The 72,089-nt window shown below is 42.6% G+C and overlaps 1 protein-coding gene across 1 annotated transcript; it reads left to right on the top strand.

Moving 5' to 3' along the window:
• The first annotated feature begins 43,483 nt into the window (after positions 1–43,483).
• LOC141258065 (uncharacterized) lies at positions 43,484–68,958 on the top strand. Its single transcript, XM_073673071.1, has 3 exons — positions 43,484–43,797; positions 58,511–59,060; positions 68,216–68,958. The coding sequence occupies exons 1-3, from the start codon at positions 43,547–43,549 to the stop codon at positions 68,651–68,653; spliced, it is 1,239 nt and encodes a 412-aa protein (XP_073529172.1). The 5' UTR covers positions 43,484–43,546; the 3' UTR covers positions 68,654–68,958.
• The last annotated feature ends 3,131 nt before the right edge of the window (positions 68,959–72,089 follow it).

Genomic DNA, 72,089 nt, shown 5'->3' with positions numbered 1-72,089 from the left:
CCAATGTGTACTGCAATCCCTCCTTTAAATTTTTGCTAGGCCTTGCACTAAGTGCATAGGCTTTAGCAGTGTAGGAGTCCTACTGGTTTTAAAATTCTCTCTCTGGACATGAGTCTCTGAGAAAATAGCCACAGTGACTCACCACGCACTTCCTGTGGGCATAGGTCCACCTCTTCAGGTGCCTGTCCGCTGATGCGCTGCCAGTCACTCTCTTTAACTGAACTGCTTTGATCCTCTTCTCTTCACAAGTTACAGTGAATGCAGCCTTTTCCATCACATCGTTGTTTTGTGTTGTTTCTTAAAATTTTAATACAGCAATGGCGGTAAGATCTTTACTATCCACATAGTCTTCATTAGCCACGTCAACAGCTTTCGTTTCATTCAAGTCAAGTTCTTGCTTTTTGCCATCTTGTTATGTTTCTCATTGTCTCATATGAGTATCATTTGATGAAAATGAGTGCTCCTTCTGGTCACATACAGTACAAACCAAAAGTTTGGACACACCTTCTCATTTAAAGATTTTTCTGTATTTTCATGACTTTGAAAATTGTACATTCACACTGAAGGCATCAAAACTATGAATTAACACATGTGGAATTATATACTTAACAAAAAAGTGTGAAACAACTGAAAATACGTCTTATATTCTAGGTTCTTCAAAGTAGCCACCTTTTGCTTTGATGACTGCTTTGCACACTCTTGGCATTCTCTTGATGAGCTTCAAGAGGTAGTCACCGGAAATGGTTTTCACTTCACATGTGTGCCCTGTCAGGTTTAATAAGTGGGATTTCTTGCCTTACAAATGGGGTTGGGACCATCAGTTGTGTTGTGCAGAAGTCAGGTGGATACACAGCTGATAGTCCTACTGAATAGGCTGTTAGAATTTGTATTATGGCAAGAAAAAAGCAGCTAAGTAAAGAAAAACGAGTGGCCATCATTACTTTAAGAAATGAAGGTCAGTCAGTCCGAAAAATTGGGCAAACTTTGAAAGTGTCCCCAAGTGCAGTTGCAAAAACCATCAAGCGCTACAAAGAAACTGGTTCACATGAGGACCGCCTCAGGAAAGGAAGACGAAGAGTCACCTCTGCTTCTGAGGATAAGTTTATCCGAGTCACCTCAGAAATCGCAGGTTAACAGCAGCTCAGATTAGAGACCAGGTCAATGCCACACAGAGTTCTAGCAGCAGACACATCTCTACAACAACTGTTCAGAGGAGACTTTGTGCAGCAGGCCTTCATGGTAAAATAGCTGCTAGGAAACCACTGCTAAGGACAGGCAAAAAGCAGAAGAGACTTGTTTGGGCTAAAGAACACAAGGAATGGACATTACACCAGTGGAAATCTGTGCTTTGGTCTGATGAGTCCAAATTTTAGATCTTTGGTTCCAACCACCGTGTCTTTGTGCGACGCAGAAAAGGTGAACGGATGGACTCTACAAGCCTGGTTCCCACCGTGAAGCATGGAGGAGGAAGTGTGATGGTGTGGGGGTGATTTGCTGGTGACACTGTTGGGGATTTATTCAAAATTGAAGGCATACTGAACCAGTATGGCTACCACAGCATCTTGCAGCGGCATGCTATTCCATCCGGTTTGCATTTAGTTGGACCATCATTTATTTTTCAACAGGACAATGACCCCAAACACACCTCCAGGCTGTGTAAGGGCTATTTGACCAAGAAGGAGAGTGATGGGGTGCTACGCCAGATGACCTGACCTCCACAGTCACCAGACCTGAACCTAATCGAGATGGTTTGGGGTGAGCTGGACCGCAGAGTGAAGGCAAAAGGGCCAACAAGTGCTAAGCATCTCTGGGAACTCCTTCAAGATTGTTGGAAGACCATTTCTGGTGACTACCTCTTGAAGCTCATCAAGAGAATGCCAAGAGTGTGCAAAGCAGTCATCAAAGCAAAAGGTGGTTACTTTGAAGAACCTAGAATATAAGACATATTTTCAGTTGTTTCACACTTTTTTGTTAAGTATATAATTCCACATGTGTTAATTCATAGTTTTGATGCCTTCAGTGTGAATGTACAATTTTCATAGCCATGAAAATACAGAAAAATCTTTAAATGAGAAGGTGTGTCCAAACTTTTGGTCTGTACTGTAAATCTCTTCCACAGTCCACAACATGATAGCTTCTTTCCATGCATTCATTGACAGATTCAGGCTGCTTATGGTCATCTGTAGACAGAAAATCACAAAAGAAGGCAAAGTGTACAGAATTAATGAGCCGTTCGCAGTTTCACTGTACCATCCGTGTGTACACGGTAGTTGTGGGAGAGGGCCTTATCTTCCAATAATTTTCCAATCCAATTCACAAACCTTTTAAAATTGTCCAAAAAGTATTCTGAAGCCAAGTCAAGTTCTTGCTTTGTCCCATATTGTTGTATTTCACGTTGTCAAATGTTATTATCATCTTATGAAAATGAGTGTTCCTTCTTTTCACATAAATCATTTTCACAGTCCACCTTCTTTCCATGCATTCGTTGACAGATTCTGTCTCTTTGTACAATCTTTTTAAAATGTAAAAGTCCCAATCTTTTTACAATTTAAAACTCACAATCTTTTAACAATTGTCAAATAATTTATTCTCAGACCCTCCTCTACGTATTTTTCAGGGTGTATTGCAGTCCCTCCTAATTTTTTGCAGCCCATGCACTTAGTGCATAGGCTTCATGACTCTATAAGTCTCACTACCTAACAATTTTAACAGAATGCATATGGAGCCCTCCTTTTATGTCTAATACAGGGTGTATCGGAGTCCCTCTTCCATCTCATTTTTGGCAGTTCTTGCATTGTCCGCATATGCTTTGTGAGTTCAGAGTCCCTTCTTCATAAATTAAACAAGATGTGTCTCATCATGTCACACACTACATGCCCAGATAAGTTAGCAAAATGTTAAAGCAGAGAAAAAAAACTCAAGACTCCTCCACCCCTTAGGCTATGTTCACACATTTACTGCATTTTTTACTGCGTTTTTACTGCATTTTTGCACATTCTCATTGCTTTTAATGGTGAAAAAACTATTCACTGGTAAATGTAATTTTAACATTTTGCTAACAGTGACCTGCGAGTCAGAGAAGAATCCAGCATGTTCCCCATGCTGTTCCCAGTCCATTTGAACAATTTTCCATTTATTTCAGCGATTTTACTGCCCCCCAGGGAGGGTCTGCAATTATACTCGTTGCTCAAGTCGGACACCCGAGCAGTCCAACGTGCTCTATTCAAGTAACGAACACCCAAGCATTTTAGTGCTCTTTCATCAATAATAATCAATTTAGTTATCTCCATGTTTAGTTTTAGAAAGAAGAAAGAGCAGAGAAATTACAACACATATCATCTAAGCAAGAGGAAGTTAAAGTGGTACTGAAAGCCACAAGATTATATTAGCTATTCAAGGCCAAGTGTATTGAATGGTATGGAGAAAAGAGGGGCCAATGACAAATCTACAGTAAGTATCTAAAGACAGTGATACAAAGAGAGTAAGACAAGGCGGTCGTGAGTAATTCTGAGACCCAAAATATTTGGTTGGTGAGCTATGAGGACATCCGGGAGATGTTCAAGTCAACTCTGGGAATGGTCAATTATGCCAGCAGACGACAGGTCTAGGGAGAAGCGCTTGAAGTAATACTGTAAGGATTTCCTTTCTGCCAAAATTTCAGTGACTTTGGTTAAGGCAATTTCAGTGGAGAGAATCAGAGAGTTTGTGAATGTCAAACATATAAGGATTTTATGAGGTTGCGCTGGTAAGTGAATTGGGGAAGCGCTGAAAACAAAAAGGAAGAGAATGTAGATTGGAGAAGTGAATCTGAGAGGTTATATAAGCTGTATGAAATAGGATTTAATGTGTGTCCTTCTGTGAGTGGCAGAGGGGGGCCACTGTGAGATTCCTACATTAGAGCTCCCCCAGTGCTGTCAGTCAATATAAACTGAATAGTTGTAGAGTTGTATGTGATGCATCAGTGTAAAACTTAACAAAATAGTCATTCAGGAGTCCAAGATTGCTGAGCGACAACAAGATGTCATGGGTTGGAGATGGATTTGTAACCTTGTGTCACGTTTAGTGTGGGAAAGACTAAGTGCAACACGAAGGGATGAGAGGAAGGAAGCCCAGACACTAGGGAAAGGGGGAGTGGAGACCCCTAGGCAGATCTAATAACACCCTGAATACCCTACCGTCCCTAGGGGTAAGTCTCCAAATTCTGATTAACGCGCTCGGTTCTGTCCATTCGACTGAGGATGGAAAGCAGAGGAAAAGGACAGCTGCACCCCCAGTCGAGAACAGAACGTTTTCCAGAACTTGGAAACAAACCGGGTCCCCCAATCTGACACCACAACGGAGGGAACCAAGTGAAGCTTCAAGCTCTCATTTATAAACACCTGAGCAAGAGTCTTGGCATTCGGAAGTGCCGGTAATGCGACGAAGTGAACCATTTTTCTGAACCTATCTACAATCACCAAAACCACAGTTTTGCCTGCTGATACCGGTAGGTTAGTAATAAAATCCATGGACAAGTGAGTCCATGGCCTGCAAATACTACAAGCAGATATGTGTTCAACCACATCCCGATGCAACCGCGGCCACCAAAAACGACGAGAAAGGAGGTTCGCGGTTACCTTACCATCTGCATGACCAGCAAGCACAGAGTTGTGATGCTCCTTAATTACTTTGCGGTGCAGATTAGATGGTACAAAAAACCTTCCTGAAAGACAGGAGGCAGGGGCGTCCCCCTGGGCCTTCAACACCTCACCCTCCAGTTCAGGGTACAATGTCAAAATGACTACCCCCTTCCATAAAATCGGGGCAGGGTTCTCATGGTCACCACCACCAGGGAAGCTCCGGGACAAAGTATCAACCTTGACATTTTTGACCCCTGGAAGGAAAGAACCTAGTAAAAAACAGGGACCATCTAGCTTGCCTAGGCTTGAGACGTTTAGCCGATTGAAGATATGACATGGTCAGTGATAACAGTAATAGGATGGACAGCCCCCTCCAACCAATGTCGCCATTCTTCAAACGCCAATTTAATCACAAAAAGCTCCCTATTACTCACGTCATAATTTCTCTCTGCCAAAGATAATTTCTTAGAAAATAAAGCGCATTGGCGCCATATACCAGGGGACGGACCCTGAGACAACACAGCCCCAACCCCCACCTCCGACACATCAACTTCCACAATAAAGGATTAGGAAACATCGGGTTGACTGAGTATAGGTGCCATGGCAAAATAGCTCTTAAGGGAGGAAAAAGCATGCAGGGCGGCATCCGACCGTTTGGAAAAATCAGACCCCTTCCTTCTCATATCAGAGAGGTGTTTCACAATTACTGAATAATTATGGATGAATTTCTGGTAAAAATTAGTAAAGCCCAGAAAACGTTGTAGAGCCTTCAGGTTCTCGGGACGGTCCCAACAAGGACAGCACAGATCTTCTCCGGATCCATCTGAAAACCTGAAGATGACAACAGTTACCCCAAAAACTGCACTTCTTGGACGGCGTAAACACACTTTTCTAGTTTGACATATAGTATGTTATCCCTTAATATTTGAGGCACCTGTCTAATATGCCCCCAATGTGTCTCAAAATCAGGTGAGTAAACCAAAATATCATCCAGATAGACCACCACAAACCTGCCCACCAAATGATGGTAAATATCATTAATGAAATGCTGGAACACCGCAGGTGCATTGGTCAGACCGAAAGGCATAACCAGACTCTCAAAATGCCCTTCAGGGGTATTGAACACTGTTTTCCATTCATCCCCCTCTCTGATTCTAAGCTCCCCTTAAATCCAACTTGGAGAACACCTTAGCTCCCACAACCTGGCTGAACAAATCTGGAATCAGAAGAAGAGGGTATGGATCCTGGATACTAATTTGATTTAATTCCCAAAAATCTAAACAGGGACGTAGACTGCCATCTTTTTTCTTCACGAAGAAGAACCCTGCCGCCATGGGCGAAGGTGAGGGTCTGATATGTCCCTTCTCCAGACTTTCCGCAATGAAATCCTTCATGGCTTGTCTCTCAGGGCCAGAAAGATTACACAGTCTGGACTTTAGTCGTTTAGCTCTGAGGTCAGGTTAATAGGACAATCATATGCACGATGAGGAGGCAAATCCTGACACCCCCTCTCAGAAAAAACGTCCTCAAAACCAGACAAAAATGCAGGTAAGGTCTCTGTAGAAACTGTAGAAGGGGAAATATTTAAACAGTTGTCAAGGCTGTAATCTCCCCACTCAATGATCTCCCTGGATCGCCAATCCAACAACGGATTATGTTTCACCAACCAGGCTAGACCCAAAACAATTGGGATGGGAAGACCGTCCAGGACATAGCAAGGAATTATCTCACAATGGAACGACCCCACCCTCAGTTTTACACTATGTACAATCTGAGTCAGAGCTCTCTGTACAAGTGGTGCTGAGTTGATGGCGAAGATAGGAATGGGCTTAGCTAAAGTACAACAAGCAAGACCATGAGTTCTCACAAACTCAGCATCAACCAAGCTGACTCCAGCTCCACTGTCAACAAACACAGAAATTTTCTCAGTTTTGCACTTTAGCACTACCTCTGCTGTCAGGACTAACTGGAAACTGCAGGTTGACGATAAATGCACCCCTTGCTTATCCAACTCCAGACTCCCAAGGGTTAATCAAGTTTCCTTTTGCTTAGGAATCGAAGGACAGACCCCAATAAAATGTCCCTTTTTTCCACAAAAAAAACACGCACCCTTCTTTTTGCAGATCTCCGGGGAAATGTACGATGCAGAGGCACCCACTAACTGCATGAGTTCTTCCACCTCCCCCCATACCGGTTCACTGACAGACTGCCCCCCTCAGCAAAGGAGCATTACCCCAAGAAGAAGGCTCCGGAGAAGGTGGTCTCACCCATCTATCCCAAAGGCGTCTATCAACATGCCTTTGGGATATAGCCAACGACAAGGCAGCCTCCAAGGACTCTGAGGTTTCATACACTGCCAAAGCATCTTTCAACTTTTCAGAAAGGCCCTGACAAACTTGGCTTCTAAGAGCTTGGTCATTCCATTTTGTATCAGTTGGCCATCTGCGGAATTTGGAGCTGTACGTCTCCACTGACTGATTCCCCTGATGAAGACGACGCAACCTGGACTCAGACAAGGAGATTCGGTCAGGGTCATCATAAATGAGGGCTAGAGCCCCAAAAAACCCCTCCACAGACTGGAGACAAACCGAACCCTGTGGCAAAGAGAAAGCCCAGGATTGAGGATCTCCTTGCAGCAGAGAGATCACAATTCTCACTCGTTGCTCCTCATCTCCGAAGGAGTAAGGACGAAGTTTAAAATACAGTTTGCAAGCTTCCTTGAACACAAAAATCTTGTCCCTACCTCCTGAAAAAATGTCCGGGAGGGCAATATTGGGTTCAAGCTGGACCAGCCTACCTACAGAAACCCCAAAATTAGGGACCTGCAGCCGCTGTTGCTGAACCTTATAGCAAAGGTAAGTCACCTCCAGAGACAACCTGTGCAGCTGCTCTGACAGCTCAGCAATGGGATCAAAAAAAAAACAAAACCTTACACCCGAACAAAAAAACACACACAAAAAAAAACACGTGTCAGTTTTTTTTTTTCTATCTATGCACGACCGGTGATAAAGTCATGCACAGTGTGGGAAAGACTAAGTGCAACACGAAGGGATGAGGGGCAGGAAGCCCAGATATTAGGGAAAGGGGGAGTGGAGACCCCTAGGCAGATCTAATAACACCCTGACTACCCTACCGTCCCTATATTGGTCCCACACCAATCGCCGAGCAGGAAACCTAAGCCCTGTATGTCCCTAGTGCTAGGCCCTAAATAGGGAGGGGGGTGAGCACTGGTTAGTCCCCACTATAAACTAAAGACAAACAAAGAGGGGAAAACTTAGATTGAGCAGACACCAGGGGGATAACACCAAACATCCTCAGGCACCAGAGAGGAAGCCAGCCAACTGCTATAGCTCCAAGCCTTCACAAGGGAAAATGAGAATATCACCGATGACTCCCTGAAGCAGACTGCGAGTTTATAAACATCCAGACCAGGGTGTGTCAATCAGAGCAGGAGGGAGGTTGCCATTGGGTCGAAAAGTCAGAAGGATTAAGAAGGCGTCTGCAATGCCAAACACAGTGACCTTCTGCAGCCAGATGCAGAGCGACTGTCTGTTACATCTGGTACACCCGAGACACCTTGAGATTGTTGAAATTTTTAAATAATTTTGTTTCTCAAGTCCTCAGACAGTTCTCGTCTCGCATTTCTGTTCTCCATACTTAGTGTGGCACTCGCAGACACACAATGTAAAGATTAAGTCAACTTGTCCTCTATTTATCAGGTTTCATGTGTGATTTTCAAATTGCCCATACCTGTTACTTGCCATAAGTGAGTTTGAACGAGCATCACATGCTTGAAACAAAGTTGCCTATCCACATTTTTGGAAAGGTGCCAAAAATTTTGTTCAGTCCATTTTTGGGGTTGTGTGTCAATTATATCCAATTTGCCTTTTTTTCCTCTGTTTTTCTTTTGTGTTGTTCCAATACACATAAAAGAAATAAACATGTGTATAACAAAACAAATGTAATTGCAATAATTTTCTGGGAGAAATATTTCATTTTCAGGAACAATTTCAAGGGTACCAATACTTTCGGCCATGACTGTATGCCAAGTCAACATGCCCATTTCACATCCTGTGTAAGGGGCCGGACAATCCCGCACCAGGGGCCAGTCCATGACAGGCGTGTTTAACAATAATAAATGAGAGCCAATGGTTGTGATGGCATCATGCACCGAACCGATATGCCTCTCACATAACCAGCGATGTTCAGCATCATGCACTGAACCAACGCCAGCTCATCCAATTCATGACAATCAGAGACGTATGCCACTTTAAGGGCACATGCCTCTACCCCAGACGATCCGACTGAAACCTTGCCCCCACATGCTTTAAAAATACATCTCCTTAAACAAACCTATCACTTCAATTCAGTAACCTAACTTTCCCCTGTTCCCTCCTTCTAAATATTATTCAGAATCTGCTCCCTCCTATTCTTCTGTCTCCACACCCTCCATGTACACGATAACTGCACTTGGTAATTGTACTTAAACATACTGGCTGATGACCGGATCATGCAGCTTTATATGAAAATCCCTAATTATAATTGCTAGACCTGAAATAACAAGCACTTTTCCCCTATTGTGTCCCCCCTATTTCCTTGTAGATTGTAAGCTTGCGAGCAGGACCCTCACTCCTAATGTAACTGTTTAAATTGTTTTAGCCTGTATTACATTTATTGTCTGTATATGTACCCGCTTAATTGTAAAGTGCGGTGGAATATATTGGCGCTAGATAAATAAAATTATTATTATGTATTTATTATTAATGGAGCCTTTAACTGCACACTGCCCATTAAGACTGGTGTGAACAACGCCGCTTTTCATATATTGAGGCCAAAGTCTTATCTACTGATTTGGTAACATTTACAAAAAAAGGCATGCTACCAGTGTACCAGTTTATGTGGACAATAGCACAATACCTTCTAATAGTGAAAAATTAATAATCCCCCTTACAAATTTTAAATAGATGAGAAAAGCAATGACACATGTTAATTTATACTCCTGTGAAAATACAGATACATTTCCAGGTACGGTGACAATGCCATTCTCTTAACAGAATAGTACATCTAAATTATAGTGCATGCTTGCTCATTGACTGTCAAGCAGCCCATAATTATAGCAAACAGTTGTAAACAGTGTAAAAGTAACAGTATTCAATCTATGGGAATTCACCTACAGAAGCACTTGCTAGTATTTTCGACAACACTAAGAAAAGTAGTTTAAATTTGTACATAGTTACATTCGTTTAAGAAAGACATTGCTCCATCAAGTTTAGCATTTCTGGATCAATTATAAATCAACTATAGCTAGATTATTTAGAACCCGCAATGCCACTAGTTTTAAAAAAAATACATCTATCTTTTTTTAAAAGCTGTTATAGTGTCTGCCATTACTACGTCTTGTGGTAGAGAATTCCACAGTCTGACTGTTCTAACTGTAAAGAACCATTTAATGTTTAGATACCACAATTTCTTTTCATCCTCGTAGATGTACCCTGGTCGCTTGTAAGGTCCATGTAAGGAATAAGTCACGTGCCAGTCATTTGTATTGGCCAAAGATGTATTTATCCATATAATGTATATGAGATTGCCTATGAGGCTTTTTTTTCTAAGCTAAACAAGAACAACTTTTTAAACCCCGCATATGAGAAAACTTCCATCTGGTTTATTAATGTAGTGGTCCGCCACTGAACTTACTATAACTTACCAATAGCCTTTTTCTAAATTGAAGCCCAAAACTGCATCCTGTATTCAAGATGTGGCCTTACAAGGAATTTATAGAGGGGTAATAATACATTGGGATCACTGGATTTTATCTATTTACAAACCCTAATATTTTGTTTGCTTTTGCAGCTGCTGTTTGTCATCAAATACTACTGCTTAGCAAACTTGTAACCAGAATTCCCAAGTCTTCTCCTGTTGTGTAATCCCTAGCCTAGCCTAGCACCAAGCCTGTTTTCACCTTCCTGACCAGGCCAAATTTTACAATTTTGACCAGTTTCACTTTATGTGGTAATAACTCTGGAACACTTCAATATATCCCAGTGATTCTGAAATTATTTTTTTGTGACATATTGTATTTCATGTTAGCGGTAAATTTTGATTGCTATGATTTGCATTTATTTATGAAAATATCCAAAATTTAAGAAAAAATGTGAAAATTTTGCAATTTTGAAACTTTGAATTTTTATGCTCTTAAACCAAATAGTTATGCCACACAAAATAGGTAATAAATAACATCCCCCTACTTCCAGCATATACTAAAGATAGCAAACATGTCCTTAAAATGTTAAACAACATCACCTAGAAAGAGAACTATATCTTGGGTACTCTTGATATATCATCACTGTAAACCGTGATACAACATCAAAAAGGATCTGAGGCCTCTGCTTATTTTCTTAAAAAATTTAGTACAACTCCCACACAACAGATTTCATTCATCAAAGAATGCATGAAATTTATTTTATCTCATAACTACTTTCAATATGAGATGAACTACTACACCCAGGAGTGGGGCACAGCCATGTGGATTAGGTTCGCACCTAGCTATGCCAATTTATACGTGGGGAGATGGGAAGATTTTCACATCTACCCCGATGGCTCGCTGCGCGCGAACCTGGTTCTCTGGCAATGATTCATAGATGATATTATCTTTATCTGGTCTGGAGACCAGAAGTCATTGGATGATTTTTTACACGAAATTAATATCAATTAATTTTTTCTTGAATTTTCCTCTAATACTAGCCAACAGCAGGTTAATTTTCTAGATATTAATATCTATATTGAACAAGGCCAACTATACACACGTACTTACTCTAAACCAACTGATGTTAACGGCTATATCCCCTTGGATAGCTGTCATCTTCCAAATTGGCTACTTAATATCCCTAGGAGTCAATACATGAGAATACACAGGAATTGCTCCAAAATGGTGGACTTTGAAGAGGAAGCCAAAATTCTCACTAAAAAATTCATAGAAAAGGGCTACAAAAAGGAGTTCCTGGAAGTCACTCAAAAGGCTGTTTCAGAGATAATTTAAAAAAATGTCAACAGACACTGGAACATTCTGAAGGAAGACAAGATTATTGGTGATCTAATACCTCCACAGCCTATATTTATTTTTAAAAGACCTAATAATTTAAGAAATATCATTGCTCCATCAGTAAAAAATCCTTCAAAAGGTGACTCTCATAATACTGAGTGTTTCTGTCCAGATAATCTTACAGGTTTTTATCCGTGTAAAAAATGCTCAGTCTGTAAACGCTTACCTATGAAGAACCATAAAATTATTAAAAATCATAATATTGAGTTCCCTATCATTGATTTTATCACATGCTCTACAAATGGATTGATCTACGGTTTAAAATGTCCATGTGACAAATTATACATTGGACGTACTAAGCGGCCCTATGTATGTAAGGATTAATGAGCACCTTAGGAATATTAAGCATAAATTTATAGGCCATCCCCTATCTAGACATTACACCATGAAACACGGGGGAAAAATTTATGGCACTCAAGTGATCGGTATCCAAACTGTACCCAAGCACTGGCGACAAGGGGACTATATTAAACGTATGTCCAGGATTGAAAGCCAGTGAAGTTTTAACATGGACACATTAAATTGAACTGTTTGCTGTTAATGATTAAAGGACCTCCCACATTGCATATATAAGAAGCTGATACACCACCAAGGACCATCTCTGAGGAAGGAAACCATCTTTGTTTCCGAAACGCATCGCATTTGGTCCTCTCAGCTCTCCGTAGCCTGTTCTACCACAAGATCATCACGCGACTGTGATGTCACGTCAGGTCCTGCTCGTCCCGCCTGCCTCACCACAAGCTAGCGCACCAACGAGTACTGTACCGTCAGAAGCTAGAGTCACCGGCCGTGACTCTGCTTCACTCCAACTTCACCGCTTCAGAATCACTCAGCGATGAGGTAGCACCATTACTCTCATCGTGCACCTCCGGTATCCTTCCTGCTGTTTTTTGTCCACCGCATTACCATCGCCACATCTTGCCTGAGGTAAGACGACAAACAAAGGGACTGTCACAGCGGGGTACTTATGCTGTTGTTTTGGTGGCGATCATTGCAGTGGCTATCGGGAATTGCCTGATAAGTCCCTTCCTTTATCCAGCAGTAATGACATTGGTCACCTATTATTCCTGGCACCAGAAGGACCATGTTCTTTGCAACATCTGTCTGATAATTGGCAAACTAATTGGGTCCCTCCATCTATCTAGCCAATAGGAATTACCTCATAAACTAGGAAAGAAGAATAAACCGCCACCAAGTGAATACTCATCAGGCATTATAGGTATGATAAAGTGGAACTGGTCAGCATACATACACCTGCTCTAACTAATTATTATTCACCTTCTTTATCCCTCTAGGTGAATTATTTGTTCAATAAAAAAAGATCCCTATATAAAAAAGATCCCTTTATCCACTTAAAGGACTGATCTAGGATAAAAATATAGAACTCTTTTTATCAGGTAACTATTGTCCGATTTATTTCCTACGGTATAATCCCTTTCTTGTCTTGCATATATTTGAGTTTTTTTGTACACTAGGTGCCTGTGCATACCTAGTCACCGGCAAAACCGCATTAAGCACAAATTGTCAGGAAATTCAACTTCCAGCCAATAAGGTAATACATTGGTTTCCTCTTAATTAGTCCACCAATTGGAACATTGATCCACTTTAACCCACGCACCTTTTTCTCTGTCCAGGGTCGCTCCTTGTAACCCATTGACCACTCTGACAATCCTGGCTGTTTTTCTACTATCAAACGGACTTCATCATGTCTCTCATATCTAATTTACCCCTCTGAAATAGTTTCTAGAAATCACTATTTACACAAGTTATTGTTTACGCAATTTTAATCCTATTTAAATAAAATCTTTTATTGATTTTATCCTTACTCCATCTCCTTTTTCCTTCATCCAGCAGCTCAGCACAAATTGTTTCATTTAATATTTACCCCCTTGGACAATTATGGTTTTGTTTACAATTCGCTGCAGCCCTGCTGGTCACACGTTTGGAGCGCCACTTTATTAGCTTTCTTTGAGAATAAATAACACTTACCACATGTCTACTTTAGATCAGCATCATTTTTTAAACTATTTTTTGTTAGGAAGTTAGAAGGGTTAAAAGTTAATCAGCAATTTTTCATTTGTTCAACAAAATTTGCAAAATTATTTTTTTAGGGAAAATACCCAAAAGTGACACCATTTTAAAACCTGCACCTCTCAAATGTCTCAAAACTACACTCAAGAAGTTTATTAACCTTTTAGTTGCTTCACAAGCAATGTGGAAAGAAAAAATTAAAATTTTACTTTATCCTGCAAAAATGTTGTTTTTGCCCCAAAGCTTTCATTTTCATAAGGGTAAAAGGAGAAAATGGACCAAACAATTTGTTGTGCAATCTCTCCTGAGTACACCAACAACTCATATGTATGGGAAAACTACTCTTTGGGTTCACGGTAGGGCTCGAAAGGGAAGGAGTGCCATTTGACTTTTGGAGCACAAAATTTGCTGGAATAGATAGTGGATGCCATGTCGCGTTTGCAGAGCCCTTGATGTACCTAAACAGTGGAAAACCCTCACAAGAAACCCCATTTTGGAAACTACACCCCTCAAGGAATTTATCTAGAGTTATGGTGAGCACCTTGAATGCAAAGGTGTTTCACAGAATTTCATAACGTTGAACCGTGAAAATGAAAAAAAAAATTTTTTTTCCTCAGAAAGGTGGCTTTAGCACCAAATTTTTCATTTTCACAAGGGTAACAAGAGAAAACGGACCATACAATTTGTTATACAGTTTCTTCTGAGTACACTGATACCCCATATGTGGGGGAAAACGACTGGGTGCATGGCAGAGCTCGTAAGGGAAGAAGCGCCAATTGAATTCTGGAGCGCAATTTTGGCTGAAATAGATTGCGGATGCCATGTCACATTTTAAGAGCCCCTCACATGCCAAAAGGGCAGAAACCCCCACAAGTGACGCCATTTTGGAAACTACAACTCTCGAGGAATTCATCTAGCATTTTTAACCCTTAGGCGATTCATAAAATTGTATAACATTGGGCTGAGTAAATGGAAAATTACTATTTTTTCAAAAAAAATGTTGCCTTTGCCCCAAGTTTTTAATTTTCAAAAGGGATAACAGGAGAAAATGAACAGTACAATATGTTACTCAATTTCTCCAGAGTAAGCAAATATCCCATATGTGGTCGAAAACTACTTTTGAGGCACAATGCAAAGCTCTGAAAGGAAGAAGCGCCATATTGGAATTCAGGTTTTGCTGGAATGGCTTGAGGGTGCAATGTCACATTGGCAGAGCCCCTGAGATTCCAGAACAGTGGAACAGTGGGGTGACAAGAGTGACACCATTTTACAAACTATACCTCTCAATGAATTCATCTAAGGATGCAGTGATCATATTGACACCACAGGTGTGTCACAAAATGTTATGCCATTGGGCAATGAAGAAAAAGTAATTTCATTTTTACCACAAAAAAATTGTTTTAGCTCCAGATTTTACATTTTTACATGGGGAAATGTGTAAAAATGGCACCAAAATTTGTCACACAATTTCTGCTGAATGTGGCAATATCCCATATGTGGCTGTACAGTACTGCTTAGCCACACAGCGGGACTCAGAAAGGAAAGAGTGCTATTTGACTCTTGGAAAACAAAATAAAGTAGAATAGTTTGCTGACTCCATATACAGAGTCCCAAAGTGCCAGAAGAGCAGAATCCCACCTCAAGTGACCCGATTTTGGAAATTACATCCCTCTGGGAATTTATCTACAGGTGTAAGAATGTTTTTGCTCATACTTCTGGAGACAAGCACCTGTAAATTAGGAGGGCTCTCATCACTACAGAAATGCCAAACATGTGGACACTAAATGTGACTTAGGCACAACGAGGCTCGGGAGGGGGCATTTGGATTTGGGAGCTCAGAATTTGCTGCATTTCTTTTGGGGGGCAAGGAACCATAGCGCTTTTCCAGAGCCTTTGTGCTACCAGTAATGTGGAAGCCCCTTATATTTCCATTGACGGCTGACAGACCTGAGTGGGGAATTTCTTTTTTTGTGGATTTAGTTGAAGCTTTTACTGGGAACAATTTATATTTTGGATCACATTTATCCTGTGCTCTACGCTGAGAACTTACATCGTGGTTTCCATCTAAATCTCCAAATGACGTGATTCAGATGAAACCCCTGAGGCATCCATTCATTATAATGAGGCAGTAGTTACTCTGGACTCTGTCTGACCTCTGTTCAGTGGTGTGCTTTTCAGAGGTGCACAAAACTGTGGCCTGACTGCGCTTTTGTGCACGCTTAAAAAGACAGACACTGCCGGATCACAGGCCAGACAATGCCCACAGTGTTTCCAGCTGCCTTATTATAGGGAATTAAGTTGTGGGTTCTGTCTGAATCATGTATTTCAGAGATTCACCCAGAAACTCCTGTGTAAGCGCTCAGTGTAGAGCACAGGATAAATGTGCGCCAAACCTTACTGCGATCTTTGTGAGGCAGAATGAACAAAACAATAGCTGGTCAAGAATGCAGGAACAGGCCGGTTAGGCTGGCATACTGACAGTTGGGTACTGGCAGGCACGGCTGGTATGCAGACAGGTGGGTACTGGCAGGCACGGCTGGTATACAGACAAGTGGGTACTGGCAGGTAGGAACGCAGGCAGGATAGGGACCGGTATAGACTGGGATATAGGTACAGAGCCACAGGTGCGGCAGACAAGCAGAGCAGAGCAAAACCCGCAGGCGCGGTAGACGAGCAGAGCAGAGCAAAACCAGCAGGTGCGGTAGACAAGCAGAGCAGAGCAAAACCCACAGAAGCGGAAGACAAGCAAAGCAGAGCAAAACCCGCAGGTGCGATAGACAAGCAGAGCAAAACCCGCAGGTGCGGTAGACAAGCAGAGCAGAGCAAAACCCGCAGGTGCGGTAGACAAGCAGAGCAGAGCAAAACCCGCAAGTGCGGTAGAAGGCAGAGCAGAGCAAAATCTGCAAGTGCAGTACACGAGCAGAGCAGAGCAAAACCCGCAGGTGTGGTAGACAAGTAGAGCAGACCAAAACCCGCAGGTGTGGTAGACAAGCAGGGCAGAGCAAAACCGCAGGTGCGGTAGACAAGCAGAGCAGATACACACAAGGTACTTACAATGAAGTAGCGAGTGGACACTAAACTCACAAACAGAAGTACAGAAACAACGAATTGGAGTTAGGTGCAGGTTCAGACACTGCAGGAAAAGGGAAGATACGAACATAGAGACAAACAAGTAACGGGCTAGAACACTGTTCAGACAGAAACTGAACCAGGAACAAGATACAGGAACAAGCCTGGGAACTCAGCCCCCAGGGTGGCGGAAACAGACTAGAAGTCACAGATACAGGTAACGGGCCTGGGTACTCAGCCCCCAGGGTGGCGGAAACAAATAAGATACAGGACAGGACCTGGCAATTCAGTTGCACAGAACAAACTGAAAGAAAGTGTTGCTCAGGTACCACCTACTGGGTGGAGGGGGTTTAAGTATTCAGTGACTCACATAAATAGGCTGGGGACGCATTAGGAGTGCGCCCAACTGCAGTTTTGTGCACGCTTAAAAAGACGGACACTGCCGGATCACAGGCCAGACAATGCCCACAGTGTTTCCAACTGCCTTATTATAGGGAATTCAGTTCTGGGTTCTGTCTGAATCATGTACTTCAGAGATTTACCCAGAAACTCCTGTGTTAGCACTCAGTGTAGAGCACAGGATAAATGTGCGCCAAACCTTACTGCGATCTTTGTGAGGCAGAATGAACAAATCAATAGCTGGTCAAGAATTGGTTTATTTATGGTTTACGCCATGCAGTGTCAGAAATGGTTAATGTACAAAGTTCAGCATAAATCATTACAACCACTTTGAAAATTAGGATTTTCATCAATAACCCATACCATAAAATTTTTAACATTTTAACCCATGACATAAAAGTAACATTAATAATATAACTTTCATTACAAAATCTTCAGTTTTATTCAAATTAGTTGATGCAAAAATGAACATACCCCTCATCGAAAAGAACTATATCTATTATATTGCATGATCGCCATGATTTTTAAGGACAGCACCAAGGTTTCTAGGCATGGAATGAACAAGTTGGCGACATATTGCAACATCTCTCTGTTTCAATTCTTCAAGAAAGACCTTTTTTAGAACCTGGATGGAGAGTGATGCTCAACTTGACTCTTCAAAATTCCCCATAGGTGTTCGGTTGGATTCAGATCACAAGATATAGTTGACCACTGAATCACTTTCACCCTGTCCTTCTTCAGAAATAACACAGCAAAAAAGGGTAACAGTGTTTACCTGCCCAGGTCTCAGAACTTATGCACTACCAGTGTTATGCTCACGCCCGGACTGACTGGCATGAGCGAGGTTAGTGATCCCACTGGACCATGAACCGAGGAGTGCCTGGAGGGGCGTGACTAAGTATCAACTCGGTCCGACCAAGGTCGCTCGGCGGCTCAGTCGACTCTGTGAACCAGGGAGGAACCGAGCAGAGGGACCAGGTGCTACTCCAGGTCAGACCCCGGTCACAGCTGTTGTCCCACACTGGGGAAAGCAGGAACAGGCCGGTTAGGCTGGCATACTGACAGGTGGGTACTGGCAGGCATGGCTGGTATACCGACAGGTGGGTACTAGCAGGTAGGAACGCAGGCAGGATAGGGACCAGTATAGACTGGGATATAGGAACAGAGCCGCAGGTGCGGCAGACGAGCAGAGCAAAAGCCGCAGGCGCAGTAGACGAGCAGAGCAGAGCAAAACCCGCAGGTGCGGTAGACAAGCAGAGCAGAGCAAAACTCGCAGATGCGGAAGACAAGCAGAGCAGAGCAAAACCCGCAGGTGCGGTAGATAAGCAGAGCAAAACCCGTAGGTGCGGTAGACAAGCAGAGCAGAGCAAAACCCGCAGGTGCGGTAGACAAGCAGAGCAGAGCAAAACCCGCAGGTGCGGTAGACAAGCAGAGCAGAGCAAAACCCACAGGTGCAGTAGACAAGCAGAGCAGAGCAATACCGGCAAGTGCGTTAGACAAGCAGATCAGAGCAAAACCCGCAGGTGTGGTAGACAAGCAGAGCAGAGCAAAACCGCAGGTGCGGTAGACAAGCAGAGCAGATACAAACAAGGTACTTACAATGAAGTAGCGAGTGGACACTAAACTCACAAACAGAAATACAGAGACAACGAATTGGAGATAGGTGCAGGTTCAGACACTGCAGGAAAAGGGAAGATACGAACATAGAGACAAACAAGTAATGGGCTAGAACACTGCTCAGACAGGAACTGAACCAGGAAAAAGATACAGGAACGAGTCTGGGAACTCAGCCCCCAGGGTTGCGGAAACAGACTAGAAGTCACAGATACAGGAAACAGGCCTGGGTACTCAGCCCCCAGGGTGGGGGAAACAAACAAGATACAGGACAGGACCTGGCAACTCAGTTGCACAGAACACACTGAAAGAAAGTGTTGCTCAGGCACCACCTACTGGGTGGTGGGGGTTTAAGTATCCAGTGACTCACAACAATAGGCTGGGGACGCATTAGGAGTGCACACGCAGTAACTATAAAAATCAGACAATAACTGCGCCGCCGCCCTTAGCAATCAGACAAGAGACATGCACACAGCAGGTACTGGAGCAACGTGTGCAGCCTGGATTGATAGGTAAGATGGCGGTCTTGAATGGTGGGAGGTGGTAAGCCATGCCAGCACGCCGCCAGGGATGTTACAGTACCCCTCCCCCATTTACGCCCCCTCTTCATCAAGCCTGCAAGGATTTTCTACAGAGTATTTGGAGGCCGATCCTTCTCTTCAAGAAGATTACCTCTTCTGTCCACTAGAGGGAACGAAACTGGTCTCACCATCTTGGTGACTAGGATGCTTCCTCCCATCAAGCCATCCTCAGTAACAGATGAAGTGAGTGAAGTACCAGGAACAGGACATAGGAAAGTCTCTCTCCATTTGTTAATATCGGGTAGCACTCCAAAGGATTCACGGGACAACTGGAGATCCACCACCGGGTTGGAGGGGTGCAGAGACTCAGGGGTAACCACCGCCTTGACGTACACTTTGCCAAGCTTACTGGATGAAGTGGGCGAAATACCAGGTACAGGGTGCAGAAAAGTCTCTCTCCATTTGTTATCAGGTAGCACCCCAGAAGATTCAAGAGACAACTGGAAGTCCTCCGCATAGTTGGAGGGGTGCAGAGACTTGGAGGTAGCCACCGCCTTGATGGATTTATTGCCAGATTTATTAGAGATGGAGGATCCTTGCTTAGGGACCAACTTCAGTCTGGTTTCTGAGATGACACGTCTGCGAGGCGGAATGGTACCTGAAGCCAGATCATTGGTACAATCATCGAGACTGTGTGGGGACAATGTCTCCGCTTCCCTTCATTCGGAGACTTCAGCGCACAGCGAGTTAGCGACTAGCAGATCTCGTGAAGAAGAAGACACTGCTGACTGTCCTGAAGATACGGGGACTGGACACCCCTTGTACCTCAACAGTCCCCCAGGAAACACCATGCAGGATCTCCAGACCTGAGGGGGCACTAGATGTCTCGCCTCTGGACGACCTGTGGGTAAACCAGACAGCACCTGGAATGTGAACTTCTTCATGTGTAATGCTCCAATCTGGAGCTTAATTTGTACAGACATATTTTGAATGTTTCTGAGTAGGGCTCGTCCTTCCGCTGACAATGCCCAAGCCGGATTCTGGAGTTGTCGGACGGGAATCAGACACCGACTCTTCATGGCTAAACGCCCGAAACTTCGGGTTAATCCGCGGCCTTCACTTGCCACGGAGACAGTCACGGTCATCTGTGGAGAGGAAACACTAACGCCAAGAGCAGCCTCTCCTACAGGCCTAATGTCTTGGGATTCTCCAACCTTCGCTGGACAAAGACCGTCAGGGTGTCCCAAAAACCGCAGCGGGACCGCAATCCGATTTTGTGACTGAGTTCCGGCCTTTGCTTTGCCTGACGAACATGGTCATCCTTCATAGATTCTGTGCGGGTAGCCGCCTCTACAGGCTGGGGAACAGGAGATCTTAGGGAGGACAGAACCTGGCGTGACAGTTTACCTCCACGCCTTGCACGGACTGCCTCTTGAGGTTGGGAAGAGAAGTATTCTGTGGAGCATTGTCATCCTGTGTGGATTCTGTGTGGGCCACAGTCTCTTCAGGCTGGAGAGCTGGTGGGCTACCTACACGCATCACCCATCGGGACTGCTCCAGGATATTGGGAAGGGAAGCTTTAGCAGAAGCCTCAGGGTTAGGGTCATCGAAGACCATTAGAAAGGCCACCAGGAAGGCCTGCAGGTCAGAGACGATAGGATCCCATGCTTCCCATAGGGGGGTGATCCAATTCAAGGCATCACCCGCTAAGTAGGACATCATAAATGCTACTTTAACCCGATCAGTGAGAAAATAGTGAGCATAGAATTTGAAATGCAGCATACAATGCTCCACAAACACACGGCTTTGTTTTGGATCCCCGTAGTACCGTGGTGGATCCGCAGGAACGAGTGCTGATAGCTCCATTTGGGCTGGTGCGTAAATTGCCTGGACCTAAGCTTGAGAAAAAATTTTTCCTTAGTGCATGCGTTCGCCAGACAAGAATTCAAATGTCTCCGGGAGCAAAGGGCCGTGGGGCTCAACAGGGACCATGGCCTGAGCAAACTGTTATGCTGACGCTCGGACTGACTGGTGTGAGCGAGGTTACTGATCCCACTGGACCATGAACCGAGGAGTGCCTGGAGGGGCGTGACTAAGTATCAACTCGGTCCGACCAAGGTCGCACAGCGGCTCAGTCGACTCCATGAACCAGGGAGGAACCGAGCAGAAGGTCCAGGTGCTACTCCAGGTCAGACCCCAGTCATAGCTGTTGACCCACACTGGGGAATGCAGGAAAAGGCCGGTTAGGCTGGCATACTGTCAGGTGGGTACTGGCAGGCACAGCTCGTATGCAGACAGGTGGGTACTGGCAGGCACGGCTGGTATGCAGACAGGCAGACAGGTGGGTACTGGCAGGCACGGCTGGTATACAGACAAGTGGGTACCGGCAGGTAGGAACGCAGGCAGGATAGGGACCAGTACAGACTGGGATACAGGAACAGAGCCGCAGGTGCGGCAGACAAGCAGAGCAGAGCAAAACCTGCAGGCGCTGTAGACAAGCAGAGCAGAGCAAAAGCCGCAGGTGTGGTAGACAAGCAGAGCAGAGCAAAACCCGCAGGTGCGGTAGACAAGCAGAGCAGAGCAAAACCCGCAAGTGCGGTAGACAAGCAGAGCAGAGCAAAACCTGCAAGTGCGGTAGACAAGCAGAGCAGAGCAAAACCCGCAGGTGTGATAGACAAGCAGAGCAGAGCAAAACCCGCAGGTGCGGTAGACAAGCAGAGCAGAGCAAAACCCGCAGGTGCGGTAGAGAAGCAGGGCAGAGCAAAACCGCAGGTGCGGTAGACAAGCAGAGCATATACACACATTGTACTTACAATGAAGTAGCGAGTGGACAGTAAACTCACAAACAGAAGTACAGAGACAACAAATTGGAGTTAGGGGCAGGTTCAGACACTGCAGGAAAAGGGAAGATACGAACATAGAGACAAACAAGTAACGGGCTAGAACACTGTTCAGACAGGAACTGAACCAGGAACAAGATACAGGAACGAGCCTGGGAACTCAGCCCCCAGGGTGGCGGAAACAGACTAGAAGTCACAGATACAGGTAAGGGGCCTGGGTATACAGCCCCCAGGGTGGCGGAGCAGACTAGAAGTCACAGATACAGTAAACAGGCCTGGGTACTCAGCCCCCAGGGTGGCGGAAACAAACAAGATACAGGACAGGACCTGGCAACTCAGTTGCACAGAACACACTGAAAGAAAGTGTTGCTCAAGCACCACCTACTGAGTGGAGGGGGTTTAAGTATCCAGTGACTCACAACAATAGGCTGGGGACGCATTAGGAGTGCGCCCGACTGCACTTTTGTGCACGCTTAAAAAGACGGACACTGCTGGATCACAGGCCAGACAATGCCCACAGTGTTTCCAGCTGCCTTATTACAGGGAATTCAGTTGTGGGTTCTGTCTGAATCATGTATTTCAGAGATTTGCCCAGAAACTCCTGTGTAAGCGCTCAGTGTAGAGCACAGGATAAATGTGCGCCAAACCTTACTGCGATCTTTGTGAGGCAGAATGAACAAATTAATAGCTGGTCAAGAATTGGTTTATTTATTTTTTACGTCGTGCAGTGTCAGAAAGGGTTAATGTACAAAGTTCAGCATAAATGATTACAACCACTTTGAAAATTAAGATTTTCAGCAATAATCCATACTATAACATTTTTAACATTTTAACCCATGACATAAAAGTAAGATTAATAATATAACTTTCATTACAAAATCTTCAGTTTTATTCAAATTAGTTGATGCAAAAATGAACACACCCCTCATCAAAAAGAACTATATCTATTATATTGCATGATCTTCATGATTTTTAAGGACAGCACCAAGGTTTCTAGGCATGGAATGAACAAGTTGGCGACATATTGCAACATCTCTCTGTTTCCATTCTTTAAGAAAGACCTTTTTGAGAACCTGGATGGAGAGTGATGCTCAACTTGACTCTTCAAAATTCCCCATAGGTGCTCAGTTGGATTCAGATCACAAGATATAGATGACCACTGAATCACTTTCACCCTGTCCTTCTTCAGAAATAACACAGCAAAAATGGGTAACAGTGTTTACCTGCCCAGGTCTCAGAACTTATGCACTACCAGTGTTACGCTCACGCCCGGACTGACTGGCATGAGCGAGGTTAGTGATCCCACTGAACCATGAACAGAGGAGTGCCTGGAGGGGCTTGACTAAGTATCAACTCGGTCCGACCAAGGTCGCTCGGCGGCTCAGTCGACTCCGTGAACCAGGGAGGAACCAAGCAGAGGGACCAGGTGCTACTCCAGGTCAGACCCCGGTCACAGCTGTTGACCCACAGCGGGGAATGAAGGAACAGGCCAGTTAGGCTGGCATACTGACAGGTGGGTACTGGCAGGCACGGCTGGTATACAGACAAGTGGGTACCGGCAGGTAGGAACGCAGGCAGGATAGGGACCACTATAGACTGGGATATAGGAACACAGCTGCAGGTGCGGCAGACAAGCAGAGCAGAGTAAAACCCGCAGGCGCGGTAGACAAGCAGAGCAGAGCAAAACCCGCAGATGCGGAAGACAAGCAGAGCCAGAGCAAAACCCGCAGGTGCGGTAGATAAGCAGAGCAGAGCAAAACCCGCAGGTGCGGTAGACAAGCAGAGCAGAGCAAAACCCACAGGTGTGGTAGACAAGCAGAGCAGAGCAAAACCCGCAGGTGCGGTAGACAAGCAGAGCAGAGCAAAACCCGCAGGTGCGGTTGACAAGCAGAGCAGAGCAAAACCAGCAGGTGCGGTAGACAAGCAGAGCAGAGCAAAACCCGCAGGTGTTGTAGACAAGCAGAGCAGAGCAAAACCGCAGGTGCGGTAGACAAGCAGAGCAGATACACACAAGGTACTTACAATGAAGTAGCGAGAGGACACTAAACTCACAAACAGAAGTACAGAGACAACAAATTGGAGCTAGGTGCAGTTTCAGACACTGCAGGAAAAGGGAAGATACGAACATAGAGACAAACAAGTAACGGGCTAGAACACTGTTCAGACAGGAACTGAACCAGGAACAAGATACAGGAACGAGCCTGGGAACTCAGCCCCCAGGGTGGCGGAAACAGACTAAAAGTCACAGGTACAAGTAACGGGCCTGGGTATACAGCCCCCATGGTGGCGGAACAGACTAGAAGTCACAGATACAGGAAACAGGCCTGGGTACTCAGCCCCCAGGGTGGCAGAAACAAACAAGATACAGGACAGGACCTGGCAACTCAGTTGCACAGAACACACTGAAAGAAAGTGTTGCTCAGGCACCACATACTGGATGGAGGGGGTTTAAGTATCCAGTGACTCACAACAATAGGCTGGGGACGCATTAGGAGTGCGCACGCAGTAACCATAAAAATCAGACAGTAACTGCGCCGCCGCCCTAAGCAATCAGACAAGAGACATGCACACAGCAGGTACTGGAGCAAAGTGTGCAGCCTGGACTGATAGGTAAGATGGCGGTCTTGAATGGTGGGAGGTGGCAAGTCATGCCAGCACGCCGCCAGGGATGTTACAGTACCCCCCCCCCCTTTACGCCCCCTCTTCATAAAGCCTGCAAGGATTTTCTGCAGAGAATTTGGAGGCCGATCCTCTTTTGTCCACTAGAGAGAACGAAACTAGTCTCACCATCTTGGTGACTAGGATGCTTCCTCCCATCAAACCATCCTCAGGAACAGATGAAGTGAGTGAAGTACCAGGAACAGGACACAGGAAAGTCTCTCTCCATTTGTTAATATCGGGTAGCACCCCAAAGTATTCACAGGACAACTGGAGATCCTCCACCGAGAGACTCGGGGGTAACCACCGCCTTGACGTACACTTTGCCAAGCTTACTGGATGAAGTGGGCGAAGTACCAGGTACAGGGTGCAGAAAAGTCCCTCTCCATTTGTTATCAGGTAGCACCCCAGAAGATTCAAGAGACAACTGGAAGTCCTCCGCCTAGTTGTAGGGGTGCAGAGACTTGGAGGTAGCCACCGCCTTGATGGACTTATTGCCAGATTTATTAGAGATGGAGGATCCTTGCTTAGGGACCAACTTCAGTCTGGTTTCTGAGATGACACGTCTGCGAGGTGGGATGGTACCTGAAGCCAGATCATTGGTACAATCGTCGAGACTGTGTGGGGACAATGCCTCCATTTCCCTTCCTTTGGAGACTTCAGCGCACAGCGAGTCAGCGACTAGCAGATCCGATGAAGAAGAAGAAGAAGACACTGCTGACTGTCCTGAAGATAAGGGGACTGGACACCCCTTGTACTAAGCAATCACCCCCTCCAAGAACTGGTAGGTTGTGAGTGATTGTCTCATCAGTATTTTGCATCTGTGTTGCCACCATCTTTATTACATGGGTTTGCTGCATCCTAATTCCTTTTATTGTGGCTTTGCCTTCTTCAGAAATGCAACAACGGCCTTAGGTATGTATTTTTGATCATTGTCATGCTGGAAAAGTGCACATGCACCAAGGGCATGGAGTGATAGTAGCATCTTTTATTTCAATATAGTGCTGTACATCTGTGAATTCATTATACCATCAATGAAATGTAGTTCTCTGACACCAGCAGCACTAATGCAGCCCCACATAAGGACACTGCCTCCACCATGTTTCACTGTAGGCACCATGAATTTTTTTTATACTTCTCACCTTGCAGATTTGAAGCCATCAGTTGTAAAGACATTTATCACTTTAGGATAGAGCTAGACAAAGTGCACTCCGCGGGTCACATTCGTCCCTCAGACTGTTCCAGTCCGGCCAGTGGACAGGGTCAGCTGAAGGGCTGAAAAGAGTGGCCCATGGGCTGCCGCTGCCACCGCCCGCATCCCAAAGTCACTGCTATCCGCATCCCGAGGATTTATGCAGCAGTGAATACATTGGTGGAAGAAGGCGCAGCCAGCTTCTTCTTCCACCAATCAGCGTGAGACAGTAGATGCCATGATATTATTACATCGCGTCTGCTGTACGGAGAGTCAGTGCACAGAAGAAAGGAGCAGATAGCTAGGGAATGGGAGTGAGATGAGTATGTGTTGTTGGTTTTTTTTCATATGTGTATGAGATTTTTGAATGTATATAGGTTTGCTATATGGGGCTCAAACTGTATTTAGGAGGCTATATGGGGACTCATACTTTATTTAGGAGGCTATGGGGGGCTCACATTGTATACAGGAGATTATGTGACGGCTCATATTGTATATAGAGAGGCTATGTGGGGGTCCGCACTGTACATAGAAAGGCTATGTGGGGGCTCATACTGTATATAGGGGGCTATGAGGTGGCTCATACTGTATTTAGAAGGTTATATGGGGTCTCATACTATATATAGAAAGGCTATGTGGTGGCTCACACTGTGTATAGAAGGCTATGTGAGGGCTCATATTGTATATAGAGAGGCTATGTGGGGGCTCATACTGTATATAGGAGGCTATGTGGGAGATTATACTGAATTCAGGGGCTATGTTGGGGCTCATACTTTATGTAGGGGGCTCAAACTGTATTTAGGGTGCTGTTTGCTGGCTCATACAGTATATAGGAGGATGTCAGCATACTTAATTCTACTCAATATTAAGTAATAATATTAATATAAAATATAATTATAGCTGTAATTAACATGTTAATATTAATATTGAGCAGAATTTATTTCAACCTACTGGTTCGGCCCTCCACAACAGTCATGGTCTCATGTGGCCCTTTGGTAAAATTAATTACCCACCCCTGCTCTAGAGTATAGAGTCCCAGTAGTCTTATTTTTCAGTGGGGCAAATTATAGGAAGGCTTTTTTGTGCATGAGCTTAAGGAGAGACTTCCATCATGGATGACACCCATGCATGCCATTCCTCTGCAGTGTACGCCATATTCATGGGAGACACTAACCCTGGTTTGGCTTTATACAGTTAGGTCCATATATATTTGGACAGAGACAACATTTTTCTAATTTTGGTTCTAGATATTACCACAATGAATTTTAAACAAAACAATTCACATGCAGTTGAAGTTCAGACTTTCAGCTTTCATTTGAGGGTATCCACATTAAAATTGGATGAAGGGTTTAGGAGTTTCAGCTCCTTAACATGTGCCACCCTGTTTTTAAAGGGCCCAAAAGTAATTGGACAGATTAAATAATTGTAAATAAAATGTTCATTTCTAGTACTTGAAAACCCTTTGTTGGCAATGACTGCCTGAAGTCTTGAACTCATGGACATCACCAGACGCTGTGTTTCCTCTTTTTTGATGCTCTGCCAGGCCTTCACTGCGGTGGTTTTCAGTTGCTGTTTGTTTGTGGGCCTTTCTGTCTGAAGTTTAGTCTTTAACAAGTGAAATGCATGCTCAATTGGGTTGAGATCAGGTGACTGACTTGGCCATTCAAGAATATTCCACTTCTTTGCTTTAATAAACTCCAGGGTTGCTTTGGCTTTATGTTTTGGGTCATTGTCCATCTGTAGTATGAAACAACGACCAATAAGTTTGGCTGCATTTGGCTGGATCTGAGCACACAGTATGGCTCTGAATACATCAGAATTCACTCGGCTGCTTCTGTCCTGTGTCACATCATCAATAAACACTAGTGACCCAGTGGCACTGGCAGCCATGCATGCCCAAGCCATCACACTGCCTGCGCCGTGTTTTACAGATGATGTGGTATGCTTTGCATCATGAGCTGTACCAAGCCTTCGCCATACTTTTCTCTTTCCATCATTCAGGTAGAGGTTGATCTTGGCTTCATCTGTCCAAAGAATGTTCTTCCAGAACTGTGCTGGCTTTTTTAGATGTTTTTTAGCAAAGTCCAGTCTAGCCTTTTTATTCTTGATGCTTATGAGTGGCTTGCACCATGCAATGAACACTCTGTATTTACTTTCATGCAGTCTTCTCTTTATGGTAGATTTGGATATTGATACGCCTACTTCCTGGAGAGTGTTGTTCACTTGGTTGGCTGTTGTGAAGGGGTTTCTCTTCACCATGGAGATTATTCTGCGATTATCCACCACTGTTGTCTTCCGTGGGCGCCCAGGTCTTTTTGCATTGATGAGTTCACCAGTGATTTCTTTCTTTCTCAGGATGTACCAAACTGTAGATTTTGCCACTCCTAATATTGTAGCAATTTCTCAGATGGGTCTTTTCTGTTTTTGCAGCTTAAGGATGGCTTGTTTCACCTGCATGGAGAGCTCCTTTGACCGCATGTTTACTTCATAGCAAAACCTTCCAAATGCAAGCACCATACCTCAAATCAACTCCAGGCCTTTTATCTGCTTAATTGAGAATGACATAACGAAGGGATTGCCCACACCCGTCCATGAAATAGCCTTGGAGTCAATTGTCCAATTACTTTTGGTCCCTTTAAAAACAGGGTGGCACATGTTAAGGAGCTAAAACTCCTAAACCCTTCATCCAATTTTAATGTGGATACCCTCAAATGAAAGCTGAAAGTCTGAACTTCAACTGTATCTGAATAGTTTTGTTTAAAATTCATTGTGGTAATGTCTAGAACCAAAATTAGAAAAATTTTGTCTCTGTCCAAATATGTATGGACCTAACTGTACTTCTTTAGCTAACTGCCATAATCTTGCATGTCGATTTTCTTCAACCCTTCTCATGAAAAGACGTTCCTGTTTAGGTGTTAACTTCTGTGGTCAGCCTGAACATCTCTGTGAGAAGGTTGCAGTTCCATCTTTGTTTCATTTTTGTATCACTTTTGCTACAGTATTCTGACTGATAAGTAAACCTTTGCTGATCTTTTTGGAGCCTTTACCTTTTTTATGTAAAGAAATTACTTTCTTTCTCAGGTTTTATGACATTTCTCTTCCTTAATGACCGCATAAAATCGGACGGGGTTTTCTTTTTGTTATAAAAGGGAACCCATCACATAAAAAAAGAAAAAAAAAGCAATTGACCTGAAGATATAGGGTTAATCTGCACGGTAATAGTGTTCTGAAGCTGCCTAGTACATGCAATTAGAGCCCTGTTGACGGGAGGAAATTAACTTTATTCCTCCCAGCAGACTCAATCTTTCAGTCAAAATGGTGGAGTTGCATGACTTCAGTAACTGCTCTGTGTATCGTGAGCGGCAGCTGTAACCACACCCCTGCAGTGACTGACAGCCAGCTCTAATGCCGGCTGTCAGTCAGTGTTGGGGGATCGGTTACAGCCACCACTCACTATGTCCAGCAAAAACGAATCCCGGCACTCACATGTGGTGAATTAATCTAGTTTATTTCCACATCCAAAAAGGTTTCAGCTCATCCAGAGCCTTTGTTAATTGTCAATTGACAATAGACAATTGACAAAGGCTCTGAATGAGCTGAAACGTTTTGGGATGTGGAAATAAACAAGATTAATTCACCACATGTGAGTGCTGGGATTCGTTTTTGCGGGACACATCATTTCTCCTCCTGCACCACGAAAGGATTGCAGAGTGCCGACCGCATTTTGAACGTTATATTGCCATTCACTATGCACTGAGCAGTGACTGAAGCCGCACAACCCCAGCCCTATGACTGAAAGCCCGAGTATGCCAGGAGGAATAAAATTCATATCCTCCTGGCAGCATGGCTCTCAGAGCGGGAACCGGGTAGCTTCAGAACGCTATTACCCTGCAGATTAGCTCTGCAGGTTAATAGCTTTTTTTAACATGACAGGGCACCGGGCAGCTTCAGAACACTATTACCCTGTAAATGGACACCTATTTAATAAATAATTTGTTTTACCTGCAGTTCTTGCTAATTAGAATTCTGTAATCTAAACTTTAGCTTTGCTCCTAAGACTTTCAATGGGGTGTGCTCATTTTTGCAACATTGTCTTGAAAAAAAATTGTTAGGAAAATAAATCCTGTTTGCAATCAATGGCCTTCATTTGTGGGAGTACCGTATTTTGCAGATTAGAAGATGCACCGGGCCATAAGACGCATCCCAAATTTGGGGAGGAAAATAGGAAAAACATTTTTTTAATAAAATGGTGGTGCGTCTTATTTTGCCTAATAGGTGCAGAAATGCTGCAAAAAATCAGAAACATCAAAAAATCAAATATTCATTGTGGGAACAAAGCCTTACTGCACTATACCCATACAGGGTACAGAGTTTAGTTCTCAGACCACGGCCCCACTATCAGTATTTGGTCAGTATTCGGTCAGTATTTTTTCTCAGGAGTGCTAGCCAAATCCAGGTGAGGAACAATCAGAGGAAAGGTATAATAGAAACAAGTCACCAATTCTGCATTTATCACCCACTCCTGGTTTTGGCTCCGACTCCTGAGAAAAAATACTGACCGAATACTGGCCAAATACTGATAGTGGGGCCGTGGTCTAAGGCCATAACCCTCTTACATGTAGGTTTGACCACTTTTCTGCTTAGAAGCCTTCGGTCCTGGCACTCTCATTCATGGTTCTTTGATATGTATGATCTACCTAAATGTTGTGATGTACACCCCTTCATGGAAACAGTATCCACTAATAGCAGTGGTCTCTTTCTGCAGAATAAGACATCTTGCAAAAATGTTAAGGAATATTTTGAGGAACATCATAAAAGTTGAAGCTGTTGATCTGGCCTACCGGGTTTCTAGTATTTCAACCTGCTTGAGTATGCTTGTAGAATGTGCAGGATAAACAAGTCGGCTTAATGTCGAACCCACATTGCTACACACTACTTACACAATCTGCTGCTTATGACTTATGGCTAATCTAGGTATGCATTTTGCAGAAGCTAACGTCATTGCAATTACATTTTTTAAAATATCATCCAATTCACTATTTACATTGGAAATGAAGCCTGCAGTCCAACACATTACTTAAATAAAGTAATCACAACCTACACCTATTATAGTAATCCTCTACTTAACATCCATTATCTATCCTATTTCAGGATTAGTACCACACATGATTTTTACATTTCTTTAGGTTAGACTTTTAAGATTGTGAAGGTAAAAGAGTCTTAATACTATAATTAGAAAATGACACAAGATCTCTGAAGGCTGTCAATGTCAATGTCAAAGGAAACTACTATATATTTAAACTTAGATAATGACAGCTGGGTCAAATACTAGTGAGGTAGACTAATGGGTATCCCAAGACATCATACATTCAGCTTACTTAAATACTTTAGAATACATTTTTTATACATTATGCAATTATGACAAAATAAAATAGGCAGGTGAAAATATACAGAGTAAGCATGAAGGGTCCTAAACCTCACCCAGCTCAGGAAGCCTGCACTCCTCAATGCCTCCCGCACAGTGCTGATGCCTTTACTGTGAGTGCTCTGCTACTGCCGCAGCTGAGTGCATCACGCTGCTACCACCGCAATTATTTTGGTTCCTCAATTATCTTATAGTTTTTTGGGTTCTGGAAACAGGGAAGGGTGGGTTCTGACCTGAGATCTCTAATTTTAGGGAGTCTGATCAGGGGTCTGTATTTTTCAGGGGGTTTGATCTGAGGAAGGGCCTACGTACACTCTGAAATGTAGTGGGTGTATGATGTTAGAGAAACAAAGGTATAAGTGTTTTCACCCCATAAGTGTTTGAATTCTTGGAGTCATAATTCTATCGAGGTCTTATCTGGAATCTGTAAACAGACGGGAGTGGTCTGGGGTCTGCCCAAACAGAAGGGGTCTGTATACACAAGGGTGCTAGTATACAGGGGGTTTCTGACCTGGGGTATGTATAAAGAGAGGCTTTAGCCTGGGGTTTGTATAATAAGGGGTTTGGCTTTGCGTCTAAATTTTTATTTATTACAGTAGGTCTAATGTCGTAGAAGGGAGGAGGGGAGGGGAAATGTAGAAAGCTTACCACGCTGTCGATTTCAAAACCATATGTCAGCCGGAATCCATCCTGAGGGTGCCGCACCCATTGGTGATCGACTGAATAAGGGTGTTGTATACACCAAAAAGGTTTCTGAGGTTTCATTTTAGCATGTTTTAGTTTTTTCTTCAATAAAGAACAATTTTTAATTATTTCCTGTTGGATGTGCCGGTGGATTTCCCTTTTCTTTTTCATTCTGTAGGTCTAATGTGTGGCCCATAATTATTTTAGGGTCTGTTAAATAATGTTGGTTAAGGGCATAGCCTATAAAAATGGAAGAGAACAAAGAAATTTTTTTTCCATCTTCTGAATGGAAACAGTGCTGGAACTGTCACACAACAGATGCCATTGGTGCCTGGCAGTTCCCATTGACTTCTCATGGGTCTGTCAGAGTTCCTTTGTGATATCCATTTGGGTCAGAATAGCGCTCCATGCCGTGCTATTTCTCTCATCAAATCTGATTAATCTGCTTTTGGTGCATCTGGCGGCAGACTGAACACTGCCTTGTAAGTGATCACTTCCATGAGAGTACTCAGCTGAAATTCCTTGATTTCCTTTTTTTGTGCAAGAACAGTAAGTAAAAAAAATTGCAACTATAACGCTGCCAAGTCGTTGTCCAGAGTTAGCAGCACGGACGTGAGACTTTGATGCAGCGAAGTTCAATAGGCCAGACAGCACATGGACAAGTAAAAGTAAGTACCTATGGATATGCTGGCACATAAAACATCTGACCTAGATATGCTGCACGGTATGTGGAACCATGTGGAACAGCACCTTGGAAAAACATAGCCATAATGGCAAACAGGCATATTGGTATAGCAGAGCTAAGTGTGCTGACTGCACCTTGGAACAGAAAAGCCAGATTCGCAACCAATTTAGGAAAGCAGAAAGAGGTTTGTCAGGAGATACACTTTGAAGATTGCAGTAGAGCCCAGCAATTGTAGAGCTAATTTATTTAAGTGGCTCAGCTAGATGACTGTACATTGTAGCAGCATACTGCTATCTGAATACTCAGGCAGTGTGCTGCAGCCTGAGCAGGCCTGAAAAGACATGTGAGAATGATATCAAAAGTGAACAGAGGATTACCATGATAACCCAAAGTGCACTAGTAAAGAGGGAACCAGCCATTGAGGGAAAGAGGAACCAGAGCCCAGCACTGAACTGGTGAGTTACTGCAACTTTTTTACTATCATAATTGGTTCAAAAGTCTCCATAAATCCCATATTTTTACAATGTATTTGATACATAAGTAAATCTATTAACCAGTTTTACAGATTATTCCTTGGATTATGTGCCTTGGCCTACAGAGGCATCCTTTTAAAACTCTATACCTAGCATATTCTGAGATTTATGGCAAAATATGCTATGTCACAGCATCACTGCTGAGCACAGTGATTAGTTGCAGCAGTAACCTACTGCTGTCTTAACACCACAGCTGCAGCAAAGACCTGGGAAGCCATGAAGTGCCAAGGAGGAAACTAATGATGTTTTTCTTATTTTTATACAGATCAAAACTTTTGAGTAAAAAAAAAATAAAGCTAGAAAATCTCCTCAAACTCAAGAAGTTCCCCTTCTCTATACAAACTGGGCTCAGGAGGCACATATGCTGGCTGTATTATACAAGGTATAGGGAGTAACTGCTGCAATCAGAGCTAGCTCCAATTAAATCAGTTTAACCTCTTAGATGCCACTGTCAACTGTGAGTAGCATGCTAAAGGGGGTACCAATGGGCTGCCATGGCAGCGAGGGTCCTACTGATGTCTCCAGTGTTTGCCATGTTGATACATCTAGGCAGAGGCTTCCCAAGAAATCAGTAATTATACAATAGACAGCAACACTACTTTATTATAGTGTATTGAATAGGTGACCAAGCAATCAGAACAGCAAAGCAAATAGCTAAATCTAAGATTATGCTTCCACAATGAGCTTTTATTGAATTTTTGATGTTGCAGAATTTCTGCATCTATTATTTAAAGTAGGTTACTTGCGTTTTTTTATTGCGTTTTGGTGTGCGTTTTTTTAGGCTGTGTGCCCACTATGCATTTTTTAAGCGTTTCCGCAGCAGCAATTCCGCTGCAGAAACGCTTAACCTCTTTAACCCCAGGGTGGTTTGCACGTTAATGACCAGGCCAATTTTTACAATTCTGACCACTGTCACTTTATGAGGTAATTACTCTGGAACGCTTCAACGGATTCCCCTGATTCTGAAATTGTTTTTTCGTGACATATTGTACTTCATGATAGTGGTAAAATGTCTTCGATATCACTTGCGTTTATTTGTGAAGAAATTGGAAATTTGGCGAAAATTTTGAAAATTTCACAATTTTCAAAATTTTTATTTTTATTCCGTTAAATCAGAGAGAGATATGTTACACAAAATAGTTAATAAATAACATTTTCCACATGTCTACTTTACATCAGCACAATTTTGGAACCAAATTTTTTTTTATTAGTGCGCTATAAGGGTTAAAAGTTGATCAGCGATTTCTCATTTTTCCAACAAAATTTACAAAACCATTTTTTTAGGGACCACATCACATTTGAAGTGACTTTGAGGGGCCTTTATGACAGAAAATACCCAAAAGTGACACCATTCTAAAAACTGCACCACTCAAGGTGCTCAAAACCACATTCAAGAACTTTATTAACTCTTCACGTGCTTCACAGGAATTTTTGGAATGGGGAAGAAAAAAATGAACATTTAACTTTTTTCACAAAAATGTTACTTTAGACCCCAATTTTTTTATTTTTGCAGGGGTAACAGGAAAAAATGGACCCCAAAATTTGTTGTGCAATTTCTCCTGAATACACAGATACCCCATACGTGGGGAAAAAACACTGTTTGGGCGCACAGCAGGGCTCAGAAGGGAAGGAGCGCCATTTGACTTTTTGAATGTAAAATTTGCTTGAATAATTAGTGGACGCCATGTTGCGTTTGGAGAGCCCCTGATGTGCCAAAACAGTGGAAACCCCCCACAAGTGACCCCGTTTTGGAAACTAGACCCCTCAGGGAACTTATCTAGATGTATGGTGAGCACCTTGAACCCTCAGGTGCTTCACAGAAGTTTATAACATGGAGCTGTGAAAATAAAATTTACACATTTTTCCCACAAAAATGTTTTTCAGCCCCCAGTTTTGCATTTTCATAAGGGAAACAGGAGAAATTGCACCATGCAACTTATTGTGCAATCTCTCCTGAGTAAGCCGATACCCCATATGTGGGGAAAAACCACTGCTTGGGTGTACGGCAGGGTTCGGAAGGGAAGGAGCGCCATTTGACTTTTTGAATGTAAAATTTGCTTGAATAATTAGCGGATGTGCCCCTGATGTGCCTAAACAGTGGAAAACCCCCACAAGAGACACCATTTTGGAAACTTCCCCATATGTGGGGAAAATACACTGTTTGGGTGCACATCAGGGTTCAGAAGGGAAGGAGCACTGTGTGACTTTTTGAATGCAAAATTGGCTGGGATCAAGAGCGGACGCCATGTCGCATTTCGGGAGCCTCTGATGTGCCGAAATAGTGGAAACCCCCCACAATTTACTCAATTTTGGAAACTAGACCCCTCAAGGTTTTTATCAAGGGGTCTAGTGTACATTTTGAACCCAAAGGTACGACAGAATTTGATAACATTAGGTCATCATATTGAATAAGTTGTCATTAGTCTTGAGCGCAAGTGCTCGCTACTTGAGTTTGCATTGGGTACTCGGGTATGCACCAAGTATCGCGGGTGCTCGAGTGACATGATCAAGTCTCTGCCCCGCATGTTTCATGGTTGTTAGACACCCAAAAAAAAACATGCGGGGAACGCTCCTGCATGGCAGGTGAACCCAGCAACGTTTTTTTGGGCCGCGAAGCATATGGGGCACAGACTCAAGCATGTCACTCGAACACCCGCGATACTCAGTGTATACCCGAGCACCCGATGCAAAGTCATGCAGCGAGCACTTGCGCTCAACACTGGTCGCCATATTGTCATTTTTTTTTTCTTTACTTTTGAAAAAATCCCAACCCCAACTCTAATACAACCCCAATTCCAACCCCTACCCTAGCCCAACCCCAACCCTAGCCCCAACCCTAACCCTAACCCCAACCCTAACCCTACCCCCAACCCTAACCCTAGCCCAACCCCAACCCTAGCCCAACCCTAACCTTAACCCCAACCCTAACCCCAACCCCAACCCTAACCCTAGCCGAACCCTAACCCTAGAGTCTATTTTTTTACACCGTTCCTCGTGTGGTATAAGTGATTAGACAACTTTATTCTTCGGGTCGGTGCGATACCAGATTCATATCGGGTTTTTATGATTGCCAGCTGTGACACACTCAAAGACGATTTTTTTGCAAAGACTAGTTTTTGCATCACCATATTTTGAGAGCTATAATTTTTCCATATTTTGGCCGGCAGAGTCATGTGACAGCTTGTTTTTTGCGGCACAAGTTGAGGTTTTTATTGGCTCTATTTTTGGGCATGTGACATTTTTTGATCGCTTTCTATTCTGATTTTTGGGAGGCAGAATAAACAAAAACCAACAATTCAGGAATTGTTTTTTTGCGGTTTTTTTTATGCCGTTCGGCGTGTGGTAAAATTGATAATGCAGCGTCATTCTTTGGGTCAGTATATTTACAGCGGTACCACATTTATATCGTTTTTTTATGTTTTGGCGCTTTTACACAATAAAAAAGATTTTCTAGAAAAAATAATTTTTTGTATCTCTTTATTCTGAGAGCTATAACTTTTTTCTTTTTCGGATGATGGAGCTGTGTGGTGGCTTGTTTTTTGCAGGACAAGATGACGTTTTCAGCGGTACCATTTTTATTTACATTCTTTTTGATCGCGTGTTATTCCATTTTTTGTTTGGCAGTATGATGATAAAGCATTGTTTTTTGCTTGGTTATTTTTTTTTTTACCGTGTTCACTAAAGGGGTTAACTAATGGGACAGTTTTATAGGTCAGGTCGTTCCGGACGCAGCGATACCAAATATGTGTACTTTTATTGGTTTCTTTTTTTTCATAATAAATAAATATTATGGGTTCAATATATTTTTATTTTTGGGGGATTATTTTTTTCATTTTTTTTTATATTTTTACAATTTATTTTTTTTTTTCACATTTCTACTTTTTTTTTTACTTTTACACATTGTCCCACTATGGGACTTTCACTTTTTGCAGCCTTATCGGCTGCAAGGCATAGAGAGCAGCAGCTCCCTATGCCATGCAGCCTGTCAGTGCTGCACACGGGAGACATTACTTTGGTCGCGCACTGTGCATGACTAAAGTAACGTCCTGCATCCTGGTGACCCGGATGTTGTCATGGAAACATCCGGAAGCCGCCGCAGACATCACTGGACGCCGGCAGGAGAGGTGAGTATAACGATCACCTCATCCCTTGCTACCGCAATGCTGCGATCGACTTCGATCACAGCATTGCGGGGGTTAATGTGCCGGGAGCGGTGCGAGATGGCTCCCAGCACATAACACCGGGTGTCAGCTGTGACAATCTGCTGACACCCGGCGGTGATTGCCCCGCATCGCTTGTGTGCGGGCGTGATCGCAGCGCACGTAATAATACGTAGCTGGTCCATAAATCCCAGGGCACAGCTACGTACTATTACTGACAAGGTCGGAAAGGGGTTAAAAATCACTAGGTAGAAGGTCTGCAATGTTCCCCAATGATAATCCGCATGTGCTGTGCACATGCTGTGGAAATTTCCGCTGCGGATTATCATTGCGGAAAAATCCGCAGTACTACCAATTATTTTGCGTAATCGCAGCGTTTTTGCTGCCATTGACTTGCACTGAATCGCTTAATATCCACATGACTACATGTGCACACGCGGATATTAAGCGATTCAATGTGCGGATGGTACCTGAGTCTGGAGAAGATGAGACTCTCCTCCAGACCCGGGTACCATAGCACCTGTAAAAAAAAGAATTGAAATAAAAAATATACATTATACACACCTTCTGATCGCCCCCAGTCTCCATAGCGATGCGTCCTGGCTCCCCGGCAGCTCGCGATGGTCTAAAAGGACCTGCCATAACGTCATTTAGTCATGTGACGGGTCACGCGACCGCGGACGTCGGTGGTCGCGTGACCTGTCATATGACTAAATGACGTCATGGAAGGTCCTTTTACACAACCGCGAGACACTAGGAAGACCGGACGCATCGGATAAGGAGACCGGGGGCCATCGGAAGGTGAGTATAATGTTTTTTCTTTATTTTTTACCATTTTATTCTTTCTTTTAACTAACTTGGCCACACTATATAAAATCCATGCCGGTTGCATGGATTTATATAGTGTGACCAAGTTGTCAAGCACTTTCCAAATAATGCTAAAATCGCTTGGAAAGTTCTTGACAACCCGCATGCGAAATCGCATGTGAAAAACGCTTCACTTCCGCTTGTCCCTCGCAGGAAAAAACGCATGTAAAATTCGCGTGCGTTTTTTCTGCCAGGGAGATGCAGAAATGCTCAGGAAAAATTCGGAGCATTTCTGCATCGTGGGCACTTAGCCTTAACTTGCGTTGTTATCGCGTTTTTGGTGCTTCGGTTTTTGTCTCGTTTGTGTCATGCTCTACATATAGCTGCTTTGTTTTTTATACTTCCTGATATTTGGCTTTGCCAAAACTTTATTAATATAGTTAGGTGAGGATTACATGCGTTATTGATGTATTTCCACTGCGGAAACTAAATTAAAATGCATGTGTGTTTTTTTGCTGCTGATTTTCCGCACCTAATGCAAGTCTATGGGGAAATTCCGAACAGAAAACTCAGCGTACCTGCAAGAGAAATTGATATTCTGCAGATTTGAAACAAGCACCGCAGGTCAGTTTATGCTGCAAAGAAGAAGCACAGCGGGCATGAGATTCTATAAATCCCATCACTTTGCTGGAATTGTAAGATGCTGCATTTTTGGCGCAGAAAAATATGCAGCTTCAAAAACGCACCAAAAAACTCATTGTGGAAACGTAGCGTTACAAATAAAAAAAAACATATTTGGTATCGCCGCATATATCATTTTTCAAACTAATAAAATATATCCTATATGGTGATTGCCAAAATGCGTCAAAGCAAAAAAAGTGGTAAAAGAGGTTAAAACGTAACCCTTAATAGATATATAGGTAAAAGTAGATACACAAAAAGTCACTAGGACCTAAAATCAAGTAAATGCCTGCCAATGGTAGTGAATTGTAGCTACCCAATGCAAATATATACTCGTTCCAAACAGGGATTGTATGGCATAATACCTAGATATAGCCCACCTGTACCCCGAACAAGATAATGGCAGATAATAGCGGAGCCGTCACTAAAAGCCTCAGCATACATGAACCATGTCAGACAATCAGTGATTTGATGTGAGAGTTCACACTTAACAAATAATCCTGGAACAACCTCACCGTACACAGTGTCAGTTCACGCTTCTTGCTTAAGACAGCTCACTGTAGTGGGGCATCAACACCTCTTCAGCCACCAACCACATATGGAATACCACTCCCAACGCGTTTCATCACCTCAGTAGCTCATCAGGGGTGTCATCTCACTCAATGTGATCCTTGGTGTCCGTCGCCAAGCCTAACACAGAGGCGGCGCAACTTACAGATGAACTCTTCATCTTATTTGTATCTGCCCGAGCTCCCTATTACCATGGATGTGTCACTTCCGGTTCCGGCCACCTCACATCCGGTATGTGGAACGCAAGTGTCGGCCGTGACAGGCAGGCGTCACATCCGGTGCACGCGTCATGAGACGCACACAGACCAGATGATGCAACATGGGAGTGATCACATCATGTGGGGTAGTACTGCCCACACGACGCTATGGGTGGGACCAACCAGACAAGTCATACGGTACCCACCCTCACTCTAGCCAGGAGGAGTGTCCATACAAAAACACCACGGAACATGGCTCCGGCTACATACAAAGTACGACGAAGTATATTTCAACAACGCTACATATTCCCCAAGTGGTTAATGTCTGAAGAAATCGCAACAAGTCAGTATAGTCAGCAGTTACGAGGCATTAGCATAGTGAGCACACATCCTACCCAAAAAGAAGTAACACTAGAGGGAACAGGACCCAAGAGGCGAGGAAAGAGACAAAGGCGGGGACCACAACTGTAATGGAAAAGAGAGGTAGAGATATAGAGAGCAGGGTCTGTCCGTCCCTAGTAAGGTGCTAACAAATTAGTCCCTACCTACCAGTGGAGGTTGGAACCCTAGAACCTGCGCAGTTGGCGCCCCCACTCCGCGATGGCTTTCCCTACACTCCTCACCCTATTAATCCCTGCACTTATAGGAAAGACCTAAAGGACAATTGTTCATTCAGACCGTATGGAACCATTATCTGTAGCTTATAGATCCACTTTGTCTCTTTTTGGAGGATTAGCATGTCCCAATCACCCCCCCTAGGTGGGGCAATTACTTTATCAATCCCCATGAACCGCACATCCACACAATCTGGATGAACAGTGTTCACATGTCTTGCAAAGGGAGTATCCCTTTTCAGGACAATATCTTGTTGATGTTCACGCACCCTTCTCCTCAGTTCTCTTTTTGTTTTCCCCACATATTCAATGCCGCACACACACGTGGCCTTGTAAGCTATCCCATTGGACCTGCAATTTATAAAATGTTTTATGACAAAGGTCTCACCAGTGACATTGCTTGTGAAATTCTTACTTTGCATCATTGCTTTACACGATATGCATCCATTACATCTGAAGCTACCCCTCGTGGGACTTTGTATCCAACAGCCTCCCTGATGACCAGTGTAGTGGCTGTGGACCAATCTGTCCCTCAGAGATCTGCCCCTTTTATAAGTAATCAGGGGCCTTGACCTAACCAATGTGGCTATGTCCTCATCCATCTGGAGAATAGGCCAATGCTTCTGCAGTATCCTGCGGACAGTGTGTGCCCTATTGGAAAATGTGGTGATGAGCCTGCATGCGTTGTCATCCTCAATTGGTTTAGGGGGTGGATACAGTAAAGAGATGCGGTCCCTTGCCAGTGTCTCTCCATATGCCTCAATCACCACCCTCTTAGGGTATCCCCTCTCATGAAACCGCCGACAGTGATGGCAACCTTTTATAGTTTACCGAAAGTGCACAAAGGACTGAGACCACTCAAAGGGCGCCCAATTGTATCGGGTGTTAATAATCTGACTCAAAACCTGGGGGTGTATCTGGACAAGGTGCTCAGACCTTTTGTGACGGGTCTGAACTTGTTTATTGGTGATACCAATGATCTTATCCGAAGACTGGAAAATATGGCGGTGGACACTGATGTACTATTAGCCAGTATTGATGTAGAATCATTGTATTCCTCAATACCACATGAGAGGGGCTTAGAGGCTGTTCGTTTTTTTCTCAGTGGGAGGGGTAGACAGTACAATAGACACAATATGTTTGTCCTGGAGGCCCTTCAGTTCTGTTTGACTAAAAACATCTTCCTTTTCGGCGGGAAGTACTTCCACCAGCTCAGGGGCACGGCGATGGGAAGTCCCTGTGCCCCATCGTACGCCAATCTGTACCTGGGCTGGTGGGAGGAAACCGTCGTTTTCGGGGATACACCCGTTGAGGGGAGCGATAGCATACTATTATGGATTCGTTATATTGACGACGTCTTGGTGATGTGGAAAGGAGGTAAAAAATCATTTGAAGACTGAACCATAATAACTTGAATCTCCATTTCACTTTTGAATTGGATATGGAGAAGCTACCTTTCTTGGATATCCTGATCCAGAAAGGGGCTGATGGACTCACAGGGACAAAGACCTTCAGGAAGATGACTGCTTCGAATTCCCTTCTTAGGTGGGACAGCAACCATCCGGTCCCTCCTCAAGAAGGGAATTCCTAAAGGACAATTTATGAGGATCCGGAGAAATTGTTCTGATGTTGACACTTTTAAAGAACAGGCCGATGACTTATGTCGGCGGTTTCATGAGAGGGGATACCCTAAGAGGGTGGTGATTGAGGCATATGGAGAGACACTGGCGAGGGACCGCACCTCTTTACTGTAAGTGCAGATCAAGCCCATGTTTCTGCAAGCTCATTTGCATGATAATTCGCAGATGGATTACAAGACAACGGTGAATCGGATTTGTAATACAAAGGTATGGTAGTAATTATCATTAGGCTATGTGCCCATGATGCAGAAATGCTCCGGATTTTTTCCTGAGCATTTCTGCATCTCCCAGGCGGAAAAAACGCATTCGGATTGTACATGAGTTTTTCCTGCCAGGGACAAGCGGATGTGAAGCGTTCGTCACATACATTTCCACATGTGGGTTGACAAGAGCTTTCCAAGCGATTTTAGCATCACTTGGAAAGTGCTTGACAACTTGGTCACACTATATAAATCCATGCAAACGGCATGGATTTATATAGTGTGACCATAAAGAATGGTAAAAAATAAAAAAATAAATCTATACTTACCTTCTGATGGCCCCCGGAGTCTTTATCCGATGCATCTCGGCTTGCTGGCAGCTCGCGGTACACTGAAGGACCTGCCGTCATATGACTAAATGACGTCAGCGCAGGTCCTTCAGTCCACCGCGATCTGCCGGCAAGCAAAGACAAGCACACCGCGGGCCATCAGAAGGTAAATGTAATATTTATTTTTTATTTTATTCTTTTTTTTTCAGGTTCTATAGTACCCGGGTCCGGAGGAGAGTCTCCTCTCCTCCAGACCCGGGTACCATCCGCACATTGAAACGCATGGATTCCGCATGTACAGATCCAGTGATGCGGAATCCATGCGTTCCAATGCAAGTCAATGGCGGCGAAAACGCATTGCTTCCGCAAAATAATTGGTAGTGCTGTGTTTTTTTCCGCAATGATAACCCGCAGCGGAAATTTCTGCAGCATGTGCACGTTTCTGCAGCGGAATTGCCGCTGCAAAAACGCTTAAAAAACGCATCTTGGGCACACAGCCTTACAGGTTTTTTACTGTGGTGATATTATTTTGGGGTCTAAAAATCTGCTGACAGGTTCTCTTTAAGGTGTTATGATTGGAAACATCTATAGTAACTGTTCTGAGTAAAAGCACATCAAATTAGTCTAAATGTGATCTGATTAACCATTGTTATTACTACATAGTATATAACTTTCGCCAAAATGGCTTTTGGGCTAATCCGGCCATAAAAGATTACCTATTGTTTCAGTACAATACTGTAATGTTTCAATCAATCGGGTAACAAAGAAAGGAATGTTAGAATGACAGAAATTAAATCTCCTGACCTTGAGAGCGGACTTACACATTGAGTGTCAAAATGTGCTGCCCATGACAACAGCAAAACAGGAGTAGGCTCACCCTTAATCTGACAGCCTTGGAATGTGGGAAGGTAGTGTCAGCCCTGAAGGCACACACTGGACCTTATTTCTTCTGAGCTGCACTTGCAGAGCGATTATAGCAATGTCTGAGCAAATGGAAATTGAATGGAAACTGCTTGATCTTCATGACTCCATCTCACTTTCCAAATCTGAGAGACAAGTCAGAAGAGCAGGAGGGCTGAAGCCATGGCAGCTGGAGAGATGTCCACACCTAAGCTCATCTGTGACTCACTGTCTGGAAAACAAAAAGACCTTACTGTACCAGGCTGCCTGGAAAGGGGACACAGATCACGTGAATACTTTACTCAACTTTGGGATATCTGTAAACTGCCAGTAAGTTCATTGCAATATGTATACAATCTGAACAGGTGTGAAACATGTAGAAGGTCAAGATGGTCCAGAAAAATGCAATACATTGATTACCATAACCAATATTTTCAGCAGCACTTCTAGCTTTGAGTGATAACTTTTTCTCATGTGGTACTGCTAGCTTTATCAAAAGGTTGTCAATAATGTGTGATAAAAATAATAATACTTTAGTAAGTATGGTTCCCCATAACCGGAAAACACGCGCAAGATCTCATTTATACATCTGTGTTTCACGTCCGTGTTCTATCTGCGCTTTTCATGGATAAAACACGTACCCATAGTATTCTATAGTGCCATTAACAGGTTTTTTTTTGGGGGGGGGTTTGCTGACATTTATGTCATGAATTTAACTCACCCATTCAAATCAATGGGTCCATGAACATTGGACAGCACATTGTGATGTCATTATGTTTCATCAAATTGTTGTCCGCTTTTTACTGTTTAATGGTAGGAGAAGCTTGGAAGAAAAAATTTTCATTCAAGAAGACCAGATGTCACACTGTTATAAACAGACACATGGGGCAAAAATTGCTGAAAATTGGATATATATTTATTTTATTTATTTATTTTACTCACTTATATAACACCATTAATTCCACAGCGCTTTACAGACATTATGGGCACTGTCCCCATTGGTGCTCACAATCTAAATTCCCTATCAGTATATTTTTGGAGTGTGGGAGGAAACTGGAGAACCCGGAGGAAACCCACACAAACACGGGTAAAACATACAAACTCCTTGTTGTTCTTGGTGGAATATAATGTTAAACATGGAAAGTGAGATGGCACATCTATTGAAATTAATTTTTTTAACCCATGCAACATTTCAACTTCAATGAGTTTTTCGCAAGCCTTTTCCAACTGCTCACACTGATGAAAAACAGTCCATTTCTTTCGCATACCCCTCAAAATACAGATCTCTGAATTAAACCATGGGCACATATAAAACATTTGTCACTTGCAATTCATTCTTTTTGTTCATGCGGCACACAAAACGAGCGTATGCCAGTTTCACTCTTTTTAGCTTGGCACACAGCCCCGCACATCTCATATATGACCACTATTACCTGAAAATGCTGATTACACACTTTTTTTTTTGGTTACTAGGCATCAGTATACAGGAGCTATCCGTATCTCACCTCTAGTACATGTCTATTTCTTGGTAGATCAGGTATTTGATTGGATGCCAAATACTTTAGAAAGAAAGTGTTCTTTTGGCATTACCTTTGGCTGCTAAACACTCAACTGTAAAATATCAAAGCTCAGTCATTTATGCCTTTTTCATGATTTACAGTTTATACTTATGCATATACCTACAGTTGTGTATGTTGGGTAAAATGCATCTAGTAATTACTTCTAAAAACAGCAAATGCATTAAGAAAGTGATATCCTGACAGGTAATCTTTAAAACACGCAGTAAAAAGTTCCATCGACCCGTCGTTCACCCAACCCTAACATTTCCTTCACGCAGATCACATCAGGCAAAGATCAGAATAAAAATAGTCTAAATGTGCTTTCACATTGTCCAATTATATAAAGCTTATTAAAACATGCCATTAAGTCCTAGCGATGTAATACACATAATATGTGGCTCAAGTTACTAAATACCCAGCTGAATAGCGGTCACAGACCGGTGCTTTTAGTGTTGCCGTTACTTGCCTCTTTATAGGCGTGAATAGGTCATTGAATATTGTCTCCAGGTATATATATATATATTTGTGAATAGAGATTTCATCAGGGTAAACAAACACTAAAGTAATTACTTTAATACATGGAGCCTCATTGTACCTCCTGCCTCCTTATAACTTAGTAAACAGCGATCTGTTTGGATTAATATAATACTCTGTAATCACTACTACAGAAACGACATTGCCGTTACTTTGTATAGAAAATGCACATACAATGGAACATGTAGGGCGAGTTTACAAAGCAAACACAATTTTAAAGGTTATATGATTATTAAGAATTTACTAGTACAATAAAAATATGTTTATTTAATATTGCACACAGAAATCCAAGTTCCTGTGAAATCATAAAGATAAGAAGAATGACAGCATGGAGGTAATTGTGTCACTTTCAATGCAGTGCTCTCCTCGTCTCACAGTAGTCCAGGAAGCGGAGATATGGGGGGTTGTTTCACAGGGTTCTCATACATGCTAGGTGGGTTACATGGATGGCTTCTTGTACCATGGAGGGCACATGGTAGTCAACTGTGAAATTATTTAAAGCGGTTTGTCTGGTACTTTAATATTGATGGATTATCCTTAGGATAGGTGATCTATAGCAGATCAGTGGGGGTGAGATACAGGCACCCCTGACGATCAGCTGTTCTCATTACCGGACGGATGTGATCAGTTGCGGAGCTGCACAGTGCAGCTCCATTGACTTCATATTAGCCATGGCCAGGTAATGCACATTCGCTCCTATTCAGATGAATAGAAGTGGATCTGCAATATCCCTCTACAGTCACTGTGTACTTGACAGTCCTGTGTTGATCCACTCCGTAATGGATGACATTTGGCCTCTGTAGGCACCAAGAACCACTGATCGGTGTCACATCCCCACTGACCTGCTCCTGATCATAGGCCCTCAGTATTAAAGTACAGAATAACCTCTTCAAATGACTATCCCTAAGTAAGACAGAAATGACAGTGAGCTCTGTGATTACCACAATACTGGGGTGGACATATTTCATGAGTGCAAATAAATCCATCTGTGCCGCCAATACTGTGGTAATCACAAACCTGGCTATCATTTCTGTCCTCATCACCCTTTGCTGAGCCCAAACTCTGGCTTGAAGGAACAGGACATTGGCTACATTTATCCCAGTTACACACTTCAGTAGTATTGTGCTTACACTACAGCAATGCTCAAAAGGTGAGCTGTCCTAAGCCATGCAATCTTTCTTGCCGACTTTAATTTACGTAAGGAGAATGGAAAAAAAGTTCTGCACGATGCACCTTTTCTTCCGTTGTATAAAAGTGGACAAATAACAGAACCCAGGTGGGCACCATCAATGGACCCCACTGCTTCCATTTACATCAGTTAGGCCACAGATCTGTTTTTAACATAAATTCTCTTTGTTCCTAAAAACGACAAACAGAATGTTCAAATATATGAAAGAAGCCGTACAAAAGCAACAAAGTGGACGAGATTTCAACAAACCTTATCCTCTTGCTGCAGATAAAACCTTTGCAGTAATTGACAAGAAGAACAGATTTTAAATCCTGCAGCACATCAATATTTTACTGTAGATTTTTACTAAAAATTTCAGCTTTTGCATTTCATTGGGTGAAATTCTTGGCACATCTGATAGAAAATCTATGACAAAATTTGCATGTTTTTTTTTCTTTCCAAAACAACTTCCTATAGCTCACCATTACTGGTGTTATTTATTCTGAGAAGATGTATTTGGCCATCCAAAAGCTAGGTTTACACAGAGTTTTTTTAGGAGGATTTCAAAGCGGATTCACACAAAAACTGCTTAAATGCACTTTGAATACTCTTCCCATTCAAGTCTATAGAAAATCTACTTTCCTTTTTTTTATGAGAAGGTTTTAAAAACTTTGCTGAGGAAAAAAAGGAAGCGACATGTTACTTCTTGGAGGCAAATTCTTTGTGGAATCCGCGCCAAACTTAACGCTGTCCAGTCAGAATGCTGCAAAACACAGAGAAGGGAATACCTGCTAACTATGTTAAAGTTGGTGTCTCTTTAAGATGGGTGAAAAAGTATTCATTGCAGATTACAATGTAAAAAATAGAAATATTCATTTGTTGTGCTGTTTATAAGACCAATTTTAGATAATTAAATAAAAATACAACTTGGCGTAGGTAAGGTTGGGAAAAACTCTTAAATTTCTTATATCCACACAACATACCATAATGGTGTGATAAATGCAGGTTCCACCTCAAGGACTCACACATATGTGGATCCACAGGCCGTTTTCACAGTGAACAAAGACATTTGAATGGAAAGGTGAATGGAGACAGCACCACACGTGTGACCAGGTCTTCACTGATCCCCAAGAGGGTTGCAAACCGTCCAGAAATACCAAGAAAAGTGCATAAAAAAGGGCACTTTTTTTCCCTGCCGATTAAAAAAATTTGCTGTGTCCATGATTTTTTGGAAGCTGTAGAGACTTATATAGATTATTTTGATTTTAGTTATCATCCTTTTACAGTTCACAGTGAATGGAAATAATGTTTTCATATGAGAATTATGGGCTGTAGGTATGTATCACTTAAAATCTTAATGGTTTATAATGGTTTTCTATTGTGTCCATAAAAAGGTGTCTTTCCGTGATTTTTTGAGAAGTAGTCCAGAAAAAATAAAAAGGTGGCAACTCGGTCCCCCAACCAACTTCATGTCGCAGTCAACCCGAATTACTACACAATCAGAATAAAAATTTAATTGAATCTATAGGCAGACAGAATGGGGGTAGGGCAACCCCAGCTCGTAACATAAGTTGTATCAGCACAGTCCATGCCTTTACACTTTCGTAATTCAATTTGATTCTGATTGTGCAGTAATTTGAGATTTGGTGTTAGATTTAACCTTGACATCCTTTCAATAGGATGTAGATACTAGCACAATCCTAGATGTGAATTTCAGACCACTGCTTCCTTTTTGTGGTCATATGGATAAAGTAGTAGTATGAGATGCTCATGCACCCTGTACTGATGCCTATAACTTGACTGTCTGATATAGAGACACAGCTAACGACCTCATCCATGGCCGATATATAGTGTGCCCCCCACCTGTAGCATGCAGAGCCACAATTCAGGGTCAGCTTATGTAGTTCTCTCAGTTTAGTCATATTCCAAGTACAGAATCAGCAAACCAGTACTTGAGTGTAAATGACGCTCTTCACTTCAGCATTTTTCTTTTTTGTTTCCTTATATCCATCACCTGCACATATAATAAATCATATACTGCTTTAGGGCATCATGCACCCCAGCACAACAGACATGCAAACCCTGGGGCCGAGAGTTAATTATGGAGGAGAACACAATAGACACATCCACACAATTACAGTAGAGGACACAGTGCAATCCGATCACTCCGAGGAGAACCGGAAGAGCGCAAGCAACACAGCATCACATAATTCTTCTCCAGCTAGCTCTGAATAGATCATTCAATTCTAAGCACATAGATCTCCCCGAGAGACAAACATAGGAGTCTGCATGGAATAGTTCACTAGGCAACCAAAGTATTCCGTTTTATTTTGCAGAATCTGTTGCCAGGGAATATTAAAGAAGCAGGCTTAAGTTATTAGAATTAAGACACAAGTAAAAGCACAAAATGAGAATTCTATCATTAGTTATGGAAAAATTGTAGCTGTAACAAATGAGCAATACAGGTCTGTGACAGTGGAGTAATATAGGAAAACATTGATATTTCACCTATGACCCCTTTTGTTTCCATTGAGCCATGCCTGGAAAGTTAAGAAGAGTCATTAGAGGTACAAAGAGAAACTTGTTTTATTTTTTTGTAATTCTCCATGGTCAGTGCTGCCGGTATTGGTAATCATTAAATCCAGGTTATGGTTCTTTGGCTGCAGAGTTTCCATTTTCCATATTCATTGTTAAGTACAGTTATAATCCTATTACTGATAATATACAGTGGGGAATAAAGTATTTAGTCAGCCACCAATTGTGCAAGTTCTCGCACTGAAAAAGATGAGAGAGGCCTGTAATTGACATCATACGTAGACCTCAACTATGAGAGACAAAATGAGAAAACAAATCCTGAAAATCACATTGTCTGATATGGAAAGAATTTTTTTTCAAATTTTTGTAGAAAATAAGTATTTGGTCAACTACGAAAGTTCATCTCAATACTTTGTTATATATCCTTTGTTGGCAATGACAGAGGTCAAACGTTTTCTGTAAGTCTTCACAAGGTTGGCACACACTGTTGCTGCTTTGTTGGCCCATTCCTCCATGCAGATCTCCTCTAGAGCAGTGATGTTTAGGGGCTGTCGCTGGGCAACAAGGACTTTCAACTCCCTCCAAAGGTTTTCTATAGGGTTTAGATCTGGAGACTGGCTAGGCCACTCCAGGACCTTGAAATGCTTCTTACGAAGCCACTCCTTCGTTGCCCTGGCGGTGTGCTTGGGGTCATTATCATGTCATTATCATGCTGAAAAACCCAGCCACGTTTCATCTTCAGTGCCCTTGCTGATGAAAGGAGGTTTGCAATCAAAATCTCACAATACATGGCCCCATTAATTCTTTCATGTACACGCATCAGTCGTCCTGGTCCCTTGGCAGAGAAACAGCTTCAAAGCATGATATTGCCACCCTCATGCTTCACAGTAGGTATGGTGTTCTTTGGATGCAACTCAGCATTCTTTCGCCTCCAAACACGACTAGTTGTGTTTCTACCAAACAGTTCTACTTTGGTTTCATCTGACCATATGACATTCTCCCAATACTCTTCTGGATCATCCAAATGCTCTTTAGCAAACTTCAGATGGGCCCGGACATATATAATGACTGAAGCAGGGGGACACGTCTGGCACTGCAGGATCTGAGTCCCTGGCGGCGTAGTGTGTTACGGATGGTAGCCTGTGTAATTTTGGTCCCAGCTCTTTGCAGGTCATTCACTAGATCCCCCCGTGTGGTTCTGGGATTTTTGCTCACCATTCTTGAGATCATTTTGACTCAACGGGGTGAGATCTTGTGTGGAGCCTCAGATTGAAGGAGATTATCAGTGGTCTTGTATGTCTTCCATTTTCAAAATATTGCTCCCACAGTTGATTTCTTCACACCAAGCTGCTTGCCTATTGCAGATTCAGTCTTCCCAGCCTGGTGCAGAGCTACAATTTTGTTTCTGGTGTCCTTCAACAGCTCTTTGGTCTTCACCATAGTGAACTTTGGAGTGTGACTGTTTGAGGTTGCGGACAGGTGTCTTTTATACTGATAACAAGTTCAAACAGGCGCTAGTGCTACTGGTAATGAGTGGAGGACAGAGGAGCCTCCTAAAGAAGAAGTTACAGGTCTGTGAGAGCCATAAATCTTGCTTGTTTGTATGTAAGGTGCCCCGGCGAGGTAGTCGTGGGCGAGCTGTAGCCCCTGCTCGCTCTGGCACCCTACAGACAATACGTGTTCTCTCTCTGATGTGTGGCTGTGTATGTGGTGCTCTCCACTTACTTCAAACCATCCGATCGCGGCTGTCTCCAGGCATTTCTCTTCTGGGACCAGGGCAGCAATAAATTCAGAGGACACGAGGTTCTTTACCAGAACTTGAACTTTACTTGGGGAAGAGGAATATGTACAATATTTACAGGCAGATATAATGGATAAGGCCCGACAGGTTATTATCTCCCTCACAGGCGCTGTCAACATCTTCAGCCCTGGTTCCCTCTTTAAGTGAAGCATCTCTGTGACTCTAATCTCTGGTCCAAGAGACTCTTCTGCAATACCAACAGTGTTCCGGATCCAATATCTCCCCCACGTCTTAGCCTGGAGTCCTATTTATCTTCCTCTGCTTCCTGCAGACTAGAAGTGCCCCGGGTCCTCAATACCTCTGTTGAGTTTCTCCGGCCGGCTAACAGGACTCTTGCGTAGGGAGACTTTTACACTGGTGATCCCACTGTCTGAGGGTATGGAGCTCCCGTCGACCCTAGCAGCCACCATATAGTCAGGCTGCACGTACAGTTCACTGTCTTATTACTTACTACTCATCACTTCCTGCTTCTGGAAACTAAGCTGAGATTTTCCTAATGTGCCCACCCTCTGTGGACTGTCATCACACAGCATTAACCCCATCACTGTCTGTAACACTGCTAGCAGACTTAACCTAACATCTGCACCCAGGACAGTGGCAGCTTGTGGCTGATTACAGGTACTGCAGGACACAAGGCATTATGCCAGGACCAAGCTCTATAACACTCAAGGCTTGGTCAGGGCACTAAGTTCCCCCTCTACTCTACTGACTGGACCACTGATGCTATCCTCTTAGCTTGGCCTACCAACAGTTCTGATAGGTTTAACTACGGGAACACTCCCTTTAACTACTTCAGTGCCAAAAGGAATTTAGGGTCACCTTGCCGCTGGTGGGACGGCTTGTATACTTTTTTTGATCAAAAATAGTTCACTAAGTACCCTATATTTATTATGCAACTTTGCTTTACATTTATATATAATTATGGTAGGGTATGAGATATATTTTTGTCTTGCTTCTTTTTTGCTAGTGTGAACATGCCTCTGTTTCTTGTATGTCTGCCATCTTAGACCTCAGTTCACATTGTCTGGTTTAGTGCCAAAAGGAAGCCTACTTCCTTCCCCACCATTACATGTAATTAACCAAATACTTATTTTCCACCAAAATGTGAAAAAAAATTCTTTCCAAATCAGACAATGTGATTTTCAGGATTTGTTTTCTCATTTTGTCTCTCATAGTTGAGGTCTACCTATGATGTCAATTACAGGCCTCTCTCATCTTTTTAAGTGGGAGAACTTGCACAATTGGTGGCTGACTAAATACTTTTTTTCCCCACTGTATAGTAAATGTTGGCATAGTATAAGCTACTTACATTGCTTTTACGTAACCCTTATGATCAATGGTCAGCAATCGCTTCGAATACACAAAGTACCAATACTCAAGGATATTTCTGACAATTTGAACTCATTTTAACTTTGCATTCATGTCATACTTACCAAATTTTAGGGGCAGCAGCAAAAGGGGTTGTAGCCTCCACTTCATTCTGGCCCTTTAGAGACACCAGATCTGTTTTAAGATCTGTTTTATCTCTCTAATGACAGCGAATATGACTTTTTACTGACCTAAATAATAGGAGAATAACACCGTTCACAGGCAGACACGCATCAGGTGTCAACCGTTTACAATAGCTAACACCTTGCTGCATTGCCCACCATTGGTGTTAGCACTGATTGTGTTTTTTGAATGCCATAGATGCTGCTGTCAAAAGCAACAATGGCATCTAGAAGGTTATGAGACGCAGGGGGCTCCCTTTTAAACCCATTGGTACCCTATTTATTATTTATTTTACTCACTTATATAGCGCCATTAATTCCACAGCGCTTTACAGACATTATTGGCACTGTCCCCATTGGGGCTCACAACCTAAATTTCCTATCAGTATGTCTTTGGAGTGTGGGAGAAAAATGGAGAACCCGGAGGAAACCCACACAAACACGGGGAGAACATACAAACTCCTTGCAGATGTTGTCCTTGGTGGGCTTTGAACCCAGGACCCCAGCGCTGCAAGGCTGCAGTGTTAACCATTGAGCCACCATGCTGCCAGAGTGATTGCAATCATATGATTCAAATGGTTTACATGCAAACACAAGGAAATGGTGTTGTGGGTTGCCAGATATAATTGATCGTTAGCAACATTTATTGTAAAAAAATATATATTTTTCATTCCACTTTACTCTCATTACTGTGAAGTGCCTGAAGGGTTAAACTTCATGACAGCAGTTTTGAATACTTTGAGGGGCGCTGTTTTTAACATTGTATAACTTTTGGGGGTTTCTTAACATATAAGCCCCTTAAAGTCACTTCAAAACAAAATAGGTCTCTCAAAACAGAAGTTGTGTAAATTACTTTTAAAAAATGAAAAATGAGTGCTAAAATTGTATCCCTTTTAACATACCAACAAAATAATATGACGTTTGGAAGTTGATGCTGATATAAAGTAGACAAAAGGCAAATGTTATTTATTAACTTTTCTTGTGGTATAATTATCTTCTATAGGGCTTGCTCACACAAGCGTATAACACAGCTGAGTGCTATCCGATGTTTTATCAGATAGCCCTTGGTCCAATTTTATACTATGGGGCAGAGCAGATCTACGATTATTTTCTCATGGCGTTTTGGCATGAGAAAACAATCACTGCATTCAATATTTGGATCATGCGCACCCATTCAAGTCTATAGGTGCATGATGTACTCTCAGAGAGACAATGGAGAAGATGGAGAAATTAAGCTCTCCATCTTCTTTGCACCTGTGCTCTGATTTTCTCATGCTAGAGAATCGGATCACACTCAGATGACACTCGGATCAAACTCTGACAGAGTTTGAGCCAAATGTTATTATCATATCGGCCCAATTCTCTCACGCCAGTGTGAGCATACCCTGAACAGTATAAACACTCAAAATGATTGAAAATAGCAACATTTTTAGAATTTGTCAATTTTCCAACATTTTCATAAGTAAAACATATCAACCTAAATTTACAACTAACATAAAGTATAATGTGTCATGAAAAAACAAATCTCAGAATCACTTGGATATGTTGAAACATTCCAGAGTTATTGCCACATAAAAAGACACATCTCTGATGTGAAATAATTGGGCTTGGTCCCTAAGGGCATCAGATGACAACTATCAGCTCTTCTGACCTCTATGTTTTAGCAAATATTAGCATTTTCCATTTAAAACAATACCGGAGGGCCTTTACTCGGTATTCAACTGTTCCTGTAGTATTGTTCCTGGAAATGTATAAATACATTACCAGCTAAATGTTACAATACTCCCTGCTAATGTGGCGTGCCCTACAAATTGTGACACTGTATAATTAGTGGTGACAGTTTCAGAGTGCATAGGAGCACACAATTGACAGGGGAAATGGTAACACCCAGTTGTCAATACATTCATATATTTCCAGAATTCAAAGAACAATGACATAAGCAGAGTTTTAAGAAAGGTAATCTAGAATTGTTATACAATGGAGAATAAAACTATTTGGCAAAAAATGCCTCGCAGAAGAGTTGACAGGTGTTGTTTTATCGTACCAGAATAATTCATAAAAGGTTCAGCTGTCAATAAGACTCATCTCAGTATGTACAGTAGGTCTAAAAAATCTCAAAAATCTCAATCTTATCTCAATCGATGAGATTTTATTTGCCCCATTTATCAGTGGATCAGTTAAGTTCTTAAAGAGTAGCCGTCGTTTTAAATTTTATTTCATAAATCAATAATACCTGTCAACATAAGAAACTTTGTAATACATCTTATCAGAGAAATCTCCTTTTCTGTCCTCCAGTCATTATCAAAATTCTCAATTCCCTGGTAACATTTGTATTCAGTGAAGATGGATTATTATACTATTGAGGTAGAAGATGACTGTTGCTAATGATGAGATTCTATGTAGAGGGTAATAATAATAATAATCTTTATTTTTTATATAGCGCTAATATATTCCGCAGCGCTTTACATACATTATCGTCGCCCATCAGGGCTCACAATCTAGATTCCCTATCAGTATGTCTTTGGAGTGTGGGAGGAAACCGGAGAACCCGGAGGAAACCCACACAAACACGGGGAGAACATACAAACTCCTTGCAGATGTTGTCCTTGGTGGGATTTGAACCCAGGACCCCAACGCTGCAAGGCTGGGAGGACAGGGGAGCTAGAGGCAGAGCTTCTCCCACCTCTTCCCCTCTTCCATCTATTTAGAATCTTATCAGTTGCAACTGTCATTTCCTATTTCAGTAATTTAAAAATCTGTCTTCACTGAATACATATTTTATCCCTAAATTGAGAATTTTGAAAATGAAAGATGAGTACGGGCGGAGAAAAAAGTTTTCTCTAATATGATATATTACACAGTTTCTTAATTTCAACTGTACTATTGGTTTATGATATGAAAATTAAAACTACAATTACTCATTAAATATCTCCCTTGGTATAGAATTGTAGATTTTGGTATTTAATTGCATACTCTACAATTATTTATTTACCATGGGATCAGTTTACTTACATTGTATTACTATCATGGTAGCCTATTTAGGAAGTTTTCAGATGTGTTTAGCCTATGGATGGTTTTTAGTGACATAATGTTCTTTACCTTGTGTAAATTAAGATCTCTATCTTGAAAACATCTGATATCAATCAACTTGCGGAACGTGTACCCCAGGGAGCACATGCTATGTCTCTAGTGGGTACTTGCACTATCCTGATGCTTTACTTTTTATGTATAGCGCTGATCAGAGCTTTATAGGTACTTTGATGTCATTTATTTTGATAAGAAGTACTTGGCTGATCTAAAGGAATACTGATCTAAGAGATGTCACTGTACAATATCCTTTAATGGAGAAAGTCTTCCTGTATGAACTTAATTATGATTTGGAAGTATAAAGGTATATAAAATATTTCTAGAGAGACTAAAAGGTAATAGGAAGTGATGTTCAATCTCCAATTTCAAAAGCACAATCTAATTTGCAGCACAGTCGGTTGGGAACCCTAATTTCAGTGGTATTAATGGTCTCCTCAGTATATGACATTGTGGTCACTAAATAAAAATCTCCATATAAAAACTGATATTATCCACATTCAGTGACCATATAGTGGTAGACTAGGTACCAGTTCAGCAGTCCATATAAGAGATTACAGTACAGTTATAGATGGAGTCTCATGGGTGATGTTTTTTTCTGATGGAGTCAATTTTCCCATCTATTCCATCTTGCATAGACAGCCATTACTAAGTCTTCCTCCTACGAATTGTCTAGAGTTTGCAACACAGACATTTTTGTATTCTCATATTTTCAGCACCATCCCCATCTATTCCCAACCTTCACAAACTCTCCATCCTCCTGATACCATGATATTGGCTCCTATACATCCTAATATTGTGAAGAGTGGCAGTCATTTCAGGTGGACCCCACTATGTAAGTGGGTTCTGGGTGATCCAATCTTCCTCCTCATTCCCTGGTACTTACGCTTCTGAACATACTAAAAAACTTAAAAAGTGATGTTAGGAGATTTGGAAGTCCACCTTTTGCTTGAATGATGAAAAGTTACACATTTTTCAACATTGGTACATCAATTCCTTGCAGATTCAGGATCTTGACTTGCAGTCATTTAAAAGGGTTATTCAGGACTATTTAATTATTTGACTATGAGCCTAAGAATGAGCAGGCAAGTAGTTGCCAACTAAATGTCTGTTGTGTCTGGTTCCAATCTGGGCCAGCACAAGTGAGGTCACAGACCGATCCTGCCGGCGATTCAGTGGCTTCTGCTGATGTCACGTCAACAGAGCGGCGGCTTCTCTTCCCCTGCATAACTGTAAAAAGCCAGCTGTCAATCAGCATGAAGATGGCAGTCACACCCCATCTACATAGCAGCCCAGAAGAAGAGCAACTTGGCATGGAGCTTGACATGGAGCAGCTGAACCAGTCACCACTCTGAGCCGACACCGGGTTGAACAGGCAGGTAATTAAATCTGTTAGCAACTACTTGCCTATTAGTTTTTAGGCACATAGTTAAAAAATAAAATAGTCCTGGACAACCCCTTTAACAGGAACCTTCACTGACTACAGTTACCCTAAGGTTATTAGAGCGACAACTTATAATTGGTCCTGTACTTGAGAGATCATCTTGAAAACACAGAGTAATTGGTTCAGTAAGGGTATTGGAAAATGCTAATTTAAAGAGGGAACAATTTAAGATGCTCAGACCTTGCATCAATAATTCATGGTAAGGCTAGGTGCAGACGACCGTGTATTCTCTCATTCGAATCGGATCGATTATGCATATCACACTCTGATCAAACTCTGATCATGGTGTGATCCAATTCTCTTGGATGAGGAGAAGATGGAGAAAAAAATGTCTCTATCTTTTCCATTCTGTGAGTCCGTGAAAATCGGACTGCACTCTGATGTTATCTGAGTGAAGTCCATTGTTTTCTACGGTTTCAGTGACTTGCATGGCTGACTGCAGTCCAAATATTGGATCAAACTCGGACATGAGGCGGTCCGAGCAAAAGATCTGATATGTGTATGGCTCCATAGAATAACATTGGTCTGAGTATGATCCGATTTTTTGTTGGATAGTACTCAAACTGAATATATGCTCGTCTGCACCTGCCCTAAACTTCTAAACAGATTTGGCAAGATATTATATTATAAAATTATATTTTGTTAACATTTATTAAAATAATTATTTTCCCTACTTATAAAAACTCTACTAATTTTGAACACCTAAATAGATTAGTGTTACATAGTCAGAATAGTGCTTGCAATCAGACATCTTCTAGGTGTCCTTCTCTTAACTATACTGAAATTAGAGAGCTTAAAGAGGTTGTCCACTACTATTAACAATGCCCCCATTGATATAAATTGTGTAAACAAGTATTTTTGTAATTACCTTGTGTGGGCTTTATTGCCTGTGAGCGGCGCTATTGCTGGCCGGTCACCAGGCATAATGTGAACCCGGCTGCAGCCTTGATTGATGGGCTGTGGGCAAGGTTCCACCGTGCGTCACAGCCCAGCATCCACCGCGCGTTTTCCCAACGAAAGCGCAGAGGAGAGGGAAAGCGTGGGGTGGATGCTGGGCTGTGATGCACGGTGGAACCTTGCCCACAGCCCATCAATCAAGGGGAGCGCGTCACTGGGTCACCCCCGGCTGCAGCCGGAACTTGACGTGACATCAGGTATGTCAGAGCCGGTGCAGCCGGGGGTCATGTGATGCCTGGTGAGCTGCCAGCGATAGCGTCGCTCGCAGGCAATAAAGACCACGCAAGGTAATTAGAAAATAACTTGTTTACACAATTTAAATCGATGGGGGCATTGTTAATAGTAGTTGACAACCTCTTTAATTTCGGTAAGACTAATGCTGGTCAATGCTTCCTCCGAACCTGAATTATTAATGTACATTTATGTAAATTTGGAGGAATATATGGTAATATCTCATCTTGTATTTGGCAGAGATTACAGAGGATGGTCTCCACTGCACATAGCTTCATGTTGTGGGCATCTCGCCCTAACAAAATATCTTTTACAAAAAGGAGCTTCTGCTAATGTCAGGGATTCATGGAATTATACCCCACTTCACCGTGCTGCGTGGAATGGACATGCAGAAGTAGCTGAACATCTGCTAGAATGTGGAGCTTCTCCTGATGTTCTGACATCTTCTGGGGAATCAGCAATGCATCTCGCTGCAGCCAATGGTCATCTTCTGTGTGTAAAAACACTACTGAAATACAAGTCTTCGCCCAGCATCAGAGACAACAGCAAGTGGACTCCGCTGCATTGGTGCTCTGTTAATAACCACATTGATGTGCTGGATCACCTTATGTCTCTTGGCGTCTCTCTAGAAACAGACACCAGCACAGGCATGACAATGCTTCATTTAGCTGTATTGACTGGAAGTATACAGGTCACCAACTATATGCTTAAGAGGAAAGTCGATGTAAATGTCAAGGACTCCAGGGGGAAAACTGCCCTGCATTTAGCAGCAGAAAATGGTTACCACGAGGTAAGATTTTTTTTTTCTTCTTTCTCTTTGATAAAATTCTTGAAGCAAAATTATTCTTATAAGTGAAGTAGCTATTACTAGTTGAAAGCTAGAGAATCAAGTAATGGAGTGGGCAAGTTACATACAAGCACCAGTAATATATAATATTCTACCTGCCAATATGTCTACACCTGTTGGGAAAAAACACAACCATTGAACTCCAAAACACAAAATAAAAGCCTAGAGTCCAATATGTCTCTATAGTTTATGGCCCAACACCATCTCTCTGCAAGGAAGCAGCAATTTCAAGAGTAACCTGGGCCCCTTAGCTCATGATGTGGGGCAGCATTGTCACCCACACACCACGGATAATTAGAAAATAAGGTTTCGCAGATTTGTTTCACATTGTATTTCTCTTCTTTGTATAATGAAAAGTTATGCAACATTGTAACATATTTTGTTCATTAGTTTGCTGTGGTTTATAAAAGATTTGATGGCTGTCAGTGAATAGAGAATATTATTTTTACATCTAGGGGCAGAAAACGAATTTATAAACCGCATACCTGTTACAGATAACAAATACATTACGTCTATGAAAACCTCTTTGAGTTGGACACATAATTAGCACAAATCACTGTTCTGTCCGGCGAGGAAGGCCAGACTGAGCGGAAAATTGTAATGGCCTCGCGGTTTTGTTGGGAAACAAGCAATTGCTTAACAGGAAAAATTTCTATCTGGCCTTAAGGGCAACATACACATTAGACTAAATACAGTCGAACCCGCTGATATCAATGGGTATTGCTTACAGCCTAATGTGTATGGGGGTCCCAGACAACTGATTGTTGGGGAGAAAACGACCCAGCATGTTTGATTTCGGACATCACTGTGTTCCTAGAGATAAGCCACTGCCAGACATGTCTCATGATGACTTTTTCAAACAGAATACAGGAGCGCACGGCCGAATGAGCGCTCCTGTGTATGAAAGAGCCTGCCGAGATAGCTGTCAATCGGAAAAATCGGCCGAAGTATCGTTCGTCATGTTTATGGTGGGCTTTACTCTGATAGTTTGTTACAATAAGGATTTATTTAGAAATCTGAGATTTACTCACTTTTCCTATCCTACTCCTAGAACACACATTCATTATAGTTTATGGTGCCGTTCACATTTCTGTTTTTATAGCAGACTCATTAACTAAAAAAAAAATGGAGACACGTCCAATTTGCAGATCGAAACATCCATTCAATTGAATGGGTTCGTGAAAAAAAACAGACAGCGCACGGACATCATCCATGTGTCATAAGAGTTATGTCTGTTTTTACTGTAGAATGGGTAGGAGAAGCGTGGAAACTTTTATCAAAAATGTTGCAGCAAAGCCAGATTGGCTAGGGTGAAATCCTAGCTCTACAGGCTCTGAGGTGGTGAACCTGGCTGGATCTGCATATAACCAGGCTAGGTGTTCACCTTAGTAAGTCTGCTGGGGAAGCTGAGCAAACTGAATTATATTGGAACTGAAGAGAGACAAACCAGTTTCTCTTTGAGAAGAGACTGCCCAGGCCATGTGCACCAAACTGCAAGTATCAGTGGTTACTATGGACAATAGCTGTTTTGTTTGACCGAACTAGGACTAGCTCAGCAGTGTATGAGTAGCCAGAGTCTATTTTGTTTAGTTAGCGCCAGGACAAGAATAGGGATTTTGTGTTTATGATTTTGTTTTTCGGTGCTGTGCAACCTGTGGGAATTAACATCATATTGTTTTGACACAAGAACCCAGTGCCTGTGTGAACGCTATCTAATGCCTCCCTGAGAGCGTGAATCCCTACAACTGGTGGATGAAATGCGGATGTGAAGTTCCAGAGAGCACAGGTGATTGCAGTGTAAAGATTGAATGTCCTGGGTAAAGGCAGCTACAGCATTGCAAACACAGTCTGGAAGCATGGAGGATCTTGTTAACCAATTAGTGTAGCAGCGGTAGACCCAACAGGAGATTAACAAACTTCTGATCCAGAAGTTACAGCAGGTTCAGCAGCTGCACCAGCAACAGATGGCTCTCCTGGAAGTAACTGTCCAGGCCAGGGAGATGGCACCACCATCCAAAGTGAACGTATCCGGGTGAGGCAAACGGTATGGGAGGTCTTGCAGAAAATGACTCTGGAGGATGACGGTGAGGGTTTCCTGACTGTCTTTGAGAGGGTGGCAGACAGGGAGAAACTGCACTCAGAACAATGGGCAGAGATTCTTGCTCCATACCTTACTGGGGAAACCCAGAAAGCATACTATGACCATGCCCTGCAAAATGCCAAGGAGTATGGCAAGCTGAAAGTGGAGATTATGACCCATTTGGGCATTACCCTCTCCATCAGGGCGCAAAGTGTGCACCTCTGGCGCTACCAACGAGACAAGCCTCCCTGGTTCCAGATATTTAACCTGTTACACCTGGTCCAAAAATGGCTGCAGCCTGAGACCTGCTCTCCAGCACAAATGGTGGAAAGAGTGGTAGTGTACAGATTTATACACTCACTATCTAAATCCGTACAAAACTGGGTTGCCCAGGGAGATCCCTAGAGCACAGATTACCTAGTGTCCCTGGTGGAAAAGTACTGGGCTGTGGAGAACTCCTTGCCTGAGGTCACCTTTCAGGGATACCCAAAGGGGGCCCAAAATCACCTCATAGGGGCGCCCAAGGTCCCAGGAGGGGTCAGAGCTGGATTCAAGGGGTACATCTTATAACACTGTTGTTGGATGTGTCATGCCCCAGGTAATATATATCAGCCAATTGTCCCTTGACCTCAGAGGTGATGGACTGCAGCATAGGCCGGTGCTATTCCTACTACGCCTACCCTGTCTGCAGTGCTGTTCCTCATCCTGGTGAGGCGCCTCAGGAGTGCCAGGTGACTGTGAATGGTGTTCAAGTGATGGGACTTCTGGACTCAGGGAGTCTGGTGACCCTGCTTAGGGCCACACTTCTGTGCTAGTCCCTGGGAAGAGGGTAGGGATAAGGTGTATCCATGGAGATGCCAAGAACTATCCCATGGCCCAGGTCGACATACGCACAGACTGTGGTTCTGTGTCCAACCAAGTGGGAGTAGTCAAGGACTTGTTGCTATTGTTATCGGTCGAGATTTTCCTTTGTTCTGGGACTTATGTGCTAAAGCTGTAGCACCCAGTAGTCAGGTATGTCGACAGGAGTCGGGTATGGTAACAAAGGCACATGATGTAAATGGTGAATTTCTGTTCACTGTACCGGCTAGAAAGGAGGATGAGGAAGCATCTCCTAAACCCAATATCTCTGACCTGGAGGAGTTGCAGGACAACTTTAAGACTGCCCAGCTTAGAGACTTAACAGTAATATGTACTCTGGAAAATGTAATTGTGTTAAATGGGGGTTCCCATGAGACAGGACCTGATAATTGGTTTCAGCAAAGGGCCAGGCATAATGATCACTTTGGTCTCACGACACAACCAAAGGGACAGGTAAAAGAGCTCCTCCTCAAAGCCCAAGAGGAAAAATCCAGGGGATGTAATCGGCCGGCTCGAGCAACACAATTTAAGCCTGTTGATCAGGTATTTGTGTTAGTGCCCACAGTAGTCAGGTGCACCTAATCAGAGCCAGTAGAGCTAGAATTTAACCTTAGCCTACCCAACTTTGCTCCATATCCCCGCCCCTACCCAAAGCCAGAGGCTGGGCACCATCTGCCAACACACAGAGCTTACAGGGCTTTAAATTGACCTGAATGTGAGGCTTGTGCTTGATGACACGAGGGTGACATAGTATCTCCAGGAATCTGACCCTACTTTTGGATACCGATTTTCGGCCAAGCTGATTTCTGGAAGGCGGCACAGTTCCTGCCACTTTGATACCCGCAATGTTGGCTTATGACTGGGCCAACAAGCAAGGAGTTTCGAGGGGGTGCCTACCCTTCCAGGGTTTCAGTAGGTTGCCATAATATAAGGCCTTCCTTTTTCCTGGTCCGTGTACTTTATAGTTGAGCCCTCCCACTTTTTTCACCACCCTATAAGGTCCCTGCTACTGGGTAAGAAACTTTCAGTATTATCGATATATACCTCATATCAGAATACCCCTTTAAATGTTATGCAGCCCTTGGGAGTGGTACAATCACAAAGTTTGACACTCAGACTTAAAAGGTCAGTGAAAAAAAATCGTACCATGCTGAGCTTTCACTTTGAAATTGGATGCCACTTACCCATTCAAGTCTATGGGTGTGTGAAAAACATCGGACTGCACTCGGATGACATCTGAATGGTTTGATTTCCGCTGACTCACTGAATGGAAAAGATGGAAAAATTTTATTCTACATCTCCTCCTCACAGTGTGCTCCGATTCTCTCATCTCAGAGAATCGGACCAAACTCTGATTAGAGTTTGATCAGTGTCATTTTGCATAATCGGCCCGATTCTCTCGGATGGTAGAATCTACGGCCGTCTGACCTTACCCTTAGGCCACAGCCCCACTATCAGTATTTGGTCAGTATTTTTTCTCAGGAGTGGGTGATAGATGCAGAGTTGCTGCACTTGTTTCTATTATACCTTTTCTCTGATTGTTCCTCACCTGGTTTTGGCTTCTACTCCTGAGAAAAAATACTGACCAAATACTGACCAAATACTGATAGTGGGGCCATGGCCTTATACACACACTCACAGGAGGTTGACTTTTAACATGAAACCACAGAAATTAACAACCTTTTCACTAAGATGACACTCCTTTTATTATCATTTTCTGTACAAGTATAATCATTATCTGTACAAGTGGCAATTGCAGCTGATAATAGGGATTCTATAACCAGGGATTATAGCTGGCACATGCTGCCATAATAAGTGCATGGATGGCTCTTTCTACACTTCACATCTAGGGGGCACACTTTCAGGAAACTTTCTGACACTAGTGGGAGTCAGATTTGTATCTGCTGCTTTAATTCACTCTGTTTTTCTACTAATAAATCCTAATCAGTGTCAGCTACAAAGAACTTAGCGGTTGAGAACATAATGCTCCCAGACAATGAAGGCACATTATGATAGTTCTTTTAAGTAATATAGGTACACAAAGTGTCCCAGTAATGAATAATGCTTTATAGTTTCATTCCTGAGGTGCCAACAAGAATGATACATTCATTGCACAGAGACGTTCAGACCACATATGGCCACTAGGTGGCACTGCATTGTCACAAATCGGGCATTGGATTTTAATAACTACGTCTGTTTTGTACCTAAAGGGAATCTGTCAGCAGGATTTCACCCCTCAAACTATTTATAATTGTATGTAAATCTTTCAAAGACATGTCCAGCAACAGCTTCATGGGAAGTCCACTCCTTTGTTCCTGAGAAATCAGTGTTTCAATTGATATGCAAATGAGGCTCAAGATCTATTTGTAGATATGCAGCCTCTGTCACTCCAGCTCTATTTCCCAAGCAGTGCCGCCTCCTGCTATTTCACTGAGGCCTCTCTGCTGTGTTACTTTCGGACAAAAAAGCAATCAGTCAAGCAAGAGGAGGCGGCGCTGGGCAGGGAATAGAGCTGGAGTGACAGAGGATTCAGATATACAAATAGTTCTTCACCTGTATTTATATATCAATTAAAACACTGATTTCTCAGTAACGGCAGAAAAGACAGCCATGTGAAGGTATTACTATGCTTGTCTTTGATAGAGCTACATGCCCATATAAATAGTTTGGGATGTAGGTCCAGCTGACAGATTCCATTTAAGAAGTTATAACACTGCAGGAATTAATTTAATTCATAGATAGACCATTATTTTTAATCTTTTAAGATTCCATAATAACAGGGTCTGTACCACAGGACTGGTGTATAGCAAATGTGGTGCCAATATTCAAAAAGGGGACAAAAACCGAACTTGGAAATTATAGGCCAGTAAGCTTAACCTCTACTGTGGGTAAAATCCTGGAGGCTTTCCTAAGAGATGCTATACTAGACTATCTGAAGAAGAATAACCTCATGACCCAATATCAACATGGGTTTACGAGGGACCGTTCCCGTCAAACTAATCTGATCAGTTTTTATGAGGAGGCAAGTTCCGGACTGGACCAAGGAAATGCAGTGAATGTTGTGTATATGGACTTTTCAAAAGCTTTTGATACAGTTCCACACAAAAGGTTGATATATAAAATGAGAACAATGGGGATAGGGGAAAATATATGTATGTGGGTTAAGAACTGGCTCAGTGATAGGAAACAAAGGGTGGTTATTAATGGAAAACACTGAGACTGGGTCACAGTTAAGGCTGTGTGCCCACTATGCGTTTTTCAAGCGTAATACGTGCCCCATGGTCCCCAATGATAATCCGTATGTGCTGTGCACATGCTGCGGAAATTTCCGTTGCGGATTATCATTGCGGAAAAATACGCAGCATGTCCATTAATTTTGCGGATACGCAGCGTAATTGCCGCCATTGACATGCATTGAATCGCATAATATCCGTATGAGCACATGTGCACAAGTGGATATTATGCGATTCTATGTGCGGATGGAACCCGGTCTGGAGAAGAGGAGACTCTCCTCCAGACCCAGGTACCATAGAACCTGTTAGAAAAAGAATTTAAAATAAAAAATAAAGATTATACTTACCTTCTGGTGGCCCCCGATGTTTTCTCCGCTGCGTCCGGTCTTTTGTACAGCTCGCTGTGGTGTGAAAGGACCTGCCCTGACGTCATTTAGTCATGTGACAGGTCACGCGACCGCTGACATCGGCGGTCAAGTGACCAGTCACATGACTAAATGCCGTCATGGCAAGTCCTTTCACACCACCGCGAGCAGTGCAAGAGACGAGACGCAGAAGAGAAAAGACCGGGGGCCATCGGAAGGTAAGTATAATCTTTACTTTTTATTTTTTACCATTCTTATTCTTTTTTTTTAACTTTTACTTGGTCACACTATATAAATCCATGCCGGCTGCATGGATTTATATAGTGTGACCAAGTTGTCAAGCACTTTTCCAAGTGATACTAAAATTGCTTGGAAAAGCACTTGATAACCCGCATGCAGAAATGCATGCAAAAACGCTTGACAAACGCTTCTACCTGGCAGGAAAAATGCATGTAAAATCCGAATATGTTTTTCCTGCCAGGGAGAAGCTGAAAAAAAATGCAGCATTTCTGCATCGTGGACACTTAGCCTAACAGTGGGGTACCACAGGGGTTAGTATTGGGCCCGCTTCCTTTTAACATATTTATTAATGACCTTGTAGGAGGCATACAGAGTAGTATTTCAATATTTGCAGATGACACTAAACTCTGCAGGGTAATCAATACAGAGGAGGACAATTTTATATTACAGGAGGATCTATGTAAACTAGAAGCTTGGGCTGATAAATGGCAAATGAGCTTTAATGGGGATAAATGTAAGGTAATGCACTTGGGCAGAGGAAATAAAATGTATAAGCCGAGACATACAAGACTAATTTTAAAACAGCCTTGTTTACTGATGAGTGACATGCAGCTCTCGATGGTCCAAATGGATGGAGAAGTGGATGGTTGGTGGATGGCTACCATGTTCCAACAAGCAAGCAGGTGGCAGAGTCATGTTTTGGGCTGGAATCATGGGGAGAGAGCTGGTAGGTTCCTTTAGAATCCCCGAAGGTGTGAAAATGACCTCTGCATAGTATATAAAGTTTCTGACTGACCACTTTCTTCGATGGTACAAAAAGAAGAATCGTGCCATCCATAGCAAAATCATCTTCATACATATCAATGCACCATCTCATGGTGCAAAGAATACCTCCGAGTCATTGGCTGCTACGGGCATTGAAGGGGAGAAACTCATGGAGTGGCCACCATCCTCCCCTGACCTCAACACTATTGAGACCTTTTGGAGTACCCTCAAGCAAAAGATCTATGAGGGTGGGAGGCAGCTCACATCAAACCAGCAATTCTTTATTTATTTTACACACTTATATAGGACCATTAATTCCACAGCGCTTTACAGAACTCTTTGAGGATATTCTGACATGCTGCAGAGAAATTCAAGCAGAAACTATCCAAAACCTCACAAGTTCAATGGATGCAAGAATTGTGAAGGTGATATCAAAGATGGAGTCCTATGTTAACATGTAACTTGGCCTGTTAAGATGTTTTTGATTGAAAAAGCTTTTGATTCCAGTAAATTTGACCTCTTAAAGCTGAAAATTGAACAAATGACCATTTTCAGTTCTTTACAACCTATAAAATGTTTGGAAACTCTGTTGTGTATAATAATTTGAAACAGTGAATTTTGAGTTTTTTTGTTTTGAAAAAAAATACTTTTATCATTGGGAGATTTGTCTAATAAAATTTGATTTAGAACAAAAAAAAAAGCTAAATAATTTTTTATTATTTACTGTTACTTACAGAATACCTAAATATTCTGTTGCGGTCTACAAACACAACAAAGCAATAGACGTTCATACACTTCCTAATTTATTGTAATAAAACTCCGCCCCGGGTCCTGGGTGCTTTCCCAACTTAAGCTAAATTCAGACGTCCGTGAAAAGTGGTTCATATACAGACCAGAATGTCTGGACCGGTCTCCTGACTCCAAGTCAGCTGTCACGTATATGTCTATATGTCAGTAGACCCGTGGCCAGTCCAAAAATCACAGTCCGTACTTGGACCATGTTTCACAGATGACTGAATTCAGCCTCAGACACAGAAAATGCATTTTCCTTATAGATGGGGGTTGCAGATCAGCTGCATAGAATTGGTTGATTCTGCGTGCACTACCCACTGTAGAATCCACTGAGAAACAGCTTTAATTCGTGACGCTACTTATTGAACTGGCTTTGGAAATTGTATCTGGTAAAGTGCAGCCCTAAGAATGGCAACATAGTCACCTGTCACTAAAAAAACAGCGCCGCATGCCACCCCTCCTTACTTACCCATTATGTATATCGCCTGTTCTTAATGATAATGGGTGCCATGAGAGGTGCCATGTGGGGAGGAAACCCCAGCAGGTCTTCTACCCTGGTGATAACAGTTGGGCCCCCTCCTGCAATCAGCTTATCGCCAGGGACTTTTCCAATGAACTGGCACACTTTGGAAGTTGCAGTAAATGGGTTAATAGCTCATAATTAAGGTTAATTAACTAAAAGGTAATGAGCCTCAATGAATATGCCATAGAAATATAAATGGTAACACAAATTCACACGTAATATTTGATTTTCTGTTTCAGATGGCAGAGCTCCTGCTGAGAAAAGGCTCTTCTGTACATATACTGGATGACAACCAGCTCACCCCATTACACCACGCTGCGGGCCGAGGTCATACTCTGCTGGCAAATCTACTAATGCAGGAAGGAGCTGATGTAAACCGCACTGACACACTAAACCTAACGCCTTTACACCACGCAGCCTATAGGGGGCACAGTGCAGTATGTTCCAGTCTGCTTCAACATGGAGCCAACATACACGCCAAGGACTGGCTTGGAAAAACAGCTCTACACTTGGCAGTAGAAAGCAGGCAAGCTCATGTAGTGAAGACTCTGAAGGAGTGCGGGGCTGATCCTTGTATCAGGTCCAAGTGGAATGAATCGGCTACAGACATGGCTGTAAAGGGCAGCTACAGAGAGATTCTTAACATTTTAAACATGGGGGGAATGAATTTATGCTAGAAACAATTTTAAACCAAATCTATCACCTGATATCACAATAGAGACTCCATACATTATTATCTAGGTCTCTTAGACCTGATAAGGCTGGTGTGCTTATGTTTTATAAATCCATGCCTTATAAGGGTTGTCCAGTACTTTTAAAAATATGCCAATGTGTTTTAGTGATAAATAGAAGCTTCTTTCTAATTACCTCCTGGTGCTGTTTCTGCCTGTGAGCGGCGCTATCGGTGGCCACTCACAGGCAGTACGTGACCCAACGCTGACGTCACGACAAGTGAGGCGTGACTCGGCACTTGGGTCCCCGCGGTGGCTACTGGGTTGTGGGCGGGGTTACCCCCCCGCGTCACACCCAGCATCCACCGCGCGCTTTCCCAATGAATGGGGAGAGGGAGAGCGCGCGGTGGATGCCAGGTGTGACACGGGGGGTAACCCCGCCCACAACCCAGCAGTAGAGATGAGCGTTGTTCTACTCGAACAGTTCGCCAATCTCAAATTCGAGCTGTTTTGGGCGGTGTTCGAGCCGTTCGGCGAACACGAACAATTTGAGAAAAATTCGGCTGTTCGAGGTTATGTTCGATAACTGTTCGTGCACCAAAATCATAACTGGATTTTTTCTCAGTAATGATGAAAATTAATGTTAATACGCAGTTTGAGTGTACAGCGGGGTGGGGGGAGGGGCAGGGGATGGATCTCTGCAGGAACAATGAAGATCTCCATTTTTTTTTCTCTTTCCCGCATTTGCAGTGGGGAGGTGCAATCTGTCAGCCTATCAGCAGTGCACACACGGAGCGAAGTGCTTTTTTTCACACAAGCAAGGGCATGTGTCATTGGCAGTGTATGTCACATGTCCTTGCCCTATAAGACCAAGCCATTTTCCCCGTCGCCACCATTTTCTCACTGCTGCAGCTGCGTGTTAGACGGCACCGCTGTTGCTGTGTGCGCTATACCTTGTTAATTTCAAGCCAATTTTCGCACAAATCTACAGATAGCTTGGGAGTAGGGAATAGTTGTGATTGCAGTCCTTTTAAGGACTAGGTTACAGCATTTCCTACGACTTTTATCAGGCAGGTCTGTGCTCTTAAATAGATAGATTGTGGGAGTAAAGACTAATTGTAATTGGAGTCCTTTTCAGGACTAGGTTACATCAGTTCCTATCAGTTTTTGCCAGGCAGGTCTGTGCCAGTGCTGTGCAAGTTTTTTTCACAGCATTTGGCTGAATCTAGCAAAGCTAATCCTTTTTGGCCTATTGCAGAGTGTGTTAGTCAGTGGAGTAGCCTATCTGTGTTGCAAGATATACCACCTGTGTATAGAATACCAATTTTTTTACTGCACCTAGTGAAGTAAAATCTTTTGGGCATAGCATCATTCTATTAGTCCATCTATACTGACCTCCATCAGGTTGCAAACTGAATTTATTTTTTTCTGCATCTACCTCTGAAAAAATATTGGGCTTCTAGCTGTGTGTGGGACTTGTTCTATTAATCCATCTATACAGACCTCCATCAGGTTGCAAACTGAATATATTTTTTTCTGCATCTACCTCTGAAAAAATATTGGGCTTCTAGCTGTGTGTGGGACTTGTTGTATTAGTCCATCTATACTGACCTCCATCAGGTTGCAAACTGAATATATTTTTTTCTGCATCTACCTCTGAAAAAATATTGGGCTTCTAGCTGTGTGTGGGACTTGTTCTATTAATCCATCTATACAGACCTCCATCAGGTTGCAAACTGAATATATTTTTTTCTGCATCTACCTCTGAAAAAATATTGGGCTTCTAGCTGTTTGTGGGACTTGTTGTATTAGTCCATCTATACTGACCTCCATCAGGTTGCAAACTGAATATATTTTTTTCTGCATCTACCTCTGAAAAAATATTGGGCTTCTAGCTGTGTGTGGGACTTGTTCTATTAATCCATCTATACAGACCTCCATCAGGTTGCAAACTGAATATATTTTTTTCTGCATCTACCTCTGAAAAAATATGTGGCCTTCTAGCAGTGTGTGGGACTTTCTCTATTAGTCCATCTATACTGACCTCCATCAGGTTGCAAACTGAATATAATTTTTTTCTGCATCTAGCTCTGAAAAAATATTTGGCCTTCTAGCAGTGTGTGGGACTTTCTCTATTAGTCCATCTATACTGACCTCCATCAGGTTGCAAATTAAAAATAATTTTTATCTGCATCTACAGTACCTCTGAAAAAATATTTGGGCTTCTAGCTGTCTGTGGGACTTGTTCTATTAGTCCATCTATACTGACCTCCATCAGGTTGCAAATTGAATATAATTTTTATCTGCATCTAGCTCTGAAAAAATATTTGGCCTTCTAGCAGTGTGTGGGACTTTCTCTATTAGTCCATCTATACTGACCTCCATCAGGTTGCAAATTGAATATAATTTTTATCTGCATCTAGCTCTGAAAAAATATTTGGCCTTCTAGCAGTGTGTGGGACTTTCTCTATTAGTCCATCTATACTGACCTCCATCAGGTTGCAAATTGAATATAATTTTTATCTGCATCTAGCTCTGAAAAAATATTTGGCCTTCTAGCAGTGTGTGGGACTTTCTATATTAGTCCATCTATACTGACCTCCATCAGGTTGCAAATTAAAAATAATTTTTATCTGCATCTACCTCTGAAAAAATATTTGGGCTTCTAGCTGTGTGTGGGACTTGTTCTATTACTCCATCTATACTGACCTCCATCAGGTTGCAAACTGAAAATATTTTTTTCTGCATCTACCTCTGAAAAAATATTGGGCTTCTAGCTGTGTGTGGGACTTGTTGTATTAGTCCATCTATACTGACCTCCATCAGGTTGCAAATTAAAAATAATTTTTATCTGCATCTACAGTACCTCTGAAAAAATATTTGGGCTTCTAGCTGTGTGTGGGACTTGTTCTATTAGTCCATCTATACTGACCTCCATCAGGTTGCAAACTGAATATAATTTTTATCTGCATCTAGCTCTGAAAAAATATTTGGCCTTCTAGCAGTGTGTGGGACTTTCTCTATTAGTCCATCTATACTGACCTCCATCAGGTTGCAAATTAAAAATAATTTTTATCTGCATCTACCTCTGAAAAAATATTTGGGCTTCTAGCTGTGTGTGGGACTTGTTCTATTAATCCATCTATACAGACTTCCATCAGGTTGCAAACTGAATATAATTTTTTTCTGCATCTAGCTCTGAAAAAATATTTGGCCTTCTAGCAGTGTGTGGGACTTGTTCTATTAGTCCACCTATACTGACCTCCATCAGGTTGCAAATTCAAAATAATTTTTTGTCTGCATCTAGCTCTGAAAAAATATTTGGCCTTCTAGCAGTGTGTGGGACTTTCTCTATTAGTCCATCTATACTGACCTCCATCAGGTTGCAAACTGAATATAATTTTTTTCTGCATCTAGCTCTGAAAAAATATTTGGCCTTCTA

This window comes from Phyllobates terribilis, unplaced genomic scaffold (genome assembly GCF_046119375.1).
Source record: "Phyllobates terribilis strain yellow unplaced genomic scaffold, ASM4611937v1 Scaffold_3__8_contigs__length_932513732, whole genome shotgun sequence".
Classification (NCBI taxonomy): Eukaryota; Metazoa; Chordata; class Amphibia; order Anura; family Dendrobatidae; genus Phyllobates; species Phyllobates terribilis.
This window is presented reverse-complemented; position numbering and strand designations above follow the sequence as displayed.

Coding starts and splice junctions, on each gene's coding strand:
- LOC141258065 (XM_073673071.1), top strand. CDS start 43,547: ATGTCTGAGCAAATGGAAATTGAATGGAAACTGCTTGATCTTCATGAC. Junction 43,798..58,510: donor GGGATATCTGTAAACTGCCA/GTAAGTTCATTG, acceptor TGTATTTGGCAG/AGATTACAGAGGATGGTCTC. Junction 59,061..68,215: donor CAGAAAATGGTTACCACGAG/GTAAGATTTTTT, acceptor TTTCTGTTTCAG/ATGGCAGAGCTCCTGCTGAG.